The sequence below is a fragment of the Akebia trifoliata genome, chromosome 12 (genome assembly GCF_017979445.1).
Source record: "Akebia trifoliata isolate Shusen 1 chromosome 12, ASM1797944v1, whole genome shotgun sequence".
In the NCBI taxonomy this organism is placed as follows: Eukaryota; Viridiplantae; Streptophyta; class Magnoliopsida; order Ranunculales; family Lardizabalaceae; genus Akebia; species Akebia trifoliata.
In genome coordinates this window covers 20,563,242-20,635,330 of record NC_141386.1, presented here as the reverse complement: position 1 = coordinate 20,635,330, position 72,089 = coordinate 20,563,242, and the positions used below count along the sequence as shown (strand labels likewise).

The 72,089-nt window shown below is 35.8% G+C and overlaps 2 protein-coding genes across 22 annotated transcripts; one reads left to right on the top strand and one right to left on the bottom strand.

Annotated features, from left to right (window-relative positions):
* Positions 1-27,735: 27,735 nt before the first annotated feature.
* On the bottom strand, positions 27,736-31,707 carry LOC147389047 (phosphoribosylaminoimidazole-succinocarboxamide synthase, chloroplastic-like). Of its 21 annotated transcripts, XM_086418163.1 has the most exons (8): positions 31,595-31,707; positions 31,263-31,490; positions 29,434-29,527; positions 28,739-28,828; positions 28,406-28,494; positions 28,170-28,227; positions 28,014-28,074; positions 27,736-27,936 (listed from the first exon to the last, which is right to left on the bottom strand). In XM_086418163.1, the coding sequence occupies exons 3-6, from the start codon at positions 29,521-29,523 to the stop codon at positions 28,203-28,205; spliced, it is 294 nt and encodes a 97-aa protein (XP_086274289.1). In that variant the 5' UTR covers positions 29,524-29,527; positions 31,263-31,490; positions 31,595-31,707; the 3' UTR covers positions 27,736-27,936; positions 28,014-28,074; positions 28,170-28,202. The 21 variants fall into 21 exon arrangements, with proteins under 21 accessions (XP_086274289.1, XP_086274295.1, XP_086274294.1 ...); XM_086418169.1 differs by having other exon boundaries at positions 28,014-28,092; positions 28,170-28,257; positions 31,263-31,640; XM_086418168.1 differs by having other exon boundaries at positions 28,170-28,257; positions 31,263-31,640.
* A 248-nt stretch (positions 31,708-31,955) lies between these two features.
* On the top strand, positions 31,956-67,883 carry LOC147389046 (uncharacterized). The gene is made up of 8 exons (XM_086418160.1): positions 31,956-32,188; positions 32,468-32,580; positions 34,279-34,350; positions 49,802-49,837; positions 65,797-65,842; positions 66,129-66,216; positions 67,336-67,393; positions 67,624-67,883. The coding sequence occupies exons 1-8, from the start codon at positions 32,110-32,112 to the stop codon at positions 67,672-67,674; spliced, it is 543 nt and encodes a 180-aa protein (XP_086274286.1). The 5' UTR covers positions 31,956-32,109; the 3' UTR covers positions 67,675-67,883.
* The last annotated feature ends 4,206 nt before the right edge of the window (positions 67,884-72,089 follow it).

Sequence of the window (72,089 nt, the reverse complement as noted above, 5' to 3'; positions counted from 1 at the left end):
TCTAGTTTTATATTGACGGGATGACTGCGGGAGCGATACAGGCCCAGTAAAGGTACTAAGTCTAATCTCCCATTATAGACTAGGGCTTTGGCTTCTTCTTTTGAAATGTTCAATCTTGTGGTGAGGTCACCAAAATATCATGTCTTCAATAACGGTCTGACTAGAGGTCCTAAAGTAGATATCCCCATAATGTCACAATAATCCTCATGAGTGGGGCACAAGTGTATACGTCCAATATGGAATATGTGAAGGTAAGGATTCCAGTGTTTAGCCATATCACGTAAGAGGTTCCAGTCTATCTCAAACTCGTGGAAGTAGAGAGTCTCCTCAACATGAATTTCCCAAAATTGATTTTCTCTACAGGGTGTATCCCTATGACGGTTATTTTGACTAACTGGTCGATCGGGTTATTATTGCCTGCGACTAGCATCCTGGTTTGACACAAAAGGGTATCTTAGTACACTTTGTAAATCATTATTCAAACAAATCATTTCCTTTATTTTATTTTCTTTTTGGGAAAAAAAATTTCTTTGGAAAACACTTTCTTTTGGAAAAGATTCTTTCTTCAAAATATTTTTTTTAAGAATACTTTTTCTGGAAAAAACTCTTCTTTTGGAAAATATTTTCTTCTTTTAAGATGGGTTGAAACTTGAAAGACTTTGATTTCTATTTTGATTTAAATAGCCTGGCCCATCATGACCGTTGGATCGAGATGGATTGGGTCATTATGAATCATTACTAAAAATGGATTCTTTATTGGGTCGGTGTACCCATTTTAATTTCAAGTCAGGTTAAATAAAAATTTTGATTCTTAAGGACAATCATGCATTCTGATCTTATCATTCACATACATTCATCATTCACAAGGTCCCATTCAATAAACAACCTGGGAACACCCATGATAAGTTCGAGTCATGACCTATAAGGGAGGTTTCTAAACTCTAAGCTTACTACATGTAATGCATTTTTATCTAGCCACCCTTACCCAAGTATACCTATATACCTCTCGAATGTACTCAATCAGACGGTACGTGGTGAGTTGGTTTAATATACCGTATAGGTGATAATCTGTAGACACCCCATTTTTGCATCCGCCTGATTAATCAAGTCGTCAACCCGATCGCAAAGGTTCCCAATGATGGATGTCTATTCCAATGCTTTATTTTGTTACCAGATATGTTTCAGAAATTCGGATGAGGTATCTCGAACTGACAAAACTTAGAAACCACGCTACGCTAGGAAAATACTCCCCCAGAAACATAGAAATCATCATCCTGTAAACCAAAAAGAAGCTTCACGATAAAAATCACTAAAAATGACCAAATTACCAAAATACCCCTAACATCAAAACAACCTTAGAGCCTACATTACGCTTAGGAAAACCCACTCAAACACATAAAATAACAAATCGAAACCAAGTAAACCACTTCGCCAATTTTCACAAAATTTGATAAAATTACGAAAATACCCCTCATAAAGTTCACGATCATTTCATACAAAAAACTTCATAAATGACAAAAACCAACATTCCCATTGAATTCCTTACGAAAAACTGATTCCAAAACATCCTGGAACATTGAAAAACGACTTAAAACGTAAAAAATCCTCTCCGATGGCAAAATGATAATTTCACAATTTTAATAATTAAAAATTTCAAAATTAATAAATAAATCATTAAATAAGGTAAAGTGAAACATTAATAAAATTAATTATAAAATTTAAACCAAAAAAATTGATCAATCAAGCTTTCAAGAAAAATTATTGATGGTTCGCAAGATATTTCTTTAAGGACCCCTCCATTTGGGGGTCCAAAGAATCAAAGATATAATAGAGGGGGGTTCTCCAAAAATTTAAAGTCAATCAAGAAAGACTAAAGTCAAGATATTAAAGTCAATCTCATAAGACTAAAGTCAAAACCCTAAATCAAAACCCTAATCTAAACTAATCGAGTCAATCTCATAAGACTAAGGTCAAAATCCTAAATCAAAACCCTAATCTAAACTAATCAAGTCAATCTCATAAGACTAAATTCAAAACCCTAATCTAAACTAATCAAGTCAATCTCATAAGACTAAAGTCAAAACCCTAAATTAAAACCCTAAAGACTAAGTCAAAACCCTAATTGAAATCCTAAAAGAAACCCTAATCAAACCCTAATGCTTCTAAAAACTTTATAAATAAGAGCCTCTACACCCTATTTTCGTATCAAAGAAAAAACCCTAGAAAAAGTAGGTGAAGAAGCCTCCACAACCCCTCCAAAACCCTAATTTTGGAGTCCCAACTCCTTCCCTAACACCCCTACTCCGATTTTAGCCTAAAAAACACCCAAAAACCTCTCAAAAACATCCCAAAAATCCACAACAAATTCGAAGCACCCAGATCCAAGAAGGAGATACCTTACCTCGGAGATCAGAAATCAGATCTGGAGATAGAACGAAGTAAGGAACACGGTACAAAGAGCCGTTTTCACCAGATCTGAGGGAATAGCACTTTTGCAGATCAAAGGTAAGTTTATTTTTATTTTTATTTTTTTTTAATCTAGGTTTATCATTAGCGATGTAGATCTATTTGGGATAAGTAGAGACCGGCATTGGCCGGGCGGGGTTGGTGCCTAACACCTTCCAACCCCGTAACATGATCCCCGGATTCAGATTTCTATAGTAGATTAGTTCTTTTTTTTATCCATTGTAGGATCAGTTTGGTTCCTAGACCACAATAACTAGGTGGCGACTCCCAAACCTCAAGGGTCAAAAGCGGATCCGCGCACCCCGCGAATCGAGGGCGCTTTCATAATCTAAAACTTCACCCCATTTTTATAAAGCCAAAAGTAGCCAATTTAATCTTCAGATCAGAGGTTGCGTGCGATGCTTGAGTAAAGGCACTCTTAAATCACCTCTTTTCTAAAATAGATGTAATCTATCCTCTTAGTACTGTAGTACATCGAAACAGGATCTCGCTTAGGCATTGGTTTTGACCAAGAAATGTAATTGATGTACTTATATTATCTTTGATATACCTATGGGTACGAGTCAAGAGTTGTAGCTTTCATAAATAGTTTGGCATCCCACGAAGGGACCGACCACGTACTGATACCACATTATCAATAGAGACATGTAACCGTGCGACTTACAATAGGTCAAAGGCTCAAGTCATTCCAACCTAGGTACATCGATATACCTTTCAGAATCACCTAATCAGACGGTACTGATGCCCCAGTTTAATATACCTTAAGGTACATGACTAGAGTTGTAATTTTCATAAATGACGTCGCATCTCTAAAGAGACCAGGTCATGTATTAGTGTCACGTTGGCTATATTGGGACATGCAAGAGTGCAAAATAGTAAACGTGTTTGTGGTGTGTGCAAAACAGGGTGGGGTGCGCCTGGGGCCATTTCAAACAAATTAATTCATGGGTGCAATTCAATCATACAAGCAAGGATATTAAATCATACAAAAAAAAGTATACATTGATCAGGAAAAATTAAAAATATATCTATATGGTTCAATTCACTATTAAAGTATGCACATCTCATGCATACATCGACTAAATTATGGCAAATCAACCAATGAATATCGCATATAATAATTGACTAGATCCAATCATTACAATCGGCATAATTTATGTCCAAGTCCAAAAGATTTTTTTTTTCAATCAAGGGTTATTTTGGTGACCCTAGACAAATTAGGATTTCATTGTCCAACCATCATCATCCCATCTTCAATAAAACCAACATTTTGAAATCTCGCATTGTTTAGGGTCATTTCGAATGGCCCTTGATTAAACCATAGAAAATAATATGTTGGATCAAGGTACTCCAAGTAGAACCGAATGATTAATGATTGGACCAACAAGAATAATAAAAAAACCAATAGACAAACAATAAAAAGAAACTAACTAAAAATTAAATAATAAAAAAATTAGGTCATTGACAATGTTCCCATACTTGGGGCTTTTCAAGTCTGATCCTCAATAGTCCCTAGTGGAGTCGCCACTGAAAACGCCATCGATTCACGGGATGTGCGAATCTACTTTTAACTTTGAGGCTTGAGGAGTCGCCACCTAGTTATTACAGTCTAGGAACTAAACATCAACTCTAAATAGATAAGGAAAACTAATCTACAAAAGAAATTAGATCAGCGGATCATGTTACGAGGTTGGAAGGTATTTGACACCAACCCTGCCCGGCAAGCGTCGGTCTCTACTACTTCTCAAAAATGATTACATTGCAAAATAGACCAAAAACAACAAATAATAATAATAAAAAATAAAAAAATGTTACCTTACAGATTACAATGATTCCCTCAGCATTGGCGGAGAGTATCCTCGTATGTATTTTCTTACTATTCGTCTGTCATCGGATCTGATTCTGATTTCCAAGTTGAGGTATCTTCTCTTTAGATCTATGAGTTTTTTAATTTTTTTTTTATGAATTTGTAAGTGTTTTGAAAGGGTTTTTGGATATTTTTTGAACAAAATTTGCGATTTGAATGATATGTAAAAGGTTAGGACTTCAAAATCAAGGTTTTGGGAAGTTGGGGAGGCTTCTCGATTTACTTTTTCTAGGATTTTCTTTCTCATCCGAAAATAGGTTGTAGAGACCCCTATTTATAGATTTTTTTAAGAGCTTTTTAGATAGAGTTAGAGTTAGATTATGTTTCTTTTAGATAGTTTTAGAATTTAATTAGAATTCTATTAGGGTTTAGGGTTTGACTTTGGTCTTATTAGATTAATTAGGATTTTGACTTAAGTCTCACTGGTGTAGACACCCCATTTTTGCACTCACCTGATTAATCAACTCGTCAACCCGATTGCAACGGTTTCCAATGATGGATGATTATTTCAATGCTATATTTTGTTACCAAATATGTTTCAGAAATCTGGATGAGCTATCTCAAACTGACAAAACTATAGAAACCACACTACGCTAGGAAAATATAACCCTAAAAACATAGAAATAATCATTTTACAGACAAAAAAAGCTTTACGATAAAAATCACTAAAAAATGATCAAATTACCAAAATACCCCTAACCTCAAAATATCCCTAGAGCCTGCATTACACTTAGAAAAATCATTTCAAACACATAAAACAACAAATCGAAACCAAATAAATTATTTTGTCAATTTTCACAAAATTTGACAAAATTATGAAAATACCCCTCATAAAGTTCACGACCATTTCGCACAAAAAATTCTATAAAAGACACAAACTAATATTCCCATTGAATTTCTTACGAAAAATCAATTCCAAAACATCTTAGAACATCAAAAATCGACTTAAAATACAAAAAGTCATCTCCAAGGGCAAAACGATAATTTTACAATTTAATAATTACAAATTTCGAAATTTATAAATAAAATATTAAATAATGTAAAGTGAAACATTAATAAAATTAATTTAAAAATCTGAACAAAAAAATCGATCAATCAGGATCTTAGGTAAAATTGTTGATGGTTGTGCAGATATTTATTAAAGGACCCTTCCATCTAGGGGCCCAAAGAATTAAAGATATAGTAAAGGGGGGTTTTCAGAAAATATATTCTAAGTCAATCAAGTAAGACTAAATTCAAAAAATTAAAGTCAATCAAGAAAGACTAAAGTCAAAATCTTGAAGTCAATCAAATGAGACTAAAAGTCAAAACCTAATCTAAACTAATCAAGTCAATCTCAAAAGACTTAAGTTAAAACCCTAATTTAAACTAATCAAGTCAATCTCATAAGACTAAAGTCAAAATCCTAATTAAAACCCTAAAGAAAACTTAATTAAACACTAATTCTACCCAAAAAAATTTATAAATAGGAGCTTTCATACCCTAATTTCGTATCCAACAATAAACCCTAAGAGAAGTAAGTCAAAAAGTTTTCATAGCCTCCCATAAACCCTAATTTTAAAGTCCTTAACTCCTTACCTAACACCCATACCTCAACTTTAGCTCGAAAAATACCTAGAAACCCTTCAAAAATACCCAGAAATCCATAAACAAATCCGAAGAATCCAGATCTAAGAAAGAGATACCTTGCCTCGAAGATTAGAAATTAGATCCGGAGACAGAACGAATCAAGAAGTACTGTACAAAGAGTTACTCTATTAGATTTGAGGGAACAAGACCGTTGTCTTTAGAAAGGTATCTATTTCTTATTATTTTTTTATTACTTATGTCTTTTAGCAATGTAGTTTATTTGAGAATTAGTAGAGATCGGCGTTTGCCGGGCGGGGTTGGTGCCTAACACCTTCCCCCGTAACGTGATCCTCGAACCCGTTTTTTTTTTCTTTCATAAATTAGTAGTATTTACCTTTTTAGAGTCAGTATTCGGTTCCTAAACCGTAATAACTAGGTGGCGACTCCCAAACCTCAAAGGTCAAAAACGGATTCGCGTACCTGAAAGCGCCCTCGATCTGCGGGGGTGCGCGGATCCGCTTTTGACCCTTGAGGTTTGGGAGTCGCCACCTAGTTGTTAAGGTCTAGGAACCAAACTGACTCTAAAAAAGGCAAACTAATCTACGAAAGAGAAAAAGAGTCCGGGGATCACGTTACGGGGTTGGAAGGTGTTAGGCACCAACCCCGCCCGACCAAAGCCGGTCTCTACTAACTTCCCAAATAAATCACATTGCTAAAAACCTAGATAAAAATAAAAATAAAAAATTTCATACCTTTCCGATAGCAAGGATTTTGTTCCCTCAGATCTGACAAAAAATAGCTCCTTGTACCGTACTCCCTTACTTCGTTCTGTCTCCGGATTTGATTTCGGATCTCCGAGGCAAGGTATCTCTTTATTTTTGGATCTGAACTCTTCAAATTTGTTGCGGATTTTGGGATGTTTTTGGAAGGCTTTTGGGTGTTCTTTAGGCTAAAATCGAAGGAGGGATGTTAGGTAAGGAGTTGGGGCTCCAAAACTAGGGTTTATGGGAGGCTAGGGGGCTTCTAGACCTACTTCTCTTAGGGTTTATCATTTGATACGAAAATAGGGTGTGAGCACCTCTATTTATAGATGTTTTTAGGGGTTGATTTGGATAGAGTTAGTATTTAATTAGAGTTGTGTTTTAGTTAGACTTGTTTTAGGTAGAATTGTGTTTTAATTAGAATTGTTTTTAAGTTAGAATTCTATTAGATTGAGTTATTATTTAATTAGAACTCTATTATGACTTTTGATCTTATTTGATTGACTTTTAATGTTTTGACTTTAGTCTTAATTGATTGACTTTTAATATCTTGACTTCAGTCTTGCTTAATTGACTTTAGTTTCACTTGATTGACTTTAATACCTTGACTTCAGTCTTGCTTGATTTACTTTTAATTTTTGGAGAACCCCCCTCTAAAATATCTTTAATTCTTTAGACCCCCAAATGGAGGGGTCCTTACAGAAATATCTCACGAACCCTCAACAATTTTACTTGAAAACCCGATTGATCGATTTCTTCCGTTCAAATTTTTAAATTAATTTCATTAATGTTTCACTTTAATTATTTAATGTTTTATTTATTAATTTCAAATTTTTTAATTATGAAAATTGTGAAATTACCATTTTGCCCCCGAAGAGGACTTTTCACGTTTTAAGTCGATTTTTAATGTTCTAGGATGTTTTAGAATCGATTTTCCCTAAGGAATTCAATGGAAATATTAGTTTGTGTCATTTATGAAATTTTTTGTGTGAAATGATCATTAACTTTATGAGGGGCATTTTCGTAATTTTGTCAAATTCTGTTAAAATTGGTGAAATGATTTATTTGGCTCCGATTTGTTATTTTATGTGTTCGAGAGAGTTTTTCTAAGCGTAACGTAGGCTCTAGGGTTGTTTTGAGGTTAGGGGTATTTTGGTAATTTGATCAATTTTTAGTGATTTTTATCGTGAAACTTCTTTTTGGTCTGCAAGATGATGATTTCTATGTTTCTGGGGTCGTATTTTTCTAGCGTAGCGTGATTTCTAAGGTTTTGTCAATTCGAGATACCTCATCCGGATTTCTGAAATACATCTGGTACTAAAGCAATTGAATACACATCCATCATTGGGAATCATTACGATCGGGTTGACGAGTTGATTAATCAGGCGGATGCAAAAATGGGGTGTCTACAGTACCCCGCGGATCGAGGGCGCTTTCAACTTGATTGACTAGAATTTAGGGTTTTGACATAAGTTTTACTTAATTGACTAGATTTTGGTATTTCGACTTAAGTCACACTAGATTGACTAGATTAAAAAAAATTAATTTTAATTAGAATTTAACTTTACATTAATTAATGTTTTAATTATTAATTTCAGAATTTTTAATTATTAAAATTATAAAATTAGTATTTTGCCCTTGGAGAGGACTTTTTGCGTTTTAAATCGTTTTTCAATGTTCCAAGATGTTTTGGAATCAATTTTTCATAAGGAATTCAATGAAAATATTGGTTTGTGTCATTTATGAAAATTTTTTTTGCGAAATGGTTGTAAACTTTATGAGGGGCATTTTCGTAATTTTGTTGAATTTTGTGAAAATTGGCGAAATGATTTATTTGATTTCGATTTGTTATTTTATGTGTTTGAAAGGGTTTTCCTAAGCGTAAAGTAGGCTCTAGGGATCTTTTGAGGTTAGGGATATTTTGGTAATTTAATCATTTTTAGTGATTTTTATCATAAAGCTTCTTTTTGTCTACAAGATGATGATTTCTATATTTTTTGGAGTTATATTTTCCTAGCGTAATGTGGTTTCTACAGTTTTGTTAGTTTGAGATACCTCATCTGAATTTCTAAAACATATCTAGTAACAAATAAAGTATTAGAATAATCATCCATCATTAGGAATAGTCGTAATTAGGTCGACGAGTTGATTAATCAGGTGACTACAAAAATGGGGTGTCTACACCTCCTAGCTGGACGAGGAAGGAAATTCGGTTCCCGTTTAGGGTTACAATCCTTGTGAGCTTATGGATCCCAGTTAGGTCATTGATCTGGATCAGGTTGAGCAGGACAACCGATGTACCCTTGCTGGGCACTTGCCTCCTACTCAGGTCATCGATGTTGATCAAGAAGACCTGACCAACTAACCCAACCCTGCTGAGGGCTCACATCCTAAAAACTAAATTCCTCCTGCTAAATAACTACTTTTCATCTAGTCTTGCTATACTTTACTTTTCTTTTGTACTTTTCCTTCCTAGGATTTTGCTGTATATATTTTCCATACTTAATGAAAATTTTTGCTTTACAACTGTGGGCTTTTTTATGTACTCAATTTTTTATTGAAAATTTTTCCACATGAACAGTTATGCTCTTTGCTGTAACTTAGCTGAATAATTGTAGTGCAATTAATCAAAAAAATTTCATATGAAAGATCTTAATCTTCTTTGTAATAAACTTGCATTTCAAGAAAAACTTTGTGCTGAACAAACTGAAAATGCACTTTGCTCTTACAAACTTTCTAACACAAGTTTGTTCTGAAGAGTTTTGCACTTTAGCCATGTTGCAAGCTTGCATTTTACTCTAGCAAACTTTTAAACACAAGTTTGTTCTAATTTTTGCACCCATACTTCTTCCCCCCGTAGACATCTCATTTTGGCATCTGCCTAATTCGACAATTCGTCACCCGGTTTAGGTGGATTCCTAATGATGAATATAAAAAAACTCGAAGGCTCGTGATTACTACTTGATTCGTTCCGTTTCTAGTATTTTCATCCCCCCTACTCGTCACTACTCGACCTAGAAATTTACGCATACTTAGGATCGCTACACCTTACACTCGATTTAGCAATCACGTACATTTAGGTTCGCTACACAATTCGATAACTTATAGACTTCTCTACACTAGGAAAATATAACTTTAGAACTTAAAAAAAATCACACAGGGATTGAAAGAAACCTCACGCTGAAATCTCTAAAAATCTGTAAAAATCACAAAAATGATGAAAATACCCTTCATAAATTTTGGATCTCCGAAAAGCCTCGAAAGTACCTCTATTGCACTCAGAATGTGATTTCGAGTCTAACGGAACGCAAATCGATGAAAATAGAGAAAATTGTAAAAATTTTAAAAAAAAACCATCAAAATAACGAAAATACCCCTCATAAATTTTAGACTTCCGAAAAATCTCGAAAGTACCTCTAATGCACTCAGAATGTGATTTTAAGTCTAACGGGACCCAAATCGATGAAAACAGAGAAATTTGAAGAAAATCTATAAAAATCGTAAAAATGACCAAAACGCCCCTTAACATCCAACTTCAACATAGAGACCTTGATCCCTAGGAAAATAAAGTTCAAATAAAAAATTAAACAAAAATAAAATTCAAATAAAAAATTTAACTAAAATTTAACAAAAAAAAATCAATTTAAAATCCAAATCAAATTCAAATCGAAAATCTAATTGAAAATCTAATTCAAATTAAAAAATCAACAAGTTAAAAATCAAAATCCTATGAAAATTAAAAAAATAATAATAAAAATGACTCGACCGATTAAAATGTCATCAAAATCAAAGTAATTGATCAATTAAAACTCAAATTAAAATCAAATTGAACTCACTCAACCAATTAAAATGTAAAAATAAAATTAAATCGAATCGATCAACTAATCAAAATTAAATCGAACCGATCAACCCATCAAAACAAGATAAAATCGACTAATAAACAATCAAAATTCAAATTAAATTTTAATCTAACAATTAAAATTCAAAATTTAAAGCCAAATACAAATTCAAATGTAATTTAAAACATCAAATTAAAATTCAAATCAAACTGTCGACAATTTCAATCAAATCAACCAATTAGAATTTAGTGACAATAGACTACCATAGTACGAGTAGTGTGGGATTCATCCCTCATTCTATTAAAAGAAAAATAAAATTTCAAAAAAAAAAAATTCAAAAAAAAAAAAAAAAAAAAGAAGAAACCACGTTTTTTCTTCTTCCCTACGTGTTCCTCTTCTTCTTCTCCAACTACTCTCTTCACCCACACAACAGCCACGTCTTCAACCCACTTCTTCTTCTTCTCCAATGACCTCAACCCTCTCCCTATTTCTTCCCCACTTCTTCCCCCATTTCTTTATAACCAACCACTATCCCAACTATTCCTATCTCTCCTTATAAAAATTAGCTACTATGATCAACAAGAGGAGGAGCAACAGCCATTAAACGAAAAAAAAACAGTCAACCCTCTTCATGTTTCTCTCTACCAACCCCCTCTCTGTCTTCTTCACCCACACTCCATAGCTGCCCTTGCTGCAGCGTCATTTGTCACGGCTCCTTTCTCCAACCGTACCTACTACACTCCCTATTCTTCTCCATTAAAAAAATCTGCAACCTCACATCCATCTCCAATAGCCCAAACTTCTATTAAACACCTACATTCTTATCTCCCTCATCTCTCCATATCTTCCACGTCCTCTCTTGGACAGATTCCCCTACTGTAGACACCCCAATTTTGCATCCGCCTGATTAATCAACTCGTCAACCCGATCGCAATGATTCCCAATGATGGATGTGTATTCTATTGCTTTATTTTGTTACCAGATGTGTTTCAGAAATCCGGATGAGGTATCTCGAACTGACAAAACCTTAGAAACCATGCTACGCTAGGAAAATACGACCCTAGAAACATAGAAATCATCATCTTGCAGACCAAAAAGAAGTTTCACGATAAAAATCACTAAAAATTGACCAAATTACCAAAATACCCCTAAACTCAAGAACAACCCTAGAGCCTACGTTACGCTTACGAAAATTCTCTCGAACACATAAAATAACAAATTGGAACCAAATAAATCATTTCACAAATTGTAACAGAATTTGACAAAATTACGAAAATGCCCTCATAAAGTTCACAACCATTTCACATAAATTTTTTTATAAATGACACAAACCAACATTCTCATTGAATTCCTTACTAAAAATCGATTCTAAAACCTCCTAGAACATTAAAAACTGACTTAAAATGTGAAAAGTCCTCTCCGGGGGCAAAACGGTAATTTCATAATTTTCATAATTAAAAAATTCAAAATTAATAAATAAAATATTAGATAATTAAAGTGAAACATTAATGAAATTAATTTAAAATTTTGAACCTAAAAAATCGATCAATCGGACTCTCAGGCAAAATTGTTGAGGGTTCGTGGGATATTTCTTTAAGGACCCCTCCATTTGGGGGTCTAAAGAATTAAAGAAATAATAGATAGGGGTCCTCCAAAAATTTAAAGTAAATCAAGCAAGACTGAAGTCAAGGTATTAAAGTCAATCAAGTGAGACTGAAGTCAAAATTAAAGTCAATTAAGCAAGACTGGAGTCAAGATATTAAAAGTCAATCAATTAAGACTGAAGTCAAAACATTAAAAGTCAATCAAATAAGACCAAAAGTCATAATAGAGATCTAATTAAATAATAACTCTATCTAATAGAGTTCTAACTAAAAAACAATTCCACCTAAAACAATTTGAATTAAAACATAATTCTACCTAAAACAATTCTAATTAAAACACAATTCTACCTAAATAAGTCTAACTAAAACACAACTCTAATTAAAAGATCTCTAATTAAACACTAACTCTATCCAAATCAACCCCTAAAAACATTTATAAATAGAGGTGCTCACACCCTATTTTCGTATCAAATCATAAACCCTAGGAGAAGTAGGTCTAGAAGCTGCCCTAGTCCCCCATAAACCCTAGTTTTGGAGTCCCAACTCCTTACCTAACATCCCTCCTTCAATTTTAGTCTAGAAAACACCTAAAATCCCTCCAAAAACACCCTCAAATTCGCAACAAACTTGAAGAGTTCAGATTCAAAAACAAGGAGATATCTTGATCTAGGAGATCCGAAGTCAAATCCGGAAACAGAACGAAGCAAGGGAGTACAGTACAAGGAGTTCTTTTTGTCAGATCTGAGGGAGCAAAATCCTTGCTATCGGAAAGGTATCAGTTTTTTTTTCTATTTAGATTTTTAGCAATGTGATTTACTTGGAAAGTAAGTAGAGACCGGCTTTGGCCGGGCGGGGTTGGTGCCTAACACCTTCCAACCTCGTAACGTGATCCCCAGACTCTTTTTCTCTTTCGTAGATTAGTTTGCCTTTTTAGAGTCAGTTTGGTACCTAGACTTAACAACTAGGTGGTGACTCCCAAACCTCAAGGGTCAAAAGCGAATCCGCGCACCCCGCGGATCGAGGGCGCTTTCAGTGGAGACTCCACTGGGGACTATTGAGGATCAAACTTGAAAAACCCCAAGTATGGGAGCATTGCCAACATGACCTAATTTTTTTTTTTATTTAGTTGGATTTATTTTATTTATTTTTTCTGTTTATTTATTTTTTTTGTCTTGATTGTAGATGATTTTGGGCATTACATTTTTTTTTCAATTAAGGATCACTTTTTGATGACTCCTAAATAATGAAAGATTCAAATTAACCTATGAAAATGATGGAATGATGGAGGTTGGATAGAAATATTAAAATGTTTTTAGAGAATATTCTATTAAGAATTAAGTCTGGGAGCCTCTTAATAAAATATAGATCTCGTCGAGTAGATTAATTTAGAATCTGAGTTCACTCAATTTCGTTATCGGAAGCCTTAGATATCATCGATGCAAGTTCAATCTGTAAATCTGGAATTATTTCTGAATGAAAGTTGGGACAGCAACGTTAAAACTTTTTTATAGAATATTCTAGTGAGAATTAAGTCTGGGAGCCTATTAATAAAATGTAGATCTCGTCGAGTAGATTAATCTAGAATCTGAGTTCACTCAATTTCGTTATCGGAAGCCTTAGATATCATCGATGCAAGTTCAATCTGTAAATCTGGAATTATTTCTGAATGAAAGTTGGGACAGCAACGTTAAAACTTTTTTACAGAATATTCTAGTGAGAATTAAGTCTGGGAAACTTTAATAAAATGTAGATCTCGTCGAGTAGATTAATTTAGAATCTGAGTTCACTCAATTTCGTTATCGGAAGCCTTAGATATCATCGATGCAAGTTCAATCTGTAAATCTGGAATTATTTCTGAATGAAAGTGGGGACAGCAACGTTAAAACTTTTTTACAAAACATTCTGGTGAGAATTAAGTCTAGGAACCTATTAATAAAATGTAGATCTCATCGAGTAGATTAATTTAGAACTTGAGTTCACTCGATTTCGTTATCGGGAGCCTTAGATATCATCGATGCAAGTTCAGATTGTATTTTCCTAATTTACAGAAAACCTGAATTTATCTAATGTTGGCACAATTAATGTTCTTGAGAGTGAGCTCATCTCAACCATTGTCATTCTATCATCAATGTAACACCTATTGGAATCTCGATTTATTTTGGATCACCCAAAAGTGATCATTGATTGGACCTTAAAAATTATAAAAATTATGCCTATTGCAATGTTTGTTTGATCATTATCATATGCCATATTTATTGATTAATTTACCATGATCTTGCTTGAAATACATGATTGATGTTGATCGTAATGTTAATGTGCTTATGTGATGGGAATAATGTGATCTTAATTGAATATTCATATGATTTGAATGATTTTGGTTTTAATTAAATGTATGATTGGTTTGATTGGATCCATGGGCCCTTTTGTTTGAAAAAGGTCCCGGGCACACCCCACCCTGTTTTGCACACACCACGTGCACGTTTACTGTTTTACTCACTTACATGTCCCATTTAGCCAACGTGGCACTAGTGCGTGGCCCGGTCTCTTCGGAGATGCGACGTCATTCATGAAACCCACAACTCCAGTCACGTACCTTAGGGTATATCAAACTGGGGGCATCGATACCATCTGATCAGGTGATTCTGAGAAGTATATTGATGCACCCAGGCTGGAGCGACCTGAGCCTTTGACCTATTGTAAGCCACACAGTCACATGTCCTGATTGCCAACGTAGTACTAGTACGTGGTCGGTCCCCTCGTGGGATGCCAAACCATTTATGAAAGCTACAACTCTTGACTCGTACCCGTAGGTATAAAAGATAGTCTAAGTATATCAATTGCACTTCTTGGTCAAAATCGGTGCCTAAGCAAGATCTTGCCCCGCTGTACCCTACTGTACGAGGGGGATAGACTACGTCTATTCTAGACGAGAGGTATTTAAGTGGCCCTTGCTCAGCATGTGCGCCACCTCTCAACTGGAGATCGAACTGGCTGTTTTTGGCTTCAGAGAAGTGAATTGATGTTTAGATTATCACCTATACGGTATATCAAACCAAGTCACCACGTATCGAAAGGTATATAGGTATGCTTGGGCAAGGGTGGCTAGATAAAAATGCATTGCACGTAGTAAACCTAGAGTCTAGAAGCCTTCCTATAGGTCACGACCCGAATTGACTATGGGTGTTACTGGGTTGCTTTATTCAATCCAACCAACAGGTAGGTGGGCAGACCGATCCAGAATAATCAAACAAAATCCGCAACATCGGTCCGACCCAATCGGTGAAATGTACCGATTAATTTGAACCACTTAAACCAGTTGACCCAATGGACAAATGGATCAAACTGATCGATACCAAATCAGTTGGACTAATTGGTTTCACTTTTAAAGATCCAGACCACTTTATCTAGAAGATTCGATCTTAAGATCAAATTAATTTATCTGATCAAAGGTTTAATCCCAATCAGGGGTAGACCCGCATCTAACCTTTCTCACTTTCTTGGTCACTATAGACTTATGGTGCATTTGGATTCGATTTTTCGTCAGACTTAGGCTATTTTATGTCAAAACTTTAATCATGGGGTTAAGAGTCAAACCTTTAGAGTCAATGGTTAACCTTGGTTTACTTCCAATCAGGTGATAATTGGTCCTAAACGTTCTAAACCTCCATCTGTACCACTTTGGGTCCGTGAAAAGAGTCGTCTTTCTAGAGTACCATTGCCAAGTAATCAGTTTGCCACAAGAAGAAATGAGTACCATGGATGAAGCTGCGCTCCGTCAGATTTTAAAATCTTTTCAAGCCCAGATTATTGCCTCTGTCCAAACACAAATCGAATCCTGAAAATTGAAAAGGGAAAAGATAAAGCTATAGAACCTCAGGATGTGTTTGACCTCGTTGAAAACCAAGAAGATGATCAGTTACACGTCGACCCTGTCCTAGCTCATCGAATAACTCAAGTTGAAACTGCTTTGAAGAACATCAAAGACCCTGATGATCTTACTCTTGGATTAGGGTCAATGACCTTGTTTCCCACGGTCCGTCTACCAGAAAAGTTCACAATGCCAGATATGGAGAAGTTTGACGGTATTGGATGCCCTAGGACTCACTTAAAAGTATATGTCGGCATAATGCAATCTCAGGGTCTAAGTGAAGAACAGATGGCTCAACTTTTTCAAAGAACCCTGACAGGTCCTGCACTACGCTGGTTAATGTCATTGGACTCATCTCGGGTAAGAACATGGCATGAATTGATGAAGGAGTTTATTGGTCGGTACTCATTCAACACAGATATTGAACTTACAAGAAGAGACCTAGAAACTACTAAACAGAAACCCGGAGAAACTTTCACTGAGTTCATTGCTCGATGGAGAGCTAAAGCCGCTCAACTGTGGGACCGACCTCAAGAGAAGGAACAAGTCAATATTATCCTTAGGAATCTCACTCCAAATTATGCCAAGTACTTGATGCCTCAGTATCTTCCCACTTTTCAATCCCTCCTTGAGGCTGGAAATCAAGTTGAGGATGCATATTCTTCGGGACTTTTTGGTAACTCGTCTGAGTCAAAACCCAAACATTTCAAACCTAATGTTAATTCCTTACAAGTGGCCAACACCTCCTTCGCACTATCTCCTCAAGCTACTCAGCCTTCACAAACTAAGCCTAGGAGACAGTTTGCCAATCTTGGAATGTCCCTTAGTGTTGTTTATCAAAAATTGATGAAAAGGGGATTGTTGACGCCTTTACAACCTAAGCATTTGCCTAATCTTCTTCCTCCAAACATGGATAATGGGCAATTCTGTGAATTCCATCAGATACCTGGTCATGTTCTTGACAGGTGTATTACTCTCCGACATGCTATCCAAGACCTTATTGAGCAAGGAAAAGTCACCATACCCACTCCTACTACTCCCAATGTTAAGACTAACCCTTTGCCTACCATTCAAAATCAACCCCCTCCTACTCTGAACCTAATATCAATATTCAAACCCGAATCAGTTGACCCAGTTTCCTTCATTCACCCAATCGGTCTAAACAGTGCATTCGTTCCATGCCAGAATGAACTCAATTACCCTAAGGCAGTGACAGGACTGAAGAATAGAGAAATTATTGAAGCAATGGGTTGTCCCGCATATGACAAGAATATGAAGAGATAGTAAAAACAGGCAAATTCAAGTCATCCATCGAAGATAACTGAAGTGGCATAGACTCTAGAATTGTGTCCCTCCATTCATAATGATGTCATCTTAGTTTTTTTTAGCTTTAGTTGCGTCAGTCTTTGAATTCAGTTAGTCATCTTTATTTTTGGGTTTTAGTAAGGTTTGTCAGTCTATGTTCTTTTCAATTCCAATAAATAAAGAAGCTTTTGATTATCTTGTGTGCAATAATGATGTGAACATAAAATCTAAAATGAGAAATGACTTAAAGCTCACTAACTAAACTTAATAAATATTGGAATTAAAGAGTACACTCAAGAAGTGCAAATTGGTGATACATTATCCTCAAGAAACATGAGAGAATAGTAAACTTACTTGAGAAATTCAACAATATTTCTTGCATGATCTCATAAGGATATATGGATGAATTACACAAAAAAATAGATCAAGTCAAGAGTGATTTCAAAGTCAAAGATTATCGGTCAAAGATGATATAGCTGAAAGCATCAACAAAGATGCTAAGACTTACAAGTGGATCTACCATGTTTTTCACTCAAGTGAAGAAAGTTCTCATTCACAAAAGAATATAGATTTCTTTTGAAGTTTGGAAATAGTTGAACGAGTCAATGTCAAATACAAAGACTCAGTCTCACTCAACTCCGTAGAAGAAGACTGAAGATTACTCTTCTTCAGAAGAAGACTGAAGAATATTCATTCTCCAAAAGAAAATCTTAAGTTGACAGAGTAATCCAGATATCGAATTCCTGAACTTTGACCAAGTTAAGCAGCATTCACAAAAGGAGGCCTTCTTTGGTCGAACCATTTTCCTGTCTTACCAAGATGAAGATAACCTTCTTTAGCCCCTCGCAGCCTTTAAAAAAAATCAATAGCCTTTTTTTTCTAAACCACGCCGACCAACCTTGGGAGGGAATCTTAGTATGAACTACGTTTTGACCTGATCCCAAAAGGAAAAAAAAAAATATTTGGGGTACGTAGGCAACCTGAGAAGTTACTTCAGGCCCGGTCATTAAAAGAAAAATGTATTCTCTTAAGGAAAGTGTCATCCAAAAGAAAAATCTACTATTGAAATGTTCAAAAGAAAAGAATGCAAACTAAGGGCATTAAAAAAAAATCAAAAGAATTGATAAAAAGAAAAGAATGCCAAACTAGGGGCATTTAGAAAAAAATCAAAATAATTGATAGGAAAGAGAGAATATCAAACTAGGGGCATTTTGGAAAGTTGAGCCTTATATCTTTTCTTTCTAAACATATCCTAAGCCCACCTATTAAGTCCTCCTGAAGGCTAATTGACTCGGTTAAGGTGCAGGGAACTGAGAAGTTGTCGAGTTGGTTATACAAGATCATCAAGAAAAAAAAGAGAAGCCCGCTAAGTCGAAAACCTGAAAAGGCGGCTTAGGCAAAATTTAGGGCATAACCATAAAAAAGAAAGCCTGCTAGGTTGAAAACCTGAAAAGCGACCTAGGCAAAAATCAAGGCATTATCAAAAAAAGAAAAACAAAGCCCGCTAGATTGAAAACCTAAAGAGGCGATCTAGGCAAAAATTAGGGCATCATCAAATGGGAGGAAAGGTCCCGTCAAGAAGAAAAATTCAGAAGGAAGCTTGTGCAGAAACTGCAGAACCATTCAAGCCACGATATTTCTTTTAGCCAAGAGCTCACATCCGACAAAGACAATATTGAAGTCGAAAAAATCAGAAGTCATCTTGAACATTGTAGGATCTTCAAAAGTATGTTTACTTGTTCAAGTGTTCGCTAATGGAAGATGTAGAATCATCAACCACTTTGAAGAGGAAGATCTTTTATTCTAATATTTATCAAGATTTTTTAAGTCCAGCTCAAGTATTTTTCAAAAGAAATTCGAAAGAAAATGATCAATTCTTTATTGCACATATGATAATCTTAAGAGTCTTAAATTTAAGAAAATGTCAGTTCTTCTATCTGTCATACATCAGAGTCCATATTTTTCAAGCGTAATCCATTCCATCAGTCTCGTAGTCAACTCCCAGTTAAAGCCAACCTTGAAACTATGGGCATTTTTGATGGTCATTTAATTCCAAAGTTTTTGTTCTTAATCACATGATAAAAAGAAAATCATACAAAAGCTTAAAAGTCCTGCGAAACTCAATGATAATTACGAATCCAGATGCATGATAAGCCAATAAAGGCCTGATTTTTCAAACTTTGAACTCGATTTTGAATCATAGAATGAATAGGCTTTTTGAAGTGCCTACAAACCAAAGTTCGAGTCCGAGAAACGAGACTCCAACTTTTTGAATCATAGAATGAGTGGGCTTTTTGAAGTGCCTACAAACCTAAGTTCGAGTCCGAGAAACGAGATTTCAACTTTTTGAATCATAGAATGAGTGGGCTTTTTGAAGTGCCTACAAACCTAAGTTCGAGTCCACGAAACGAGACTCCAACTTTTTGAATCATAGAATGAATAGGCTTTTTGAAGTGCCTGTAAACCTAAGTTTGAGTCCGAGAAACGAGACTCCAACTTTTTGAATCATATAATGAATAGGTTTTTTGAAGTGCCCATAAACCTAAGTTCAAGTCCGAGAAACGAGACTCCAACTTCTTGAATCATAGAATGAATAGGCTTTTTGAAGTGTCTACAAACTTAAGTTCGAGTCCGAAAAACGAGACTCCAACTTTTTGAATCATAGAAGGAGTAGGTTTTTTGAAGTGCCTATAAACCTAAGTTCGAGTCCGAGAAACGAAATTCCAACTTTTTGAATCATAAAATGAGTGGGCTTTTTGAAGTGCCTACAAACCTAAGTTCGAGTCCACGAAACGAGACTCCAACTTTTTGAATCATAGAATGAATAGGCTTTTTGAAGTGCCTATAAACCTAAGTTCGAGTCCGAGAAACGAGACTCCAACTTTTTGAGTCATAGAATAAATAGGCTTTTTGAAGTGCCTACAAACCTAAGTTCGAGTCCGAGAAATGAGACTCCAACTTTTTGAATCATAGAATGAATAGGCTTTTTGAAGTGCCTATAAACCTAAGTTCGAGTCCGAGAAACGAAACTCCAACTTTTTGAATCATAGAATGAGTAAGCTTTTTGAAGTGCCTATTAACCTTAGTTCGAGTCCGAGAAACGAGACTCCATGTTTAATAGGGTTGTTTAAGTTCCTGTAAACCTTAGCCAGAATCCAAGAAACGAGACTCCAGCTTTGTTTGAAATCATATTGAATTAATAGGATTGTTTAAGTTCCTTAGCCTGAGAAGCTTGGCTACAATAGGCTCCAGTCCGATAAATGAGACTCAACTTTTTCGAACTCTAAAGAAGAATTTCAAATAGGATTTAACGAAGTTCTTACAATGTTATAACTCCAATTACCTTTGTTAAACCTTGCTATGATTGTTTTCGTTGTTAAGTGCATCTCAATTTTGAATCATTATTGTCAGTGAGAGAAGATCTCTAGGACCTGGCACATTTTTACTCAGTTTCACACAACATCACACCATTGCACACACGTACACTTTTGTATTAGTCAGGGAGAATTTTCTAAAATTCGAGGATCTGACATCGTCAGTGAGAGTTCAAGCTCGAGGACCTGACAACCTTTTAGTTCGAGGAGAGTTTTACCCTCAAGAATCCGAACGCCCCGACGAATTGCTAAATCAGGCTGCAAAATGAACTGTCAGTAGCTTTGGCATTCGGATATCGCACTATCTACCAAAATAGATTTGCTATCTAGTTTGCTTCAACCCTCTGCAAAGAGGGGCATCTGTAGACACCCCATTTTTGCATCCGCCTGATTAATCAACTCGTCAACCCGATCGCAATGATTCCCAATGATGGATGTGTATTCTATTGCTTTATTTTGTTACCAGATGTGTTTCAGAAATCCGGATGAGGTATCTCGAACTGACAAAACCTTAGAAACCATGCTACGCTAGGAAAATACGACCCTAGAAACATAGAAATCATCATCTTGCAGACCAAAAAGAAGTTTCACGATAAAAATCACTAAAAATTGACCAAATTACCAAAATACCCCTAAACTCAAGACAACCCTAGAGCCTACGTTACGCTTACGAAAATTCTCTCGAACACATAAAATAACAAATTGGAACCAAATAAATCATTTCACAAATTGTAACAGAATTTGACAAAATTACGAAAATGCCCTCATAAAGTTCACAACCATTTCACATAAATTTTTTTATAAATGACACAAACCAACATTCTCATTGAATTCCTTACGAAAAATCGATTCTAAAACATCCTAGAACATTAAAAACTGACTTAAAATGTGAAAAGTCCTCTCCGGGGGCAAAACGGTAATTTCATAATTTTCATAATTAAAAAATTCGAAATTAATAAATAAAACATTAGATAATTAAAGTGAAACATTAATGAAATTAATTAAAATTTTGAACCTAAAAAATCGATCAATCGGACTCTCAGGCAAAATTGTTGAGGGTTCGTGGGATATTCTTTAAGGACCCCTCCATTTGGGGGTCTAAAGAATTAAAGAATAATAGATAGGGGTCCTCCAAAAATTAAAGTAAATCAAGCAAGACTGAAGTCAAGGTATTAAAGTCAATCAAGTGAGACTGAAGTCAAAATTAAAGTCAATTAAGCAAGACTGGAGTCAAGATATTAAAAGTCAATCAATTAAGACTGAAGTCAAAACATTAAAAGTCAATCAAATAAGACCAAAAGTCATAATAGAGATCTAATTAAATAATAACTCTATCTAATAGAGTTCTAACTAAAAAACAATTCCACCTAAAACAATTTGAATTAAAACACAATTCTACCTAAAACAATTCTAATTAAAAACAATTCTACCTAAAATAAGTCTAACTAAAACACAACTCTAATTAAAAGATCTCTAATTAAACACTAACTCTATCCAAATCAACCCCTAAAAACATCTATAAATAGAGGTGCTCACACCCTATTTTCGTATCAAATCATAAATCCTAGGAGAAGTAGGTCTAGAAGCTGCCCTAGTCCCCCATAAACCCTAGTTTTGGAGTCCCAACTCCTTACCTAACATCCCTCCTTCAATTTTAGTCTAGAAAACACCTAAAATCCCTCCAAAAATACCCCCAAATCCGCAACAAACTTGAAGAGTTCAGATTCAAAAATAAGGAGATACCTTGATCTAGGAGATCCGAAGTCAAATCTGGAGACAGAACGAAGCAAGGGAGTACAGTACAAGGAGTTCTTTTTGTCAGATCTGAGGGAGCAAAATCCTTGTTATCGGAAAGGTATCAGTGTTTTTTTTCTATCTAGGTTTTTAGCAATGTGATTTACTTGGAAAGTAAGTAGAGACCGGCTTTGGCCGGGCGGGGTTGGTGCCTAACACCTTCCAACCTCGTAACGTGATCCCCGGACTCTTTTTCTCTTTCGTAGATTAGTTTTGCCTTTTTAGAGTCAGTTTGGTTCCTAGACCTTAACAACTAGGTGGCGACTCCCAAATCTCAAGGGTCAAAAGCGGATCCGCGCACCCTGCGGATCGAGGGCGCTTTCACCTACACTCTCAGACATCTCTCTTCTATGTTCCTTCTTTCTTAGACTTTCTCTTTTCTCTGTTCTCTGGTTCTGTCAGTAAAAATAAAATAACAAAAGTAAAAAAAAAAAGGAGGAGAAAAAACTTCGACTCACAGACCTCTCTCTGGATGCCCTCCTCTCTCTCACAATCGGCTCTCTCATCTTCTTCTTTTTTTTTTCATGCCAAGGCCCCAACTCCTTAGCTGCCTACATCTCCTTCACAACATAGCCCCCCTCTCTGCTTCTCATCTCCCTAACTCCCTGAAACATAGCTGCTTAGCTGCTGCATTCATCTCCATCCACATCTCTCAGCCTTCATCTTTCCCACATGCTTGTTACATTCCGTTTCCAATGCCCCTCTCCCTCCCTTCCTCTCTTTATTTTTACATAGCAACCATGTCTTAAAGGCTTCTTCTCTCCCGTCTCTTCCTCCCCTTGGAAACGTCCCAAACAGCAGCCCATTTTTTTTTTTTCTGTTTTTAAATCAGCCCATAACACAATCTGGTGTCATTGTTTTCGCTTTATTTGATCAACCTATAGCATAGCTGTCTTGCTCATCTCTTGTCTATGCCCAACACTCCATTGTAGATCTTTTACCTCTGATATTATTCGGACTTCTTTCAACCTCGTGTTGATTCAAAATTAGTCTCACACACGCTCTCAAACTTTGAAGAAAACCCGACAACCATTATCATCTAAAGAGCTCGGAGGATTACAACAACTACTCACACATTATTTCGATTTCTTTTTGAAGGAATCTACGCGTTCGAAATTATTCGGTAGAGGTAATTTTTTTATTTTTATTTTTATTTTATTTTATTTATTTATTTTTATTATTTTTCTTTTTTTATTATTGTTTCTTGATTTCGCGTGTATTTGAATTAATTCATGAATTTTTGGGGTATATGTGGCATTAATGACAACTTTTAAGTTTCCGAAATATTAATGGATCGATTCGTCCATTTTTAGATTGATTGAATTAACTCGCATATATTAAATTAGTGGATCGGCTCATTGGGTGCTTATATTATCAAGTAGATTCATCGATTTTTTTTAACTAATTCGCAAATATTGGAATTGATCAACTCATGAATTTTTGAATACATGAAAAATCAAAAAAATTAATTTTTTCAATTCGCTAATATCAAATTGGGTTAACTCATTAATATCGGAATTGATCAACTCATAAAATTTTGAATACATGACAAATTAAGAAATCGATTTTCTCAAGAAAAATCAATGAGTCAACTCGCTGATTTTCATGTGCATTGCAAACCGAAATTTCCCATGAAATTGAACAACGAGTTGGCCTACTGATTTTAGGACACGTGGTAACTCAAAATTTGTGAATTAACCCACTAATTTTAGGACACGTGGCAACTCAAAAATCGTATTTCTTTGATCATTAAATGTGTGAGTTAACTCACTAATTTCGATGCACGCGACAATTAAAAAAAATTTCGTTAATCAAAATTATCGAGTTGAATCACTGAGTTTATGTAGATTGAAAATCTAAAGCTGAATTTTCCCACGAAATGGACGCATGAGTTGATTCATTGATTTTTTGTATGCATTAGATATTTCAAATTGAGATTTCCTATAAAATCGGACATGTGAGTTAACTCATTAATTTTAATGCACGTAACGATTCAAAAATCAAATCTCTTTGATAAAATATCGTCAATGAGCCAATTCACTAATCTTATATACGTGGTACTGAAAATCGATTTCATATTGTTCAAAATATAACCGAATTGATCCATTAATTTTTGGTGCCATGTATACCTCATTAAATCATGGATTTTCTTAATGCGAAATTCGAGAAATCGTGTAATTTTCGTAGCTATAAGATTTGTTTAGTAAATCCGATGTGATTTGATGATGATTGGATCTTAGTTTGACTTTTAGTCTTTGAGTCTTGATCAGGCGGGTTCGGTGCCTAACACCTTTCGAAACCTGTAATCTGACCCCTTATCCATCTCTTTGATCTGCGGACTGACCCATATCTATTTGGAGTTAATTTTGGTTCCTAGACTTAAACTAGGTGGCGACTCCCTATTTTTTTTATAAAAAAATCCCCGAGATATGTAGATCGGACCCCTAATCCGCTATTTAGCGAACGGCCGCGGGGTCGAGGCGATTTCACCCCCAAGGTCTACCTAGGTAGAACCTTTTTGAGAACTATTTACTTAGTGCAATGAAGATCACTTAGGATCTTAAGCAACATAGGTCTAGGATATATGTCACTCTACCATTTAGGACAGAGAGATGTCTCTAGGGCCTTCCCCTTATAAGGGGTCCAATTTAGTGTTATGCCACTCAAGACAGAGCAGGATCACTACCAACTCCATACTCTATCTCTTATGATAATGCAGAGCCATGAAGTCCTTTACCCTCAAAGGGGGTCCAACTCAGTACTCTGTCACTCAGGATAAAACATAATCGCAACCAGTTTCATATTCTGTCAATTAAGATAGAACAGAACCACGAAGACCTTAACCCCAAAAGGAGCTCAACTATTGCTCTACCACTCAGGAAAGAGCAAGGTCGCGATTACCTTTATACTCTATCAATTAAAATAAGGCAGAACCATGAAGAGTCTGATTCCCAAAGGGGCTCAACCAGTGCTCTGCCACTCGGGACATTAGGAGCTACTATTTGAAACATGTCCATTGCGTTAAAACTTAAAAAAGGGGCCCTTAAGGCTGTGTTTGGATTGAGGGAAGGGAAAGGAAGAGAAACTCATTAAGGGAAGGGAAGGGAAGGGAAGAGAAGACTAGTTTCTCTTCACCCTGTTTGGATTGAAAGAGAAGAGAAGAGAAATAATCAAGTTTCTCTTGTTTGGTTAGGATTCATAAGAGAAGAGAAGAGAAATTATTCTTGTTAAATTACTATTATAACCTTCATAGTCTAAAGAACAAAGTTCTATTTGTACAATAATATAAAATATAAACACCTAAACTCATTTATAAAGAATATGATAAATATTTATCTTTCAACCAAATATCATACTAAGAAATTATTTTTAGTCCAAATGACTATTATACCCTTCATAGTCTACAAATAACCATTGCACTTAAAATTAATAGTAAATTTCTTTATTTAGGAAAAATTACTAAGGGACCCTCGCAGAATGATTTTTTTTAATGTCTAACTCACTACTATTTATTGACAAGTTCACTTTTTGTTTACTGGCGAACTTGATGCTCTTTTAATTACTATCAAGTTCATCGTTTTTTCAAATAAAAAGTTGAGAACTTGACATTTGATAAAACCCACCCATTTCCAATTTTCGAGTTTTTTCGACTAAAGAATCAAACCAGCCCTAATTTACCTCTTGAGGAGAAGAAAGCAATAAAAAGTTGACTATGGCATTGTTGTTGTAGCAATCCTTGATGCCAATGTCACTCTCACCGATCTCCCTCACGTCCTTTATAACCTTCAATTCAATGCAACCGTAAATGCCAATGCAGTTGGATTGAAGGGTGTGATTGTCAATGTCAAATCTCTTATATGGGGAGAGGTTAAATATGTGGGATCAATTGGAGAAGTGTTTGATGTTATCTTAGGTTTCGATGTTGTTTACTACGATTACTTCTTCGAACCTCTTCTTAGTACACTTCAATTGTTCTTAAATGGAGACAATGATGTCATGTTCTTGATGGCTCATCTGAAGAGGTGTTTTGATTCCATTTACTTCAAAAAGGCGAGGAAGATGTTTGAAGTTCAGAAGATTCACTCGGATCCTCTATCACCTGGATCTCAAATTGGTGTCGTGGTTTAAATTTTTGCCAGGAAACATAAAAAAATGTCTGTTCAATGATCATTTTGGGTGATTTCGATAGAGGATAAGGTAAAGTGATATTTATTAATTCAAATTTTCCAAGTGAAATCAATTCCAATTTTGGAATTAAAGTGAAGAACTTGATTTATAATCACAATTGACATGTTAAGATACATGGATCCAGAACAATTTGACAAACATTTATTACATGACACCACATTTTTCACTATAAAGATCAATCAATGATTCTTTGCATATGCCCCGTCTGTGAGTTTTTGACTTAGTTGTCAATTGAGTTAGACAATCATCACACATGGTATTTAAGAAAAAATAGAATTTGACACCAATTATTCATTATCACACACCACTCATATAATTGAATATATTTCTAAAGGATGGGTCCAAGCGTTTCCTCCCCCACTACAACATCAACATCTACATCTTCTTCAAGTCCAAAATCAGTGCATTAGAGATAGATCTGAATTTTGATTCTCTTCATAATTTTTTCACTCTTCAAATTCTCAACTCAGTAAAGCAAAAGGTTAGGCAGACTACACAAGACCTTAATTTTTATTTTTTCACTTAAATAATGCTGAAGTGACCTCAAGATTGTACCTCATATTGCACCTGACGTGAAAGTGCGTATGAACCAAAAGTGCTTTTCATCGATATACGTTTCAAAAAGCATCTATGATTCCTATGCACTTTTGCATCAAGATGTGCGAAATGAGGTACAATCTTGAGGTCACTGCAGCACAACTCTTCTCATTTAGGTAAAGGACGATATCCCAAACTTAATGACAGACAGGGCAATCCCTTTATATGCATGCAATCATCCACAGACCATACAGGGTAAGCATGGGAAGAGTAGAACTCAGGCACTTTGAGAACATACCCAAGTCACCGAGACAGCCACCCGCGCGGGTTTTTAAATTTGTAACCAAGCCTTTAATTTGTTCGAATACTAGTTGTATGAGTGTCAAGGTTTCCTCAGAAGGGAGCCAAAGCTTATCATGTTGTGCTCGTGTTCCTTCGATGATACATACACTTCCTGGGCTGAACTGAAGTGTATTTCCTAATGTGCTGCTTGCTCTGTTAGCAAAATATGTTCAACGAATCTTGACGCACTAAAAAAAAATGGCATTAAGATTGAACGATCATAACCCATCCAAATTCCCACTATAAATATATTAAACTTTAAAAAAATGTTTCAGAGGCTTAAAAATTCCTCATTATTTGTTAAAAAAATTTATAAAAAATAGAACAGATCAATGCTAAGTTATAATAAGGTTTGATACTATTTGTTATAACGATGATAATGCCCAAGAAACATTCCGAGATATCCGATCATGTGCAGGCTCCTGCACAGAAACCAATATCAAGTCATCCAAACTTTCATAGCAAAGGGGCTTTTCTTTATAAGGGAGTCATATTTTACCTCCATTCCTGGCATCTCAAATTTCGACTTAACTAAGCTCTACAGGAGCATCAGGGAGGTCCTACACATTTTGGCCCACCTAAGTGAGATTTGACGAATTCATTCACATATAGAATCGCTAAAGGAAAACATAATCTAAATAGTTTAAGAAGTCACCTTGTCTTCGTATGGATTGCAATGATCTTTAAATCACAGCCTCAAGAATTCCTGATCACTATTCATTGGTCAGTAATTTCTTGCTAACCTGTCAAGAGTGACCCCTTAACTAAGAAAGCAAAAAAACTAAAGCACATAGGAAACAGAAACTTTCAACCAAACCACACTTCCTACATTCAGCCACAATTCATATTCAAAGAGTATAAAACAAGCTATTTTAACTGGAAAAACAGAACTTATCAACATTTTCAGGTTCCAAACCAGTCTTAAAGTGCTCCTCATAAGAATGTGCAATCCAATATCTGCTTGAATCAGGGGTATGCACCTAAAAATTAACGTAAACGTATTAAAATAACAATTATAAATAATAAGATTATTGTTTAATCTCAGATAGAGATTTTTTTTTTTTTTTGTTGATAGGCAAAAAGATTTTAATGAAAAAGGAAAGGAAGAGCGGCCAAAGCCACCACACAACCAAAATACAAGGAAAAAAAAAAGCAATCCAACAAGACAACAACAAAAACTACAAACAAGGTGCTACATAGTCAGGTAGAGATATTATAACTAACCTCATCTATCAAAAGAATGGTGCCATCAGATGCTTTTCCAAACTCATACTTTGTGTCAACTAATAGCAGTCCATGTTCTAAAGCTACATGCTGCACTTACAAAAGATTGATAAAAGCTAGTAAAGTAGATAGAGATACCATTAAAGCTATTTTGCTGCATAAATTGGAAGCAAAAAAATTATACCATACGATAAATAAATAAATGAATCAATACTCATTCAAGATTGAAATAAAAGGGAAAATGTTCCTAGAAACCTTAGCATTCATAAAATGTAATAAATAAATAATACAATTTATTTATATCAGATACAGGCAGTAAGACCAACTTTTTTTCATGGACCTGAAAGTTGTGTGTTCATTGACAAAATAATATTCCAAGAGTACGTGTTTTAAAACCAGCTGCACAATAGACAAAATAATATTCCCATGTCCTGATGAACTTCTCATCGAATCCCAATGCAAGTATTTTACTAGAATCCAAGAAGTAACACAATATCAGATAAACAGAGATTTTTTTGAGATGACATGCAATATATGATAACTGAACAACTAGTTGACAAGCAGGTCCCATGTCAGCCGGGCTTCAAGATATCAAGAATAAAGTTATCTTGCAACAACTATTCATCACCAACTATGAAGTAGCATGCCATTAAGAGCAACCATAATTAAAAAACTTCCTAGCAAAATAATGTTACCTGTAGAATTAGAAGACCATTTTCAGCCACCACTGATTCGCAACAGCCAAAGAACTCTTCCAAGTACTCATGGCCTACACCTTCTATCATCTCACTGAAAAAAAAAGAAGTCAGTTTGCCAGCAACATTTAATTCAACTCTCTAAAATATGAGAGATTTAGGCAATTGGCGATAGTCGCATAGATGGCATACTAACTAAGAGAGCTCACACAAAACAAGTGGTTTACTAGTAACCAACCAACCAACCACTTAATTATGAACTCCTACCAAGTTACCATCTGACATAAGCATTTTGACCAAATGGTTCTCATTAAGAATTCATATCATTGTGTCCACATAAGGAAAAGAAAGTATCTTCTTGTTAATATATATAAACTATTCTAATATAGGGCAATTGAGTTACTTGAAGTATCACAATTTCACCACTTACCACCTCTATATAGTATTTTAATGAGTAGTAAGATAGCCGCAATACTATCCCAAGCAATAAAAGAGACACAATATGAGATTCCATCCTACTTTTAGAAATCAAGATATTAGCTACCATAGGGAATTTTTACAAGAGGGAGGAAAAGCACAGTATGCTTAATTAGATTCTGTTATTAACCATTAGATACAGTGGTCTCCTCTATATTCCCCGACAAACAAATAGGGTGTGTAAGCAAAACCCTACCCTTTACTTTTGAAATAATTAACTTTGGTCTATTATTATTATTATTATTTTTTGATTGATTTGGTTTTAGGAATCTATACGTGACAAGCGAGGGCTATATAAATATAAACTATAGTGACTTTCATGACTAAATCTGAGACCCAAAACTTTATGTTACCTCACCATCTTATCAATGAAATTGAATCTAAATCTTTCAATATTAAGAATCATCTCAATAAAGTGAAGTTGCGTCATTTCATATTTTAGTGAACGTATCCTAGTATTGAATTTAACAAAATTACGGTTCCAGCTACCAGCTAAGGATCCAATATAAGGAATCCTGAATCATTCTACATTGATAAAGTCTACTAAACTTCATCTTATTTTATTGAGTAAAGGATACTCAGTTACAAACATAGATAGTAAACAAATGAAAGCTATGGGGCATGGAGAAAATATCTTAAAACTCGAGAGAGAATGAAAAAAATCCTTCTGCTACAACTTATTGAAAACTGTAAAAACACAGCATTGGATCAATCCATGACACCCAAAAGGAATTCGATTTGAAAATACATCTCAAGGAGAATTCGGTTGCCTTAATCATTAGAAATGGCGAATTTTCAGGTTTTGCATCCGAAGAACCCTTTTGCACCAACATTACATTTTAATTATCGGTACTTTGAAAGTAATGCTCCTAAAGGTACTCCGAATGCAAGTTAGTTCAGCCCACTATCTTATAACTTTTGGCCCAGCTCCAAAACTCCTTAATGATTGATCGTCCGTTAGTGAACAATACCACTTAAAAGCACGTTGGTTAATTTCCTGATACTCTGTTCGTGATAGTTTCCATGTGATTTCTGCCTACTTATCTTATTTGGACTGTTTTGTGTTGCAGGGATCTCTACGCTTCGTACATTGTGGAAAGCTTGAGGCAGTAACTTTCCTTCGAGTCTACTAAGTAAATGATTATAAACTCGTAACTATCACAGTTTTTTTTTTTTTTTTTAATTTCCTCTGTTTTTTGTCAACAAATTAAAAGTCCCAATTATGTGTTATGTACGTACTCCTCCTTCGCTTTATCAACACTCCAATTAACAGAAACAAAAGCTAAAAAGAGAATAGGAGACTAAACATAAAATAGGACACATTACATCAGAGAACATAGTGGGGAACTTACAGTAGGATTCAGTGATTCCTCCTCTGGCTTCTCTCTAAATTGAAGAACTTGATTTTCAGAATTTACTTTTAGAAACCTGAAACATAGATCTCGATTCTCTGTAGTAGAAACAACAGCAACCATGATATCTGCTCCATTATAGAGATGGTGACCAGGAAGGACTAGAAACTCAATCACGGGATGCTCTTCCAACACCCATAAGCATCTTCTGATAGCATCTGCAGTCCTCTGAAAATATAAACGAAACCCATATATCCAATAAGGTAAAGAATCAGAACTTCAAAATCTCTTGAAGAAAATCAGAAGAATGAGAGAGAGAGGTCGTCTCCTACTCGAGCTCGAGTTCGGCCTCCTTCGTTCTGTAATCTGTACACCTCTAGGGTTTCTGAAATCTTTTTTATTACTTTGGAGTGTAAGTAGTAATAAACGGCCTGTCAATATCTATTTTTTTTGGAAATTTTACAAAAGAGTGAGGACAATTTCGGAATAGAAAATATAGCCTCTTCCCTTCCCTCCTCGTCACTCCGATTTTGGGGGGAACAAAATTTTATCATTTTTCCCTTCCCTTCCCTCCATTTTTCTTCTCTTCCCTCCTAACTTAACAATCCAAACAGGAGAAAAGAAGAGAAAATTGCCAATTTTCTCTTCCCTTCCCTCCCCTTCCCTCAATCCAAACACAGCGTAAAAAAAATTTGAAGCTTATTCGGGACTCCATTTATAATACCCTCTCTTCAAGACAAAACCCCCGACAAAATTTGTGCTTCTTCAGGTCAGAGTTCAGACCAGAAGGAGAGAGAAAGAAGATTCAGATTCAGATTCAATTTCAAAGAAGAAAAAAAGTAGAAAAATGGGATGGATTGGAGACACCATGGACTCCATCAGATCGATTCAGATCAGACAGGTTCTAACACAGGCTGTCAGTCTTGGTTCGTAAAACCCTAATTCTCTCTCTTTCTCTCTCTTATCTCTATTTATATTCATTCTTCATGGATTGCTTTCGATTTCTTGTTCAATTCGTCTCAAGGGTTTCGGTTTCATCTGCAAAATGAAATCTTTTCCGTTCGAAGAGTTCTTTGGTCGGTTACTTCTTTGATCTGAAAAAAAATGGTTTCTTTCTATGCTATTTATATTAGATTACCAAAAAAGATTTGAATCAAGAAGTTTTGATAGAGAAAATGAGATTTTTATTTGAAATTACGTTTCAGGTATGATTGTTACATCAGCATTGATAATATGGAAGGCATTGATGTGTATTACTGGGAGTGAATCACCTGTTGTTGTTGTTCTTTCTGGAAGCATGGAACCTGGATTCAAGAGGGTGAGTTGAGTTCACTTGGTGAATTATAATTCAAGTTTATTATATGATACTCAATGGTATAAATATTTGCAAGTTGTTTTTTTGGGTTTTTTATTATTTTTTTATATTTATTTATAGTTTTAACTGAAAAAATATATGCTTGTTATTGTAAAGGAAATGCATCGAGGTTTTAATATATGTCAAGGGAATGTAGGAATAACCCCAAATAAGGGATAAACAAAAAAAAATTGTAATTGAGAATTGAGATTGCTTGGTCATTTAAACAGAGGAAAACAATCACAATAGTGAGAAGAAGCACATCAATACAACTTACAAGTTGAAGGTGCTAAAGGGTTAGCAGAAAGCAACCATAAAAAATAAGGGCTAGTTGAAAGCCAATAATAACACATGGATTATGTAGAAAGAATTGATGGCGAAATAAGATTTATTTTGCTAATCCATGGTAACTACCCAACCCTTTAAAAAAGAGAGAAAAATGATAGTTGGCATAAGGTATTGGCAATGATGATGATGAATGTTATGACCAGTTTTGGACAAGTCTCATTGTCTCATATATTCTAAGTGTAACTTTTGGAAAAATTTAGACACTTTCTATTGGTGATGAAGCCAGGACCAAAAGTCCGAATCTAATGTTGAGACAAACGTAGTGAAATTTTGTAAAATTTTCAGAAATATTTTCATTTATGGAGGAATTGACAGAAAATGTCATATTTCCTTTTTCTGTATATTTTGCGAAAGCATTGTTCATTTAACAAAATATTTCAATGACTTGTCAATTTGAATGAATCAAAACTCAATTGCGAAATTGCAATGTTCCAGTGGAAATATCCTGTACATGGAAATGTTTAAAAGAAACTTTTCTTTAATATTAATTATTGGAAATGAATTCTGATTGATTATTTGATATTGTTTTTTGTAAATAAAAATGAATTTGATTTGTAAAAAAATATTAAAAGCATGATGCATCAAATTCTTGCATTTATGATTTGTTTTTTTATCTCAGTAAAACTTACAACATTTATGATTGTCCTAAGCTTGTTAACACATGCATAAAATCGTTCATGTTCTAATTAACTGAAACATTAGCATCGTTGGATTGGATCCACACATATATAAAAGGGTAGCAAAACATTTAATTATGCGTGGATGTAATCTAATAATTTGTAATTTTGTATCATATAAGGAAGTTTTTTACATTTGTGAAAAGTTATTCTCACTAACTCATCAAGTAAATAGTCTTGTGTGGATATAATGCATGTTCCTTGCAAATGGTAAAATATCAGCTGAATGCAAGAACTAGTTATAGGTTTTTACTTGTTGAGGTAATGTTTCAGTTAGAGGAAAAAACCAGGAATTCTACAACCAAAACATTCTGAAAGAATCAGAAAATGTTTTAGTTTCAGGGTTAATGATTAGTTGTGGTCTGTGGCCAAAACCAGAATGCTCTACTAAAATTCCAAAAAACCAGAATGAAACCTTGAATCATGCCCATCTTGATGAGCTATGGTTCAAAGTGAAGATCAGGTTGGCATTGCTGAAATAAATAAGTGAATATTAGGGTTTCACTAACGTGCTTTTGTGTGTCATGCTGTATGTAAGATGTTTGAACTTTAACTTGAAGTGATAATTGAAGTTATCTTCATATTTTAGATCCTTTTGTACGCAGCATAACTGGATAATCATTTAATAATCTTGCAGGGTGATATCTTGTTCTTACACATGAGCAAGGATCCTATTCGAACTGGGGAAATCGTCGTGTTTAATATTGATGTATGTGCTTTTCCATGCTATTTAATACATCGGTTTCCTTTATTTGACAGCTTTTTGTACTTTCATTTTTTGTATTTCGTGAAGATGTGAAGAATGCTAATTTCCGAGACATTATAACTTGTTGTATTTCTCTTTCTTGAAAAAGCAGCTCCTATGTCCTTTGATCTACTTTTCTTGGTGCACTGAATATTTTAACTTCCTTTAGCTATAATTTGATGTTGTTAGGGTGGTGGGATTTCATCAGATATAAAAGTTCATAAATGTCAATAGTAAAACATTCTTGATAGCTAATGAGGTTGCTAAGAGGTTCCCTATGTTGCTTGTTCTGATAACAATTGATGTAAAGTAGGGGTTTAGAACATTGGTTTAATCTACCTGCAACAGAGAAAGCCAAAAAATGGAGGAAAACATGTTTAGAAAGAAGAAAAAATGGAAAAAAAATAAAACCAATAGAAGAAACCAATGTTATCTAGATATTACAAAATAGGTGTCATATTTGTCTAACATACTTCAATTATATGTGTACAACTATAAATTGTGTATCTGTGCTGCCATGTCTGAGCTGTATCCTTTGCAAATCTGGGCAGCATAGGAAAAAAACCACTCAAGATCTAAAGCCTGAATGAGAAGAAAAAGGGACCCAAGTCAGTTATACTAACTGCATCATTCTTAGCAGAAAAGAGGACTTTCTTTCTTCTTTCTTCCCATCTTGGTTAGTAAAGTATTTTGTCTTTCTTTGGAATAGTTTCTAGTAACTGCTAACCTTACTAAAATAGAAAGTAAGGCTCGAGAATGTCCTAGGCAACAATGATACTTCCTTAATACTTCAATATGATAAGATTTACTTCATCTATTAAAAGAAAAAAAAAAATCTTACTTTTAACTTGTCAAGCCCATGAGATCATTTAAGACACAATCAACCAACTAGTGAACATGTGGACTTTAACTTAGCTTTTGATTTCCATTAGACCCTCGTACGCCCCATTTTGTACCTGTTGAACTTGCCAACTCGTCAGCCCACTGTGATTTGTTTTCAGTGATGAGCAATGTTCTTAGGACTGTCATTAGTTCTCTCCAAGCCATTCATGAGCTTCACAAGACTATCCTACATTTAGGGAACTCATCCATGACTAGAAAACATCGGTTTAGAATCAAAGCAAACATTTTCTAGAAATCACATCTTTTTTTCCGCACAAAATGATTGAAATGCCCTTGGCGCGCGGGGGAGGAGGTGGGGGGGGGCACCCCCATTTTAGTCCAAAAATACCCTCAATATCTCAAAAACACATTTTTGGGAAAAAAAAAAAAAAAAAAAAAAAAAGGCAGGCAGGCAGGCAAAATTGATTCTAGAAGGTCCCCAAACCCTAAGAATGACCTAGCCAGCCCCAAACACATATTGTGCCCTAGCATGTGCCATTGACATAGGCCCTACATTCGCACAGGCACACGAACTATGTGCTCCAAGCTCAAAACCATGTGGTTCTGTTCGCAAGTCTGAACGCTAATCATGTTCTTTCTTTAATTTTAGAACTCAACTGTCAAAATCACATTTTGGCCTACCCTTTGGAACACCTATGGGGCCCACATGTCAAACTTAGGTAAACCCTAGTTACATATCTAAGGTCCAAAGAACCTTAGAAAATTGAAGGTTTGGAAGCACAAGAACGTATCTGATTTCTAACTCATCCATGGTCCATTACCTTTTCCAATCTCATTTAACTCCACGTCAATGGTCTAGATTAATGTTTTTAGAGGTGTTTCATGTGCTTTGAGGAGAGGTGCACCAAAAGGGTGCCGAAGCGTAGAAAAAATCTTAGGAGAATTGTGGTTGCACGATCATGTCAGATAGGTGGACTAATAAGAAAAATATATGCTTAATTACTTTTTTTCAATCTCCTAATGAGGTCATATTCTACAAATTAGTCGATACAACAAATATTATAAAAATGGAGATTTTATGTTTAAGTATCTTGATGAAGTTGTTGAAGGAATCAATGAGAAGAATGTTCTTTAAGTTATTACTGACAATGCAACAAATATGTCAGTGTTGTAACACTACAAATTAAGTTTCTTCAAGCCATGTTTACATCAAAAGAATGGAGTGAGTCTTATTGACCGGGATATAAAGATTATATTGAAGAAAAAAATTGTTCTTTTTTTATTTAAAATTTTGGTTAGGTGTCAATTCAAATTTTTATCGTGTTATGAGAGAGATTCTGAAAGGAGGCCTTCAATGCCATTCCTTTATGAGATGATGGATACAACTAATGAAAGGATTAGTGAGGCATATGGTGGTGTCGAGAGAAATATATGCGGTTTGGAGAAAGATTGATGAAAGGTGGACTCATCGCTCATTTTATGCAGCTAGATATTATCTCAATCAACATTTTCTTTATTATAATAATTTTAATGTTGGTGATAAAGGGATGAGTTAGATTTGTGCATGAAGTGAATGATCCTTAATAACGTTCATGAACGAGACTTGTAAACATTTATTTGAATGATTACAATAATACAAGATGTGAATTTGGTCTTGATGTGACCATTAGAATAAGGAAGCAATGATTTGCTGGTATTTTTTTTCATGGTACTTTTCTCCTACTAACATTCGACGTATTTTTCTCCCGGTATGTCCTGTAAACATTTACATTGTTTCCTTGTTCTAATAGCTTCATCAAGACCAAATTTGCCTCTTGCATTATTGTAATCATATAATTGAATGTCATAAGCATCTTGTTCATCATCATTAGAGATCATTGTCTTCATGTACAAGTATAACTCATCTTTACTTCATCATCAACATTAAAATTATTATCATAATGAAAATGTGGATTGAGGTAATATACAATTGTATAAAGGGAACGATGGTATTGATGAGTTCACTTTTTATCGATCTTTTTCCAAACTGGCATATATTCTCTCTAAGCCACTACAATGAATGACATTTAAGGCCTCATATTAGAATTTGCCCCTCGTAACACAGCAACAATTTGCATTGTTGTCTTCCACAGAAAGAAACACTTGACCAAGATTTTGGATAAAAAATAAGAGCAATGACCGCAAAGACTAATTTTTTTAAAATATGTACCAAAAAAGTCCCTTCTAAAAAAAATATGGACTTTTTAATACTCACGTTGTCAAATATTAGTCTAAAAAGGATTTTTTGAAGTGAAAATGCCTTTCAATGATTTTTGAGATTTAACGAAAAGTGTTTATTTGAGGTACTCTTATGTTTTAAAATTACTGATACCCCCGTTGATTATGGACATCTCTAGATCAATGAAAAAAAATCCTTGTTTTCCCTTCCCAAAACTAGAAATCTTTAACTCACATAGATGATGATAATAATGATGATGGAGATGAGTATGGTCATCATCATCAAACTGATTTGGTCTATGAATATCATATTTATTTAAATATATAAATAATTTTAAAATTTGACTTGAATGTTTATTGAATTGATTCAACTAAAAAATTAGCAAGTCGGCTCAAATGAGTCAAATAAAATTATATTGAATTTATGAATGACTTTTAATAAATAAAAATATTTATTTTTTATTTTTCACAGAAATATTAATAACCAAGTAAATTAGTCAATTTTTTTATTTGACTTGGTATATTTTTAGATCAATTAAACCACTTTATAAAGTTGTTAAAATGGTATTTCAGGTATTTTCCCTGAAAAAATCTTCAAAAGTTTCTTGATGGACTAATATTTTATTAAGTGGGATTTAAATGGTCTGTATTCATTATTAAGGGACTATTCTGTACATATTCTCAATAAGCAGTCCTTTACAGTCATTGTCTCTAAATATATATATATATATATATATATTATATATATATATATATATATATATATATATTTTTTTTTTTTTTTTTTTTTTGCTTCATTGCCTTCTTGTGTCTCGATCAATAAGACTTACTCCATTTTGCTGGTGTGAACTTGAAGAGGTTTCTATTGCTTGTCCAAATTCTAAAGAGTTAGATAAATAGTTGAGAAGACGAGTTACAACTGGTCATTGAAGTTCACGATTATTTGTAAAATTCCTCATCAAAACCAAAACTCAGGCATAGATGAATTTTGTGACCCATATTGCTTTTACAAGTGTTTAATAATAAAATTTTATTTTTCCAATTGACTCCAATATCAAGTCAATACAATGGGCATTGCATGGAGTCCAAAGCAAACTTTTCTTTTTCTCTATTTTTTTTTTTCAACATTGATATAATTTGTTGTATTGTTAGTAATAAATTGAATAATATTCTTTTTACTGATTTCTTCATCAAGATACTTGAATATGATCTCTATTTCTTTATAGTATTTGATGCATCAATTGATTTATTGAATGTGGTCCTATTAGGAGCATTGATCAAAAAATTAATCAAACATCTATTTTACTTATCAGTCCACACATATGACATAATTGTGCAATCAAATTTCTCCTAAGATTTTTTGTGCATTTCTATTAGACCCTCAATATTTTTTTCTCCGTCCCTCAAAATCTATGTTTTGATCTCATGCATCAATGTAGGCTTCAATCTTGACCCAAAATTAGATGTCTTCACACATAATATTAAAATATGGGTTAGTCACCAAATTAAAAGAAAGTTCACTCGTAAAAAGACTTCTTTCAATGGACCTACAAATTTCAATCCTCTCCTGCTTCTCTTTAGAGTTTGGAATTTGTTGTGTAGAAACAAATTGATCGTGCCCCTAGCTCATGGAAATAATGGCGTGCTCTCAATTTCGTCATGCACCAAATCATCCTTATAGCTAATATTAGCTTTCCTAATACTAATAGTCAATTCTTCAGCCTTTTCTTTCTCTTTTAAAATTGGTTAATGCATTCACACATTTCACCCTCACATATTCTTGAGCTTTTGTACATGCCCCATCCTATGACGTGTTCCAGCCAAATGATGTTTCAAATAGTTAATTCTTCCAGTGCATAGTTTGTCAAAAAAATGGAATATGTATCCCCTTGGTTTCCCTCAATTTGCCAATAGTATTATCAAACGAAATCTCTTTTGCTCATCCTACAAAATCATTCATGTAAAACATAAAACTACGAGAATAATAATAAAGAAAGGAACATGGTTAAGTACTATAAGTATGTGAATGGATATCAGTGTCAATACATGAATCAAACTTTTAGCAATTTTTCCTATATGTTTCTAAAATCTATATTTCTCTTGTTGGCCAACATTAACAAAGGAAAAAAAAAATAAGATGAAGAAAGAAAGAGAAGAAGAATGATAATGCATTAGAGATTAAGAGATGTAAACATAACGATTTTATAATTTATATTTTCTTAAAAAAATAAATGAAGAACCTAAAAACTTAGAAAAAAAATATCAAAATAAAAATTTATTTTAAAATGGAAAGGATGGGTATAGAAAGGGAGCCTCAAGTTTTAAGAAACAATGAAAAGACAATAGAAAAAACTGAAATATTGAAAATAAAGAACCAATTACACCCTTAAAAATAGAATAATAAAAATTTAAAAATAGTTTTTATTTATTTATTTTAAATATAAGTTAAAATAGATGTGAGACATGGATTTTAAAACTGAAAGAAAAAAAAAAAAAACATATTTATTTTAAAAAGCATAGAACACAAAATATAAGTCAAACAATTATAATTATTATTATTACCATAAAGAAAAACAATTAGTTGGAATGGTGTAACATAAAAAAAAATGTTGGTTTAAAAATGTTAAATGGTTGTTGGAGTAAGAAGAAGAGTACATATTGGTTTAGCTTGAACTTATAGGAAAAAAATTTGAAGAATAAGGAGAGAGACCCGGCCTGCGATTATTTTCAAAACAAAAAACATGAAAAAAACAAGAAACATTGAGAAGAATTAATGAAAGAAAGAACCTGTGTGCTGTGATTATTTTCATAAAAAAAGAAAAAAAAAGAAAAAGAAAATGTGAAGAAAAAGAAGAGGAAGATGACATACCTGGTGTTTCGGCAGTTGATGTACCCCCTCTTTTTATTTGTATATCGTAACAAGAAGCTTACATAAGTCTTGAGCCTAGAATACTTTTCAATTGTATTCTCTATGTGTATTACAATGGTGGGGGTAATCAAATAACAGTTTTAGCTTTGAGAAATACATTAAATTAGAAAGTAACAAAGATAAATAAGTCAGAAATTCTTGACCTACACCAATATAGCAACATTTTTTGCAGTATTGAATTACTTAAAAGAAATAGAAATAATAAAAAAAAAAAAAAATTTGTAGATGAAACTCATGCCTCAGTCGATGCTTGCACCTCACCTTGCCTCATGTGACTGATTCCCTCAAACTACTGCCTCAGCACCCCTTTTGGTGTACCTTGCCCCAAGGCATACACATCTGAAAACAGTGCCCCTGGACGTCTAGACACCAAAGAGGGGAGAGAGAACCAGAGAGGTAGACGATCAAGAATATTATCACATCTTCTGAGCCATCTAGAAATCTTAATTTTTTTTTTACTACTCTAGATCTCATCTAGAAACCATGTTCCCTTTGAAGTCTTAGATCTCTATAAAACCTAGAAATTTTAGGGAGTCCCTAGAGATGGAGGTGAAATCCAAGATCATTGCAAAAAGAGCTAGAATCCCCAAAGCTCCATATTTGAGGAAACACGCTGCAACAATAGCAGCAAACTTTTCTGAATTCTATAAAGTTTTGGGTTAGAATCCTTTTTATATATTATTTTATTTTCATTTAGATTCTATCTACTACGTGTTTTAGGGTTTTTAGAGCACAAAAACCCCTCAAAAGAGAGATCTTCCAAGGAGTAAAAACAAGTTGCTGCTTTGCCTAGGCACAAGGGCCATGGTGTCACGGCCTTATTCTTTCGAAGCGGGGTCGTGCGGCGCAAGGGGGTCAAATCCACTTGCAAGCCTGTAAAATGATCGTACACCACACACACGTAGCTAGCAAACAAGTAAACGAGGCAACACGAGATAAAGCCCGAAGGCAACTTTGTTGATATAATATTGATTACACGGTGCAACGCGTTACAAAAGCAATAGATGCGTTACAAGCAATTAATGATCCTATGACACGCGGGACTTCCACGGAGCTGGGTTTCAAGGCTTCAACAACGTGGGTGTAGGCCGGGGATTGGGATAGCACTGACACCCTTCCTACAAAGTGTATGCTAAGTCTTTACTAGATTTCCAGAAGGAAACATCAAAAGTAAAGGCCGGCCATACTCCCTTATTACGAAAATGCCACTAAGCTAACAAGTGTGCCCTGGCACGGGGCTGACACGTACCCTAAGCTAACAGATTGCCCTGGTACGGGGGCTGACATGGCTTCATAACGAGCCTTACATACTGTTCATGAGTGCTCCCGGGTAGCTCCGGGGCGAGCTTACACCTAACTCTAGGTGACAGAGGATTTGGCCGTTACACATGGGCCCATGTGGTCAGGAAACCCAACCATGTGGCCCAGCTCCACCTCTAAAGCCAAAATCAGTTTTTCCCCTTCGTTTTTGGCCTCCCACTTTAGTTCCATGCTATTTTTAGAGTCTTCACATAGTCTTTTTTTTAATGCCTTCCATGTCTTCTAATATTTTGCTATGCTAGATGTATGGCTAGGCTCACAATGCATTCATGTAACATGAAAATGTTGGGATTTTTTTTTAAAAAACATGTTTGGAAGCTTGAAATGCCTGTAAGCCATGCTGAAAAAAAAGGCACACAGCTGCTATTCATGCCACCCAGCCTCCACTTTTTTTTCCCCGCAATGGCAATGCACTATAGAGTGCACCAAACCACGTGGTCTTGGTCAATTCCAACACACTCATCAATTGTGCTACGACTGGCCAGTACACCGCATTTTTTCCATTTATCACCTGTAATCTTGCTTTTTCTTCATCATTTCTGAGTAATATCATTTTGGCTTACACATTCTTATGCATGTTGAGTCCCTTGTCTCACTCATTCCATTCATCTTAGTCTAATCATTTTCATGTCCAATGTTTATGCTAGATCCATGATTAGTTGTATTCAATTTCATGCATGTTAGGACCCTAGTTTAGTAGTGTCGATGCCCACTTTTTGGTCATGTACACGAAGGATAAGGCCTTTATATTACTCACGTGCCGGGTAGTCCTACTGCCGCCTAAACCATGTTTCATGGCCGTTCGATGTTAGTATTACGCCGGTATGAGCCGTACAAAGATAGATAAAGAGAAGGGGAAAGAGAAAGAGAGGACAATACATGATTTGTTCACAGGATTCGTCCAAATCCAGACTATGTCCCAGCTTCCGAAGAGTCGCTCTACTATTCTTGAAACTATTACATGATTTACAATACATGAGGTTATATATATATATATATATATATATGATTTACAGTACATGAGGTTATATATATATATATAAAGAGAGAGAGAGAACAAAATCCTTGAGAAATTAGTCCCATGTCTTATTTATAGGGAAAATAAATGTGAAATGACTTAACTACTCCTTCCACATTGATTGTGCTTTTTCATCTCACCTATGATCAGTCCACGTGGACCCATTCAATTTGCATCTTCTACATTTAGCCCCCTGCACGACGCAAAGGTTGTGACTAGCTATGCGATAGGCAATCCTTGGTGCAAATTATGGACTTGAGAGATGACGATGTTGTCGCCTTAAGAATGTCTTGAACATTGCAAAGAAGACAAAAGGTTTATGATAGTGGCAGGAGCATTGTGATTTAGACGTGGACTTTGTCACATTGATGGTTTCGTCACTGCATGACGCAAAGGTTGTGACTAGCTATGCGATAGGCAATCCTTGGTGCAAATTATGGACTTGAGAGATGACGATGTTGTCGCATTAAGAATGTCTTGAACATTGCAGAGAAGACAAGATTTATGGTAGTGGCAGGAGCATTGTGAATGAGACGTGGACTTTGTCACATTGATGGCTTCGTCACTGTAAACGATGTGAGCGTCGTGAAAAATCATGATGTTAGGACTGCTTGAATATCACGAAGATGGTGTTGGAACCTTGAGGATGGCGAGAGAGCCACAGGTGTGACATCGGAGCCATGAGGATGGCGTGAGACCACAAACACGATATCGGAGTCAAAAGGATGGTGTGAGAACCACAAGTGTGACATCGGAGTCATGAGGATGGTGTGACAGTCACATGTACGGCATCAAAGTCGTGAAGATGACGTAGGCGTCATGAGGACGGTATGAACTCTAACAAGGATGACGTGGTAGCGGTGAGGATGCAAAAGCCATGAACACACCGTAAGAGACTTGAAAATGGAGTAGGTGTTGTGTGTACAGCATGAGCGTCGTGATGACATATTGTGAGGACTATAAGAAATGGGGATGATGTGATGCTGATTAGGTAGTTGTGTCGTTGTCACCTCGTATATGTGGGTGTGCTGCCCACACTTAAAGATTGTAGATTTGACTGATCAAGTATGTTAGTGAGGGTTTGGCGTCGTTACTCGAAACCCCGAAAGTTCGGTGGTGTTGTCTAGATTGAGAAAAAGGCATCGTCGTCCGTACTTGTTGGACGATGATAAAACTTATTGGCATTGTCATCCTTACTTTTGGATTTGTTATCATGGTGATGCCTACTTATAAAGAAGACATGGTGAGTTCATACCTTGCACAGGGTGTCTCCAATTGTTTGAGGAAGTTGGGAAGAGGTTCAAACTACCAACTGGAACATTCCAACTTAAGTACTTAGATAACGACAAGGAGTGGGTGGTGCTAGCGTGCGACTCTGATTTGCAGGAATGTGTAGAAATTCTGGAGTCTATTGGGTCGCATTGTGTTAAATTCATCGTTCGTGATTTGAATTGTGCTGTTGGCAATTTTGACAGTAGCAATTGCTTGTTGACACATGGGTAGGGCTTGATGCTCTGCATTTAAGGTGTGGATTTGAGCTGTGAATATTTCTTGGTGGGTTCTTTTCCCGGATGCCATTTACCACTCAATGCCGATGTTGGAAAGATATAGGTAGGGCACCAAACAGCACACTTGAAAATTTCTTAGATGTAGATTGGCTCTCCCCGCTTTACTGATAGGGCTTAAACCCTTAGAAAGTACACCACATGTGACACTTTTGATTTCTTATCTCTGTTGTAGATTTCATTGGATAATGGAAAAGTGGGAATATTTTTAAAGGGTGAATAATGGGGTTGTTAAATCTTGATTTCGGATTGAATCTACTACTATCTTTGACCCTTTCCCTTTCCCATTTGGTGAGGGCCCCGTGAGTGTTGTCGCTCTTACAGGTTTAAGGATGATCAAGTAAATATTTGGTAATGTGCTTGATGACGAAGATTTAAGTTTTTGGTTTGATCACAGTAGTTGGACTGGATTGAGGTCTTCCCCATCTTATCTGCCATTGCTGTATGGCGTGTCAAGCTTGGCATGTCCTTAAAGCCTTGTGATATTTTTTTCTTTGAGTAGGGGTACATGAGGAGAGGGTGATGGACATGAAAAGCATTGTCTTTTCTCACACAAGGCAGAAGACACCATGGTTATTATTATACAAGGAGATGGTGGATGCAATTTGTTATCCAAGAGAGATATCTGGTGCTTGAATCATGGTTTGTCTTTTAGGGCATTTAATGCGCTTGACCAAAGAGTGAATAAGACAACTAGCTTGGACCAAAAATAAACCCAATGGCTGTATTTCCCTGACCATGACAATGTTCCAACTAGCAACCCCTTTGTTAATTAATAAAAGTGTGATATTTGGATTGGTAGTGCTGATCTTTTCTTAGTCCAGTAAATCTTTACAGTTGGCATATGAATTGTTTGTGAATGAAAGAGGGAGCAGGCGTGTGGTTCCACAAGAGTTCCACAAGGCACAACGCCTTCACCACTTAGGGGGAAAGGAGGAGAGTTACAAGTGGATGGTCCTTCCATAATCCAAAGAGGAATGGATAAAGTGAGTAGATCACATGAGTTCAAACTACCATGTCAATGATTTCGCAAGCGATGAGGGTGGGTTTGAAGAAATCTTTCTTATTGTTGTTCTAGCTCAAATTTTGATGGGTCATTCCACGTTCAGAGCTCTTCACTATGCATGCAGCATGGAGAGGCAACTTGTCTGCACCATTTCTTTGAGGATACGTACAGAATCTTGAGCTCACTAATCTTGTCAGCATTCAAGTCCAAATCCTTCAACAGAGCTCTCAAAATGTTCAATTGTTCATTTAAATGGATCTGCCACTATTTGTTCTCCTTCAGCCGCCAGAGGCACATCCTCTAAATCATTGCCATCTTCATGAACCTTCGACTCAAAGGCTTGAATCAGTTTCGATGAATTTTAATTTGACTCCATTGACAAGGGAAGTGCTATGGCGGAAGGTTTAAATGCAGTAAATTATTCTTTGACACAGCATGATGCCTATGGGTAGCTGGCAAAAAGTGATGATGAAATTCATGGGATCGAATTCAGCGGTGTGCACATAAGGCGCAATCAGTAGATGACGCTCTCTTGGTGTGATTGTATGAAGATGTAGCGAGGAGTAATATTGAATTTCTGAAGCTTCAATAACATTGTTCTTAATAGCATGGTCTTGAAGACGTACATGTTATGTTTGGGAGACCAGAGTTGGTTCCTTTCCATAGGTGAAATGTTGAGGAGATCTGCCCTTGTGGCGTTAGAGAATTGCAAGAGGCTGCAACACCTCAATCTAGTATTGGTTTCGTAGTTTTCAAACAAGCCCTCTTTTTTTTGATGGTTCATAACCTTTGAAAGTCATGGCACTCATCGAGGAAGGAAGAGCTGGTGTTGCACGTTCGTAGATCGTGTTAGAGGGCAACATGGGAACATGTTCTCTTGCCAAAGAGAACACTTAGGCTATGTTTGGATTGAGAGAAGTGGAGAGAAGAGAAACTCATTAAGAGAAGAGAAGAGAAGGGAAAGAAGAGAAGAGAGAACTCAATTTCTCCCCACCATGTTTGGATTGACAGGAGAGAACTGGGGATAATTTTGGAATTTTAAAATATCTTAAAAGAGATCTAGAGGGAGAGTTGGAATTATAAAATATTTTAAAAGGCTTTCTCTCCATTTCTCTCCCCTTCTCCCCACTTTTGGAGAGAAAGAAAACTCACCTATTTTTCTCTCCTCTTCTTTCCAATTCCTTTCTCTTCTCTCCCCACTTAACAATCCAAACAGGAGCAATGGAGAGAAACTCATTTATTTTCTCTTCTCTTCTCTTCTCTCCATTTCTCTCAATCTAAACACAGCGTTAGGAGCTGTTGTAATTTTTTTTTCTTTCTCTTAAGGCGTTTAATGAACATTGAAGGCTTGATAGGACAAAGTAACTTGGACAATAACAGGCACAAGTGGTCTACTTGAACAAGCCATGAATTTAATGCACCTTGAGCAAGCCAGGCAGAACAGGTAACTTGCACCAAGGAACTGGCGCATGTGGTCTACTTCAACCAAAGATGATGGAGGTTAGCAAAGAGAAGTGTGTTTGGATCCTTTATTCTTCATATTCTTCGACAGGCAATCTGCAATCATTGTTGGTATAAGAGAAGTGGGAATGAGTAATTTAGAGTTCCTTCAGTTTGACGCCATGGACATGAAGAGTGTCCTTGCAGAAAATTTAAAGGCAGCTCCCAATGCACGCTATCTCCATTTTGTATTGCACCTCCTTGTTGGTGCCTAAACCACTCCTCAAACATCTCGAGACAATGACGAAGATGCTCTGAAACACGCTTGAGAATGGCGCTATTGAACCCTTTTTCATTGAGGAGTTGCTGATGATCAAAATCTGCTTGGCATGACATTGGGTGTCGTGGACCCTCTACAAGGAAGCTCACGTGAAAATGGCTTCAGCACATTAGAAGGCATTGGATGGGTTGTTTAGTCTCCTCTGTTAAAAACTATGTGACTGTTATTGCACTTGGATGTATCCTTTTCCATGACAGTAGCATGGGAATCCACCAAGTACACTTGGAAGTTGTGATGATAACCTTTTGTTGTTCTTTAATCTCAAGGCATTTAATGGACCTTGACCAGCCACGTAAGACAACAAGATGGAAATAGAGAGAAATAGGTACTTGATGTCTCCTTCAACTTTAATCTCAAGGGACCTCGACCAGCCATGTAAGACAATAAGATGGAAATAGAGAGAAATAGGTACAGGTACTTGATGCCTCCTTCAACTTGCTATTGTATTGTACCTATAGGGTAACATATGTTAATCTATGATAGGCAATAGAGTAAATATATGCCTTTTTTATTTTATTTTATAACTTTTGTATGTCAGGTGGTTGTTTGATTAGTCTTTTATACACAATCGTATTTAATGGCTATTGACAAAGTGAAATAAAATATTTATATTTTAAACCCACATTGGGCAGTGGTTTGTTCGGAGAGAGAATGAATAAGTGTACCATTTTTTTCATAGAGCGATGATAAATCGAAAAGATCAATAATAAAGAAATATATAAATATAACAATTTAATGCTCTCAAAGAAAAGTAACTTAGCTTTTGGAAAAGTTGACCATCTGCCTTCAAACATCTCCTTTGCCATGCCACCTTCAACGATAATATAACTTTTATGACACCTTAGGTAAATGACGCCTTGGGTGGAAGGGTGATAGAGGCCTTGGGTGAAACTTGAAGGTATCAATGATAGTATAATTTAAATGACGCCTTGGGTACATGTGTCTTAGATGAGTGAAACTTGAAGGTGTCAACTATGGTATAATTTTGTGACGCCTTGGGTGAAAGGGTGAATGAGACATCTTATTGACACAGTCCTTGGCATGTTGTCTTCGGCAATAATCTTTTTATTTTGACTCCATGGGTGGAACTTGACCAAAGCATGTCAATACATCATGGAGGGAACTTGACCATAACGCCTTCCTTTAAATTCTTGTAGTTTCATGCAAGTAATTTATCTCTTTAAGCAAGTCTAACGCCTTGGATGAAATTTGACCCTGACATTGTTGCTTTGGACAATAATCTTCCTCATAATGTTTTCGTACAGCTTCTCATGTTCTGATGCATGGTTTTATTGACTACCCTTCCCTAGTGGAGTCGTCAAATGTTGATGCTCACTTTTTGGTTATGTACATGGAGGATAAGACCTTTATATTAGTTACGTGCTAAGTGACACTTAGGGTAGTCCCACCACCGCCTAAACCATGTTTCATGGCCGTTTGATGTTGGTATTATGTTGGTATGAGCCGTACAAAGATAGTTAAAGCGAGGGGGAAAGAGAAAGAGAGGATAATACACGATTTGTTCACAGGGTTCGTCCAAATCCGGATTATGTCCCTGGGCTCTAAAGAGCCACTCTACTATTCTTGAAACTATTACATGATTTATATATATATATCGAGAGAGAGAGAGAGAGAGAGAGAGGAGAGAGAGAGAGAGAGAGAGAGCATAATCCTTGAGAAGTAAGTCCAATGTCTTATTTATAGAGAAAATGAAGATTAAATGACTTAACTACCCCTTTCACATTGACTGTGCTTTTCCATCTCACTTATGATCAGTCCACATGGCACGCATAGCATCCAGCAAACCTGAGACCCCGAGACAAAAATAGCCCCAAAACTATTGTCCTCAGCAACAGTGGACCACGTTGTCCATATTGCTAACCACGTGGTGCAACACATTCCAGCACACACTGTGCTGGAGCAGCACCATCAATGCTATTTTCGACATTTCAACCCCCAAATGGTCCCAGAAATGGTTTCCAGCACACCGTATCTTTGACAAACATTTCTTAAGTGTAAGAAAGAGTTTTCCTGTATCCCGACTGGCCCAAAAATCGGTTAATGAATCATAGTAGAGACTAACATTTTCTTTGGTGGAACTGGTGTCAAACAGCTTTTGAATCCCATAACCTGAACCCTGGATGCTAGACTTTGGATTAGACTCACCCTAATCCTTGAACTTGGTTCCTATACTGTAAAATTAAGTGGTGACTCCAGCATCAGCGCACCTCACACAGAAGAGGACCCGACTCAAACTTGCCTGCGATGGGCCAATCTGAAATCCTGATCAAGGCTTCCACAAGCCTGTGCTTTGCTTTTCTCCAACATCTATAAAATACTGCCCCAAAAAAAACTTCCTAAACTGTCCTAGTTATTGTGGGGAGGGGGGACCTCTGAAACACTTTTGATTTTCTTTCCAACGGAAATTTTGTCTCACTTGGATGAGTGTCAATGGCATATAACTGTTCCTTTATATCATCCTTGTGGGTTTGGATGGGTGTCAATGACATATGATTGTTCCTTTATATCATCCTTGTGGGTTTGGATATTAAGGGGGTTTATTGATTTTCTACCTTCCTTCTGTTTTATCATATGTATGAATGCTTAATCTTTCTTTTCTATTTGGTTCTTTTCTTTATTTCCCTCTTGCATGTGTTATCACCATAGAGATCTAATTATGTCTTGTGTTTAGTTTCTTTTCTAATACATGTTAGGCATATATTTTATTATATTTCAGGGACGGGAAATTCCAATTGTACATCGAGTAATTAAGGTAACCATGTTGAGCAAGCCATTTCATTTACACTCTTTACCTGTAATACAGCCATGTTAAATTTCCACTGCTCTTAACTTTGTGGAATGGTGTAAATAAGCATTCTACTGAATGTTAGAGGTGGGCTACAGCTGAATTTTTTGGTTTTCAGTAAACATTTTCTTTTACTCATTTTGTTTGTCATGTTGATGGGCACAGACATACTCTTCAATAAAGTCAACTAATTTGACATTGAAGGGAAGGCCTAAAGTAAACATCATTAGCTTTACCTTGGTTATCCAGTAAACCATAATTTGAACATGATTTCTGCATATAAAGTTAGGCATTCTTGGTGTCATTTGAGGGTTTTAAAATTCACAAAAGGCCTACAGTTTGACTAATGAAACTGGAGGAAGGGAGGAGATCTATGTGCATTTTTAATAAAATTTAGAACTAAGCTTGTGTATTTGATCTTCCTTCTCGATTTTTGTAACCAATTTGTGACTTGTCATTTCATTTGAGCTCTAGCAAATATAGAAATATTCCAAAGATGATCAGACTGATTTTTCTCATCAATTTGCACCATCTGACATCATCTCAAACATTACCATTTTTGTTGTCGTTAACTTGCTGCTAATGCAGACATGTTTTCCTCTAAATTTGTTCTGTGCAAGTTGATAATTGGACAAAGGCCTTCTCATACACTAAAATTTAGCACAAATCGAATTTCATTATTGGCTGATAGTCTATAGTTAGCTTGTGTTTTTCTTACTTTTAAATAATTTTTTTTGATATGTATACTTAGCTTGCATTACTCTTTGCTCATCCAAGTACTTGTGTTCATATTGTTACTTCTTGACTTTAACGAGGCGCACATGATGTCCCACGAAACCTTTAGAAGCTTGTGGCAAAAAGTGCCATTACTATTTTTTTCTCATGACTAAGATGTCAATAATCTATACACTGAAACATTCACAAATAAGATGAACTCAACCTGCAATTTAGTTTGATCGCATACTGCCCAACCTCTGATGCAGGGCGATGAGGGAATAAAAGAAAAATAAGGCGTTTAAGGAATCTGATTTGCGTGGTTTTGGAAATGGGTTAAGGATTTGGGCGATAATAGGAAAATGGTTTCCAAAATCCCAATTGGTTATATGTTGAAATGTAAAACACAGTTTTCCAATTACGACATTTTGAAATTACGATTAGGACAAGGTTTAGGATATTTGGTTGGGATTAAGTGATAGGGTATATGGTAGATTTGAAAAAGAGATTAATGAAATAAAGATTAAAGAAAATGGAGAAAGGATTAAGGGTTGAGGTTTGTAGGTTACAAGAATAAAAAATCACGAATTCAAGATTTCTTGAAAAGTCAAGAAAACAAAGTGTATGGGTTGGGTTCTTGATATCTCACAAATAAACAAAAGAAGATAGATGATAAGAAGATTAAAGAAAAAAATGATTTTTACCTTAGAATCACCCAATGATTTCCACGGCATCAACTATGTTGAATGCACTAACATCCAAATACTAAAAAAAATATTTTTTTTTATTCCATTCATCAATCCCCTAAATAAACCATAATACAATCTATAAATAAAGAAAATCGACCAAGAGTCCTAATAAAACTAAAGTATCAAATAAATAACCTAATTTTTGTAACTCTCTCTACCATAATTTTCCAATCCTAATAAACTTAAATAATAGACAAACTAAAATTACTAAACTTCCCTTAAATATTATACTAAGGTCATGGGCCAATAAAACATTATAATAAGCCCCAAAAACATAAAATTAAAGCCCTAAAACAGAAATCTTAATAAAAACGAAAATCAATTCTTCAAGCTTTGATGTCCCCATCTTCCTCCTTATTAAATGATACGATGCTGGGGCCTAAACTAGCACTTTTAATGGCTGGATTGGACCCAAAATCCAATCCAATCCAATAATGTAAGGTCATTGTCTAGGTTTTGGGTCCAACAATGACCTGAAAATAATATCTGATGGTTCTAGATCAAGAATTTCATGATCCTATGGGATTTGAAAATATATGAGAAAGTATGTATGTTATCTTTATGGAAATTATAGTATGAATATCTATAGGATTTGTTCTTGTATCAAGGTGTTGGGATCTGATTTGATAGGATCCTGATCTGGTAAATTATCTGATTGGATCTAGATCCAATCTTCTTGTGAAAGGATTGATTTTGGATTGAACCTCTTCCACTGTAAACTCGAGACGTTGACAGCCCTAGCCTGAGCTAATGGAAGCCAGGTTGCTAGTTACAAGTAAAGATGTGATTGTGTTGCCACCCTTAATCCTGGCTGCATCAATGTGTAAAATTTAGGTTGAGTTGTGTCAGCTCAGACCTGGTTTTGTTTGCTCCCTTCGACATATCATAACCACAATGAAGAAGAGATAACACCATTCACACAGCAAACATAAATATATTTGTTCTTGACACTTCTACTTCTTACCGAATCTTTTGCTAGATAAGCTTTCGTATTCAACTCTCCATGAAATTCTGGATCCATTTATAAACTACAATAAGGGCATTCTCCGTTCAATGATAAGTCTACAACTCCGCATTAATGCCGTGACTAAAGCTTGCAACTCAAACCATTCATAACTCATGGATATTGCTATACAATCTGGGAGTTTTCTTTAGCTTTGATAGGGATGTCCTTATTTTGGATCATGCATAGTGCTGTGTCCTAGAATTTTTCGTTAGGGGATACATTTGGTTGATTTTAAATCCTCTTGTTGGATTCTCCTTGGAAATATAAGAAGAGAAAAGAAAAATGAAGAAGAAAAGAAATGATAAAAGTAAAATGCATATTAAAACTGGATTACATTTCTTTATACTTGTTCACACCAGACATGGAAAAATTTATAAGAAGAAAAATAAGGCTTTATGGAGCTAAATTCTAAGCAGTCTATGGGTTGATGAGATGGACAAGTATTGAAGCTATGACAAAATAATGCATCGGAGGGAACCGGGAGCATCACCAATTAAGTAAGAGTTGGTTGAGATGTTACGATCATGTGAATACCTTTGGCAGAAGTGGCTTGGAATATATTGATGCAGGCTTTAAAAGGAAAAGGTGACAGCTGATAAAATTGCTTTGAAGTTGTGATGAAAGAGCTGAAAGCATGCACTACAACAGGGGATATGATAGGCTAGAATGGTGGTGGAGGATTAGGCTATGTTCAATATTGAAGATGAGGGGGGGAAACCTTGGTCCATCCTATAATTTTACAAATCTTCTGCATCAGGGACCCCCACTTCTAGCCAATTTTGACTTTTGGTGAGTGAAATCAATCTTCATTGGATATTGACAAGCAATGTCTCACTAATTACTTGAAATATTTCAAAGATTCCTATTGAACATTCCTTTGGTGTGCTCACTGTTTAAAACCTCTACTTGAGGCACATATGGCTTAAGCTTCGAGACATTCTTTTGGTTTAAAACCTCAAACCTCAATTGGTTTGTAATAGGATTCCTTACCCAGTCAAGGTTTAAGCCTCAAGTATATAGGCACTTCCAAGGGTTGTATCTATTAAATTATTGCTTTTAATTTCCTATTATTTCTTTTAATTCTCTGTTCTTTTTACAAAATTCCCTTGCCCTTTTTCTTCTATGCTTAAACGAACCCTAATAAAGGTGATTTAAATAATCTTCTCCCTCTTATTTCCAGATGACTACATTTGTATAGGAATGGAGAATAAAAAAAGGCTACAATTTTGAACTTGTAAAATCTTGAGCTTTGCATAAAGACTTTTTGAGATTGAAATTAATAAATCAAATTGTTACCTACCATTATCATCATCAAAATCATTATGCTTTCCCTCATTCTCACTAGCATCCTAAGCAAAAGATATTTTCCTTTTTTAAAAGTTTACATTGTTTACTTCTTGGTCGACCAATTGAGGGACAATACCATTACCACATTTGTTCTAAATACAATATACATTACTATCTCAACAATCTCGGGTTGGCTGAATCATGCCACTAAGATAACAAGTAATAAAAGCCTTCAAATACTAAAAAGGAGAATGTTTTCTTCATGGACATCATAGCTATTTTTCTAAAAATCATATCCTCAAGATGAGTGTTTTATTTTATTTTATGATAAATCATTATATTTTTTTTCTTATTTATTTATTTTAATAGGTTTATTTATTTCTATTTCTGAAGTTGATTCATTCAACTAAATTATTTTAGAACTTTTAAATATTTTTTAATGAAAATTTTGGGGCGTACATCTCGCCAAACGGTGGGAGAGGCTTCATATATACCTCATGTTTCTTAGAACATTAGTTGCGTAGAATCAAATAGTAGGAATGCCAAAACAGTTCGAGTTTTTGGTATATATAAGTATGAGCATTTTGCTCTACTAATTTCTTATATATATGAACAAGAAGTTTACAAATTGACCCATACGTTTACTCTACACACACCAATATATAATACAAAGCTACTACACATAGACCAACTGTCCCCCTCAAGCTGGTGCATATAAATCAAACATGCCCATTTTGATAGAAACATCATAAAGAATAGCAACCCGATTGCTTTGGTGAAGATATCTGTAAGTTGCCAAGAAGAGGAGACATGTTGAAGAACTAGTGAGCCAAAAAAAAAAAACCTTCTCTCTGACAAATTGCTCATCAACTTCAATATGCTTAGTCCTCTTGTGAAGAACTAAATCAGATGCAATTTTTTTTTTGAGCTGCTTCATTATCACAATAAAGGTGCAAGGAACCATGAATAGGAAATTGTATTAATACAGGTAGGAGAGGCAGTGAAGTACCGGTTTGATGGGATGAACATGGAAGACGTCTCTCCACATGTAATGATGCAAATTTTGAATAACTAGAGCTGCTGCTTCTCAGTGGTGCCACCAGTTATAAAACGAATATCTTGGTTACCCCCAGCGGAGAATGTGTTGAAGATCGACACAGATGGGTCTCGATCAGTGCAAGGGGCGGGATTTGGATTCATTGTTAGATATAAAGATGAGTCAATTCAGTTTGCAGGCTGGAGTAACATTGAGGAACATGATATTATTCATATTGAAATTCAAGCTATCTTGGAAGCAATGAGATTTGCAAGCTCGAGGGATTTCAAATGAATTCTGATTTCTTCAGACTCGTTATATTCAATCAAATGCATAAAGAGAGATTAATCCATCATGGAAGTATGAAGAAGCATTGCTGGAAATTACAGACCTCACCCATTGCTTTGATGAATGTGGTTTTGAATTCCATTGGAGAGAAACAAACAGGGCTACGGATTATTTAGCTAAATTGGGTGTTTTTTCTGATGATTTTTTTATTATTGAAGATAGATCCAATGCGCCTCAAGATCTTAGAATCGTAGATGAAGATTTATCTTGTATCTACACTTGTTAAAAGTATTTTTTAGGGAGGGGTCTCTTTTACCCCAGCTTACCAATAAAAAAAAAAAAAAAAAACTATGAATAGGAAATCTTAACTCATAAATGAATGAACTAAGCCATCAAATCTCACATGCTCCATGAGCTATGGCTCGATACTCTGTCTCGACACTTGAGTGAGTAACAATTGCTTGTTTCTTACTTTTCCACGAGACTAAGTTTCCTCCAAGAAATGCACAATAGTCAGAAGTAGAGCGACGATTTATGGTTGTTCCTATCCAATTTGCTTCAATATATCTTGATATGTCAAGATGGCCATAAGAACGATATATAAGTCCACGATTGGAACTAGACTTAATGTACTGAAGAATGCAATGAACAATAGTAAGGTGAGAAGCACGGGGAGCATGAATGAATTGACTCATTAGGCTAACTATAAATGAGATATCTGGTCGAGTGATCGTAAGATAAATTAGGCGACCCACAAGATGTTGGTATTCTCGAGGATTAGAAAGAAGATAACCTTCACTCTCATGAAGTGAATGCTTAGAATCCATAGGCGATGAAGAAGGTTTACACCTAAGCATACTATTGGGAAATATGTTTTTATTTTATTTGTCTAGTTCTCTATTTTTCTCTAAGAAGGGCATTTATGTCTATTCACCTTGATTAATATAATATTTTATTTTTCTAATTCTCTATTCTTCTCTAAGAAAAGGCATTTATGTCCATTCACCTTGATTAATATAAATATCTTGTCAAGCTCTCATTGAGACTTGATAATTTATCTTTTACAATTCTTCTTGGTACCATAGCCCTAGAGGACCCATCAACAATCCCTCGGGTTTTCCACCTCGTTTTTGGGCCCTTGAAGCATTATCGCCATTTCCACCCTCCAATCTTCTCTTCTCTCTTATCTCATCATCTCTTTAGACCTTTGAGACCAAAACCCTAGCAGAAGTTTCGTTGGAGGGTCTCCCCTTCGGGGGTTTTCTTTATTTTTATTTTTTGGTCAGTGATCTCCTAATCGCGTGATGCGATAGGGCTGTTTCTGTTTATGTGATAGAGCTGTTTCTAGTTCGTATGGGTTATGCGATAGGGCTGTTTTTGGTTCGTATATGCTGTGGAATAAGGCTGTTTCTCGTTCATATGGGCTGTTTTTTGCCTCTTTGTTGATCGCACATTGCATTGGGATTGTGAGAGACCTTCCTTCAAGCCAAAGCTTCATCTATATGCTTGGACATTCGATTTGTGGCAGGATTCCTACTATTTCTAATTTGTGGCTGTTGTGAGTTCAAGATTATGCCTCAATTTTCATTTTACTCTAGATTTCTGATGATCTCTTGATGTATCAGACCTTTTCGGTTAGTTTTCTTCTCTTTTCTGCACCCTTTATTGATTCTCTCACTGTAAGTGTATGTTGATTTGATCTTACGCTATTTCCTCGTCAAATTATAGTCCTTTTGCATTTGATTGTTGCTCTATTGCTTTTTATCCATATATTTTTATGAAATATAACATCGAACCAAGAAAACAAGGAACGAAATACTATTCTCGGGCAAAAGTCCTCAATCCAACATATTATTAGTTTCCTATTGGATGGTCGGAATTTTCAGTCTTGGTCTGTGAGACTATTTAGGAACTAGAGGTAAATCTGGATGTCTATTGAGCATTGTTAACAAGCTTACCACTAATTTTAAATTTGAACAATGGGAGATTGACAATTGTACTATTCTTGGATGGTTGTTTAATTCCATGGAGTAACGTATCTATACTATGTTTATGTATCATGAGATTGTCTCATCTGTGGTCAATTCTCAATCAGACATATGCGCATACTATGAATAATTCAAGGATTTATGAGCACTTAGGAGACTCAGAGTGTAGTTGATTATTTTGGATTTCTTCAGTTTCGATGGGAAGAGCTTTCTCATTATGAGTTTATGATTGAGTTGTCTGTTGAGGCAGTCGAGTATATAGTTAAGAGGATTGTTCGATATCAGACATACCGGTTTCTTATGGATTTCTTGAGTTTGAGGCACTACGGACCCAAATTCTTAATACCTCTCCTTACCCTTTCTTATTTGAGATTTTTGCGACTATTGATAGTGATGAGCGTCGTTGTCATATAGTTTCATTTCAGACTTAAGCTCTTGGTATTTTTTTTGCTCTAGCTACAGATCAGATGACTTTAGCAGCCAATTCAAATTTTTTCAACTCTTGTGCCCATGGATCTGAGAGTCATGGCCACGAGGGTCGTGGTTTTGGTTGAGTGAGTGGTCTTATTTGTAGTCATTGTGGGAAGGTTGGACTTGAGAAGGCCTGATGCTTTTAGTTCTATCCTCATTTGTTGCGATATATTGCTCTTCTTTTTTGGGGCCTTCCGTTCCTCGTGCTGCTGTTGTCTATTCATCACTAGTTCCTACCACTGACCCTCCCATTTCTCCTGATACTATTGATGTGTTGTAGCTTCAGACGTAGATTGCACCATTGTTCGTGATCAGATCCATGTTCGTACTCGATCATCTTCTACTGTGGCCTTAGTTACCATATCTTAGTTACATCCTTCTCATTTCATGTCACCCAATTGAGTCCTGCTCCCCTGACATGGATTATTGATCTGGTGCCTCTGATCACATGAACGGTAAGTCTAGTCACTATATTTCATCTATTTTTCCTACTATTCATAGAAGTTTGCTTTGCTGATGGGTTACACCTATACATAGAAAGGGTATCATCCTTTTATCCTTGATATTTTTCTTGATTATGTGTTTCATGTTCCTCACCGATCCCTTAACCCTTTTTCTATGAGTAGTATTAGTAAATTTGTAAATTGCCTAGTGACCTTTCCTACCCATTGTATTTTTCAAGACTTGACTTCGATGAGAATTTTTGGCAAGGGGAATGAGCGGGATGGGCTATACTTATTTGGATTTTTGCACACTGCTGCTCCGGCTTCTATGTTACCCTTCTCTAGGAGTCATACTTTTTCATCTTAGTCTTTAGATTTGTGACATGCTCGCTTGAGACATGCTAATTTTCAGTAGTTATGTTCTTTATTTCTCGTTTAAAAAAATTCTTGTAGTGGCCTAAGTTTTAGTGTTTTGTATGTGAGTTTTCTAAACACATACGTATTTCTTATATTACTCGCATGCATCGGTTTAATACAATGATTTAGTTCATTCTGATATGTGAGAGCCTTCCCTTATTATAGTTTTTAATGGTCATCGGTATTATGTTACATTTATAGATGACTCTTCTCGTTGTACTTGGGTCTATTTGATGCGGTCTCATTCTGAAGTGCTACCTATTTTTGTTAATTTTTTAAAAATGATTCAGACATAGTACAACATCACTGTAAAAACTATTCGGTTAGATAATGGAGGGCAATATATTTCTGATGGGTTTCGTTCTCACTTTCATGACTATGGTATGCTTCACCAGTTTACTTGTCCCTACACTCTTGAGCAGAACAGGGTGGTGGAACGCAAGAGTTGCCATCATGAACATTCTGCTGTCTTCTTCGAGAAATGCATGTTCCTAAGTTATATTAGAACATGACAATTTTCACTGCGGCATTTCTTCTTAACCGTGTTCCGAATCGCAGCTTAGGGGGACAGGTGCCTTTTCATGTTCTTCGCTTTGATAATACTTTTTCCTATTACACTCAAAGTTTTTGGGTGCACCTACTTTGTTCATGACCGGATCCTTCATCGCATAAAATTAGATGACAAAGCCATTCGATGCGTTTTTTTGGGCTACTCATCTATGTCAAAGGGGTGTTATGATCTTGTGTCTTATTGTCTTATACATTCTCTTGATGTCAATTTTTTTTTTGTTGAAAATATTCAATATTTTCGTGTCACATCTTTGCAGGACCCTTCTACTCTTCCTATAGTGTTGTCTTTTCCAGTCTTCGCCAACGTTCCAAGTTTTTTTCTTGTTACTCTCGTCCCTTTCTAGCCTTGCCAACCTTCTCATTGGACTCAGGTATATTTTCTCCTATCCTTATTCTTACCCCTTCTGTTTCTAACTCTGACTTACCTATTGCACTTTGCAACGGTAGGTGGAAGTGTGTTATTGATCACTTTATTGCCTAGATTGTTTCTTATCGGGGAATATTTCCTTATTAGGCCTACTTTGCTGCCACTACTTCTATTCGAGTTCCTCGATCTATTTCAAAGGCTTTACGAGACCCTCAGTGGACTACAACCATGACTACTGAGATGGATGCTTTGCAGAAAAATCATACATGAGAGCTTGTTCCTCTTCCCTTTAGGGAGCGGATTGTTGGGTGTAAATGAATTTTCACTATTAAGTATCTCGTGGATGGTACCGTTGATCGATACAAGGCCCACCTAGTTGCTAAGGGATTTATGTGAACTCTGGGGAAGGATTTTGGTGCTACATTTTCTGCTGCAGCTAAACTTTCCACTGTTCGTTTCCTTATTCTTTGGTTACATGTTGAACTCCGAGGAAGGATTTTTGTGCTACATTTTCTCTGTAGCTAAACTTTCTATTGTTCACCTCCTTATTCTTTGGCTACGTGTTGAACTTCGAGGAAGGATTTTGGTGCTACATTTTCTCCTGTAACTAAACTTTCTATGTTCGTCTCCTTATTCTTTGGCTACATGTCATTCATGGCCTCTTCACCAACTAGATGTGAAGAATGCCTTTTTGAATGGTGATCTGATTGAGGCCATCTATATGGATCTCCTTCCTAGGTTCTGTCTTCAGGGGGAGTATTCTAGAAAGGTATGTCGCATTCTCAAATCTTTGTATCAACTGAAACAGTTTCCGCGAGCATGGTTTTAACATTTTTTCTAAAGTTATTTTATCAATGGAATTTTCTAGATGCCACTCAGGTCATACATGTTTTGTTCGTTAAGGATTGGATGATCGTTGTGCTATTATTTTGGTTTATGTAGATGATATTATACTTACTGGGGATGATGCCCAGCGGATTGACAAGGTAAAAATGATATTAGGTCGTGCTTTTGAAGTTAAGGACTTAAGTACTACTTGGGGATAGAAGTGACCGCTCTTGCTGTGGTATTTCGCTATCTCAGCTCAAATACACATTGGATCTTCTTCAAGGCAATGTTATGCTTAGTTGTTTTCTTGTTTCCTTTCCTATGGATCAGAATCATCTTCATGCTGAATCTGGTGATCTATTATGTGATCCTTCTTTTTATCAGGGACTCGTAGGTCGTCTGATTCATCTGACTAACACTAAACCAGATTTGACCTTTGCAGTTAATGTGGTTAGTCAATACATGTATGTTCCGCGTACTTCTCATCTTGATGCCTTTAATCTTATTCTTCTCTACTTGAAGTGTCCTAGTCTTGGGATCTTTTATTCATTTACTGCTCAACCCCATTTGTCCTGCTTCATTGACGTTGATTATGTCAGTTCTATCATGGGTATAAGGCTTACTTCTGATTTTTGTACTTTCGACGGTGGTAACTTGATTTCATGGAAAAGTAAGAAACAAAGTGTTGTTTCTCATTCTTCTGCTGAAGCTAAGTATCGAGTTATGGCCCTTGACACATGTGAGCTTATTTGGCTTAGATCTTTGTTGACAGAGTTGGGATTTCCTGTTTTTGATTCCTCAACTTTATTTTGCAACAACAAATCTGCTATTATGTTTGCTTTTGACTTTGTCCTTCATGAGAAAATAAAGCATATAGAGGTTGATGTTTACTTTTTTAGGGAGAAAGTTTAATCCGGTGCCCTTCGAACAGTATTCATATCTTTTTCAGATCAGTTTGCCGACATGCTGATGAAGTTTGTTAGTTTTTTTGTCACTAACTCTCATCTTGTCAAGGTAGGCTTAGTTGATAAATTTGCATCAGTTTGAGGGAGAGTATTGGAAATGTCTTTATTTCATTTTTCTAGTTCTCTATTCTTCTCTATGTAAGGGCATTGATGTTCATTCACCTTAACTAGTATAAATATCTTGGCAACCTTTCATTGAGACTTGATAATTCATCTTTTACAATTCTTCTCATACCAGTATCATTAAGAAGATCAAGGGCATATTTCCTTTAAGAAAGAAATGTTCCTTTCCTAGATCAAACCACCTTAAGATCCAAAAAGTATTTTAAACTTCCCAAATCTTTGACTTCAAAAATATGATCAAGCTCACTCTTCACATGTGAGATAAATGATGAGTCATACCTAGTAAGAATAATATCATCAACATAGACCAATAAAATAATGCGCCTAATACTATTAGTATGGATGAAAATTGTATGGTCGGAGTGGCATCTCTGAAAACTCATACTAATAACTACTTCACTGAAGTGGTGGAACCAGGTACGAGGTGATTGCTTCAAACCATATGTGGATTTTCGAAGACGACAAACTTTCCTAGTCTCCCCCTGAAGCAGGAAGCCAAGAGGAGGATCCAAATAAACCTCCTTCGTGAGATTACCATGAAGAAAAGCATTCTTCACATCCAATTGATATAGAGGCCAATCTTAATTTGCAATGATGGAAAATAAAACGTGAATAGACAGCAGTTTGGTCACATGAGAAAAAGTAGCATCATAATCCAAACCATAGGGCTTAGTAAAACCACGTGCAACAAGACGAGCCTTGTACCGAGCAACACTACCATCTGAATTATGCTTCACAGCAAAGACCCAATGACAGGTAACAGTATGCCTCCCTGATGGAAGATTGACCATGTCCCATGTATGATTATCGTGCAGGGCAGTCATTTCTTCATCCATCGCAACTTTCCAGTGAGGATTAAGAAGAGCAACATGTACAATGTGAGGAATAGATATAATATCAATGCTAGAAAGAAAGGCTCTGTAAGGAGACACAACCTGATAACATACAAAATGAGCAATAGGGTAAATAGTAGAAACACAAAGACGAATCTTTTTGCAAACAACAATGGGCAAGCCAATATCAGAAGAAGCAGTAAAAGCAATAGTAGGGTTAGATAAATCAGAAAAAAGAGATGAAGGATCGAGATTACCAACTTGAGCTACTTGCAGAGAGGATGAGTATGATAGAGGGGGGCACATTTGAGCGTCGACAAACATATATGAGAATCTCACATTGTGGCAAAAAAGAATAAGAGAAAACTACTAGTATAGGTAACGGAGTAGAAGACATGAGGGTCAAAGTAGAACTATTAGGAGAAACATAAGGAAGTTGTTCAGAAAAGGTAAACATCCGTTGAAGTAAAGAAACTTCGAGTCTGAGGATCATAGCATCTATATTCCTTGGACACCCTAGAATGACCAACAAAAACGCAGCTAATGGTTGTTTCATCCAATTTTTTGCGATTAGGACGATGATCTTGAACAAAACAAGTACAACCAAACACTCGAGGCTCAATGGAGAAAAAAGGATCCTGTGGAAGTAGTACGTGAAAAGGAGTAAGACCCTCTAAGATTTTGGAAGGAGGATTAGGAAGCAAGTAGTAAGCAAAACCATAAACCAAAAGACTTTGACATTTGCATACCTTGTAACAGAGAACAGGTCACACCTAAAAGATGTCTATTCTTATGTTCAGCAACTCCATTTTGTTGGGCATTTGCGCACCATACCATGTTGCTCTAGATAGTGAAAAAAGGAGTGGGAAGTGTACTCGCTAGTCACCACTATTGTTAGAACGAAGAGTTTTGAGAAGAACACCATCTTGAGTATAAACAATAGAATGGAATTCCTGAAACTTAGAAAGAACTTCATCTTTAGACTTCAAGAGGTAAACCCATGTAACCCGAGTATAATCATCGATAAAGGTGACAAAATATTGAAAACCATCAATAGAATTAACAGGAGAAGGACCCCATACATTAGAATGAATCAATTCAAAAGGAAAGTGACATGGATTCATACGAGATAGATAAACATGCTTGATATGCTTAGAAAGTTCACACACATCACATCGAAATTTAACTGATGTGCACAAAATTTTAAAAGATGGAATCATAGTGCATAATGTTTGAAATCCCACATGCCCAAGCTTAGCATGCCACAAAAACAAAGTTTCACGAGTAGCTACAATAGGAAAAGAAAAAAATAGATCCAAAAATAGGAATAGATTTATTAGAAATAGAATCAGCCATGACTTTAGTAGCAACATGTGAATCTAGTTGAGCATCCAAGTAGTATAGCCCCCCTTTTTCAACACTTCTACCAACAATCCTCCTCGTATTGAGCTCTTGAAAGACACAATGAGATGGATAAAAAATAACACAACAATTTAGTTTTTTGTAATGCTACTAATTAACAAAAATTGGGAGAAAGGCAGGGAACATGTAACAAGTGTGAGAGAAAAGAGATGAAAATATTGGGATGGTTCCTACCCCTGAACATGGGTAAATGAACCATCAGCTAAGGGAACCTGAGCTGATGTGGATAGGGACAAAATCATAGCAAAACACTAAGACTCACCAGTCATATGGTCAGTAGCACCTGAATCGATGACCTAGCAAGGAGATGAAGAGGAAGTAGAGGTAGTATCAATACCTAAGGGAGCTGAGGATGATGATGGTCTAGTAATATTGGAAGGAGAAGTCTAAGAACGCAGCTCTGATCGAATAATCTCAGCCACCTAAGCCCTCAAGGTGTCCATCGTATCGAAAGGGACATATAGAATCAAATTGAGAGTCCGAGGTTGTGGTAACAACGGTATGAACTGCAGAGTGAGCAGGATGACCTTCAAGATATCCATGTAGACGATAACAATGATCATGATTATGTCTAGCTAACCCACAATAGGAACACATAATAGTAGATCGACCTCGACCACAACCGTGACCTCGTCGACCCTCATCATTTCTTTTGCCAAGTCCTAAAAGGGATAAACGAGCAGATGATACAAAGGCAGCTCTTTCCTGAGTAACACTATGAGGTGGGAGACTAGAAGTCATGACGGTACGACGACACTCCTCGCCAAACACAGTAGCATACACAGATCTCAAAGATGGAAGAGGTGATGTTGTAAGAATCGGAGTCCTAAGTTGCTCATATTCATATCAAAGACCACCCAAGAAATCATATATCTGATATCTCTTAGTTCGTCTAACAATAATCTTGGTTGGCTCTGTTGACAACTCAGATAACGGTTCATAATGGCTCAATTCCTCCTATCTATGTTGAAGACCACCAAAATACTCACTAATAGAGCTGTCGTTCTATTGGAAGTGAGCAATCTCACGAGTCGATTGATATATACGAGTGTCATTCTTGGTGAGGGCATATGTCTGAGTGAGAGCTTCCCAAAGCTCATGAACAGTATCGTAAAAAACGTAGTTGGCAGCAAATTGAGGTTCCATTGAATTTAAAATCCAACCAAATATAATACAATTATCTGAATCCCATCTGCTAGCTTCAGGAGACCCAGAAAGATGCCGAAAATTATCCCCACTAAGATACCTCATCTTTGATCGGCCCCTAATATAAGGCTTGATTGCCCGAGATTGAGCTAAGAAATTATCACCATTAAGTTTGATGTTGGTGATAGAGTGAGCAAGGGAATCCGAAAGAGAAGTAGGAGCAAGACCTTTAGACTCCATTACCAAAGATCGCACCAAATATCAAGAAAAGAAACCTCACAAAACTCCAAAAAAGGGGAGAAATATAGCTAAATGTGAAGTAAGAGCTTCTAAGAGCATAGATTCATCATAACTCTCACAAAAGAAAAAGTATGGAATGAAAAATGATTAAACCCAACAGCAACTAAGCAAAAACGATGAAGGTTGCCCCCAAAAATCCCAAAACGATGAGAAGATGATCCAAAAGCACAACATACCTCAAGCTGATCAAAAATCAAGGTTTATAGGATGAATCACATGCCTAAAACGACCAGCTCTTTCCCGGGATATCTTGATCAGAGATCTGGATCATCATCAGATCTGAATAATGCAAAAATCGAGGAAATGAGTCACAAAACCTTCCAACCAGTAGAACAGCCTTCAAATGATACCCAAAAATATTTTGAGCACTCCATGATGACCAGGATGAGATCTCTCGGAAACATGAAGATTCAAATCGATTTGGAGCATTTAGGGCTGATGTCATGCTGCCCATCAGCAACAATAGAGGTTTTCAAAGGTGTCCAGCTCTGATTACCAAATTGGAATTGTTGGAATATGTTAATATGAGCATTGCTCTCTACTTTCTTATATATATATGAACAAGAAGTTTACAAGTTGACCCATACATTTACTCTACACACACCAATCTATAATACAAAGCTACTACACACATACCAACAACAAACTCTCATTGTTACCTATAGATATTGATGGTTATGAAAGGATGATCTATTCCAAAGCACACCTGTTAGAATCTATCCATGATACCTTCAGATCAAAGAAGCCAAAAACGAACAGAGGTTGAAAGGTGCTCGAGCCTGAGCGAACAAGGTGTAATTATTACTTTCATGCTTAATCTATTACTAAACAATTTAGACATTAAAAAAGTAAGCTTAAATAAAATAAAAATTCTGAATCAAACTGCCCTCTCTGTAATTTCTTTTGATCTTAATTATATTCTCTCTCTCTCTCTCTCTCTTGTTTTTTATTTTATTTTTTTTAATGTATATAGGTTCATGAAAGGCAAGATACAGGGGAAGTTGATATCCTCACGAAAGGTACCAAATTTATTCAAAACGAAGTATTTTAGATGTTAGAAAGTTATGAAGCCAATAAGCAGTCTGCTACATGCCTATGGATTAACCGGGGAAATCATTTTGAATTTTGTTATGGATTCTTTGTAATTCAGACAGAGAATGAAATGATGCAAAATTTTGTTTAATGCAATATTTTTCTGCTCATTTTAAATTTCTTTGTTGTTATTTCCATTTTTCACTGTTTTGGAACAATGACCACATGTCTCATAAGCTGATATCCAATGCTTTTTGGCCTTCTCTGTTTCAGGAGATAACAATTTTGGAGATGACAGGCTTTTGTATGCTCCTGGTCAGCTATGGCTTCAGAAACATCATATAATGGGGAGAGCTGTAGGGTAAGGTTTCCCCAATTTCCATAGTTTCATCATAGTGGTAGGGATGAATTAGAAACTGAAGGGCCAATTCTTGGACGCTTCATCAGTAAATTGTTCCAAGCATCATTTTCATCATTGTTATGTCATCTTACTACTGTGCATTATCTGGGACTAGATATGGGAAGGTTGAAATTTGATCTAGGCTGAGTCCCTGGATTACTAAAAACAATGCTGAATTACCATGAAGTTCGCGATTTGCTTGTGAAGTCCATAAATATTTGACTTACTAAAAAAGTAGCTATTAAATCATGATAAAATCAATGAAGGGAAAAAAACACGATTTAATCATGACTTCTTCAATGTTGCCAAATTGGTTACTATGCTTGCATGCCTTGTAACAATTACTTAAAACAAACAACCACAAGTGAAACACCAGGTTGGGAAATATTCATAGTGGAAGAACACACTTATTCAGTAAGATCATCCAGATGGAGCTTTAGTGTGAGAGATACCATAATAGGGGGTGGGTTTGGTTCCATCGGGAGTAACTAGGAATGGTTTTAACTTCTTCAATGCTGTACAGTCTGTCTCCTCAAGCTGTGTAGTGTGATGTCAGTCTTGAATTTGGAATTGTATTTCGGTACTAGCTATCAACCGTAAACAACCATACCTTCCACACAAAAAAAAAAACCATAAACAACCAAAGTTTCTCTCTCAGATACCAACCATAATCACCCTTGGTCATCTTAGTTTCCTTCATCTCTATGACAACCGTCATCTCCTTGATTGGGATTACTAATGTCTAACAGTTCAAATACCACGTGCATGTTTGGCATCATCACTTGTCATCACTAGAGCAGAACGGATTGTGTCTGTCGTCTATCACATAAAGTAGTAAATGGTCTAGCTATGATTGCGCATCTCTCATTGACTTTAAATAATCAATTGATCCTAAAGACCAAGATGTAACAAGGAAGAGAGAATTCCCCTATTCTCTTGTACCTCATCTGCATTGTTAGGTGGTCCCGAGACTGTTATAGGTTTGGTTTTCATGTCTTTTTCTTCTATTTTAATAATTATTTAGAATTCACATAAAGCAGCTGCTTTATTTTTCACCATTGGAATTTTCTCTCTTTTCAGATTCTTACCATATGTCGGCTGGGTGACCATTATCATGACTGAAAAGCCTATTATCAAGGTATGCCACCTTCATATCCACTGCCACCACCCCCACACAAAAAAAAGTAAAAGAAGAAAGACTTTTGATTCTGTAATATGAGGAAATAAGATGTTGCGGTTATATACATTGGGCAGAGGACTAAATTTTGAAATAGAAAGTTTGAACAGATCTAAGATGTTAAATGTGGATTTTGTTTTCCTCTTATTAGTGGAAGACTTATTGCTGCTGTTCTCTTTTGTTTTTTGTAGTACTTACTTATTGGTGCCTTGGGGTTGCTGGTCATAACTTCAAAGGACTAAGGAGTTATTTGGAACTTCAAGACATGGTTGAACTACATTAACATCCTTTCATTTTTCACATCCTCTCATATTTGGATGAATTGTTTAGTTCTTAGAAAAAAAAAAATATTTAGTTCAAATGGATGACAGTGCTTAACTACCTCAGAAAATGTTGATTTAGCTTTAAATACACAGCTCTCATTGAATGAGATTGATAAACTTTTCTGAGAGTGCTTATTCCAAAGGGGTGACTCTATCAAAGGCTTAACTGCTATATGTGGCTGTGAGCCTGTGACTAAAGGTGTCAATGGGTACCCGATTATCAGATGTGCTGGAAATCAATTTGTTGTTGAGGGGCGGGCTACCATCATAGTCCTGATCATTTTTCGGTTTGGTTTTGGGCACCCAATGAGTACCCCAACTAGCGGATTTGTTTTATTTATAAGGTATCTAGAAGTAAATGTACTTTAATTAAAATTAGAAATTTGTTTTATTTATAAGGTATCTACAAGTAAATGTACTTTAATTAAAATTAGAAATTTGTTTTGTAGAATCCAAAGAGGGGTTTTTATTTGTTTATTTATTTTCTTATCATAAACATTTGATTATATTTCTCATTCCTTCTCAATTTCAACTAAAAAAAATACCAAATCAATGAGCGTTGAGCGTAGTGGTCAGGGCCTCCCTCCAAAATGACAGTGGTCTTGAGTTCAAGTCCCTTTCATAGTCTCATTGGCCAAAAAAAGGATTTGTCCCGAATTGGGGGGGGGGGGGGAGGATGAGGGGAGGATAGATGGTGCTTTGAGGGGCATAATTACTAAAATTTTGATTTGTTTTAAGAAGTAATGGTTGGTATCAATGTCGATTTAGTTTGTTTTTTTTTTTTTAATTATTCAAAAATAGTTGTCTATCTTATAAAATAATTGTAATTTTTTTTATTGAAAATAATTGTCCATCTTGTTGGGAACCTGACGATGGGTAATCGGATATTTATATGGTTGGTTCGGATTAGTATAATACCTGAAATCAAAATCAATATGAACCAGAATTGCCCTAGTTGTGTGACACTGGACTATTAGAAGTATCAAGTTCAGATTAGGCCGGTCAGCACCATGCCCTAACCTATTGGGTACAAATTTTCAGGCCTTGACAAAAGCCTCGTATGCGGAAAGACCCCCACATTTGATAAATATTTGAGAAACCCACACGCTATGAACTGATGACATTCCTCCTTGATCACGGTCTTTTCTCATAGACCAATGAGAAATAACTTAAATGCCTTCATCTTCCATTAGTAATGAATAAAACTCTTCATTTTTCTACTCAAATCAGTTATTTTCAAGCTCTTCAACTTCTATAGAAAATTATTTTTAATCTATTGAACTTTATCATTAATTCATCATTTTCGAGCTTACCTTAATCCTCATGTAAAGAACCCTTGATTTTTTTCATTCAAAAGACAATGAAAAAAAATCTATCAACGATGATGAAAGAAAAATCTATAAATGTTGATTAAAAATCATGGAAATTCGTGAATTTTGTCTTGTAAAAATCCTAGAAAGATAGAAAATATGACGAAAATTTTGAAAGGATAAGATAAACACAAAAGATGGAGAGAAGAGAAATGATATAAACTAATTACCTTAGTCACCAAATTTTCATAGAATGATGGACAACAAATGGAACGACATGAGATTGTCCTTAGCTATGAGCTGTGTCTCGAGTTCATAGTCTAGCTAGTAGCTAAAGTGAGAGTTGCTCTTTCTGTCTAGTACTTGAGTTATAAGCTCTTTCTTAACTAGCACTTGAGTAAGAAGCTCTTCCTTAACTAGCTAGAGTAAGAAGCCTGTCTTTTGATGGGGCCCCTAAGGCAGCTTCAAGTCTAGTGCTTCTAAGTCTAGTATTTGTCAGTTGCTTTCCCTTTTCTGTCTAGTGATTAGCTCTTAAATGCTAAGTATCCTCGCCCCCCTCCCGGGGTGAGGGCCTCCTTCCAGCTCTGTTTCGCCTCCGGGGGGTATGGATAGCCTTTAATTAACCTTGGCCTGAGAGGTCCCGGCAGACTTTTTCTGCTTATTTTATTATTCGAGGACCCGTTGCAAAGCAACGGCGTAGAGAGGGGGAGCGAACGCCCAGCTGCCAATGCATCTTCTATCTGGCAGCCAGCACAAACTAAAGAATGAAAAGTTGGGTGATGGGTAAGTGTCAACCTATTGGTATACTCAGGGTTCAGGCTCTTCAAGACCATAGCAATTTGATCTTCCTCCGAGGGTCTCTTTTGAACCTGAGCAGCTTGGGTCCTTCCCCTCTATAGTAAGCTATGTGGTGGTTTATAAAGACACAAATAGAGAGAGCAAAAAAGAAGACAAGGCATAAAGAGAAATCGATGTATTTGGAGATTCAAGTCTAGTAATCTATCAAACAACTAGAGAATGGAAGACTCGAGAGCAAAGATTAGTTCCTTGCCATGAATATCTTGACGAACTGAGTTCAAACTTCACCAGAATCTTGTTCACTTACATGCCACAAGCCAAGAATTAGTTTGCTGACGAACTGGCCACGCTTGCTTCCATGATTAGTATCTCATAAGACTTGGTCATCGATCCTATCGAAATTGACGTCCAAAATGAACCAGCTTACTGTTTACCAGTGAATATAGCAGAACCTGAGGATAAATCATGGTATTCAGACATCAAGGCCTACTTAGAAGATCGAATCATCCCGTTAGATATAACAGTAAATGAATGAAGGACCATCTAGAGATTGTCAGGTCAATTCTTCCTAAGTAACGGGACTTTGTTCAAAAAATCACATCATGAAGTTCTTCTCCGTTGCATTACAGAAGTAGAAGCTAAACGATTGATCAAGACTGTACATGGTGGAGTTTGCGGACCTCACATGAATGGTCACATATTCGCCAAGAAAATCATGAGAATGGGATATTATTGGACGATAATGGAAAGCGATTGCTATCAGCACGTTCGTAAATGCTATTTCTACCAGATCTATGCTAATAAGATCAACGTTCCACCTTCGGAATTGCACAGATGAATACTCTTTGGCCCTTCTTACTCTGGGGGATGGACGTCATTGGACAGATTTCGCCAAAGCTTCAAATGGACATCGCTTCATCTTGGTCGCTATCGACTATTTTACCAAATGGGTAGAAGCAGCGTCTTATGCCAATGTCACCAAAGAAAACGTTTTAAAGTTTGTCAAGAACAACATCATCTATCGTTATGGACTTCCCAACGGATTAGTGACTGATAACGCCGAGAACTTCAGGAACAAGGATATGATCAAGATGTGCGAAGACTTCCAAATCACTCATCACAACTCAGTACCTTACAGACTTAAGATAAATGGAGCCGTCGAGGCAGCCAATAGAACATCAAAAGAATCATCGAGAAAATGACAATCACATACAAGGATTGGCACGACATGTTACCTTTCGCCCTTCACGCCTATCGGACTTCATTTAAAACCTTAACCAAGACAACTTCATACTTATTGGTATATAGAATGGAAACAGTCGTACCCATTGAGGTTGAGATTCCCTCCCTCCGAATCTTAAAAGAAGCAGAATTAGATGAAACAGAATGGGTTCAAATTTGGTTTGATCAACTGAATCTGATCGAAGAAAAACGTTTTACAGCTATTTGCCACGGACAGATCTATTAATGACGAATAGTTCGTGCCTAAAATAAAAAAGTCAAGCCTAGAGATTTCTTACTAGGAAACCTTGTTTTGAAGAAGATTTTACCAATCCAAGAAGACGTTAGAAGAATTCATACCAAATTATGATGGACCGTTCATCGTGCAGAAGGTAATAATAGGAGGAGCTCTGATTCTTACAGAAATGGATAGACAAGTCTTTTCTCAACCGATCAATGTTGACACTGTCAAGAAATACTACGCCTGATATCTGCCATTGAGAAAACGAAATGCCATCTTTGCTATCCCAAAAATATTTATCCAACCCTAGTAAACCCTTTTAAGCCATCACGTTCATTTCTTAACCTAAGACTGGGGTAAGTCAACAATAACAAAACAAAAAAAGAATAAAAAAGTAGAAAAAGAAAAAAATAGAAAAAAAGAGAAAAATAGAAAAGTCAAAACATCAACGTACTCCTGGCCCGCATGAGGATAAATTGTGAACGGCTAAAAAAATAAAAAAAATAAAAAAAGTCAAAAAATCGGATTTTGATTTTGAGTTCGACCTAAATCTCCAGCCTAAACAAGTTTGAGAGACGCTAGGAGGAAACATAGATCATCTTTTTGAAATAAAAATAGACAAACACCATGCCTAGCCCATTTCAGATAAACTCGATAAACTTAGATCTTAACCTTCTTTTTATCTTTCCACTATACTTAACCTTAGCCAACATTTCGTCCCACCAAAAGTCCTTTCGGATCAGGGAATGTTCTAAGGAATCATA

Bases quoted from the DNA above. Each gene is read 5' to 3' on its own strand.
- LOC147389046 (XM_086418160.1), top strand. From the start codon at position 32,110: ATGGGATGGATTGGAGACACCATGGACTCCATCAGATCGATTCAGATC. The intron at 49,838-65,796 runs GTAACCATGTTG...TAATGTATATAG, and splicing joins TTGTACATCGAGTAATTAAG to GTTCATGAAAGGCAAGATAC. The intron at 65,843-66,128 runs GTACCAAATTTA...TCTCTGTTTCAG, and splicing joins AGTTGATATCCTCACGAAAG to GAGATAACAATTTTGGAGAT.
- LOC147389047 (XM_086418163.1), bottom strand. From the start codon at position 29,523: ATGATAGAAGGTGTAGGCCATGAGTACTTGGAAGAGTTCTTTGGCTGT. The intron at 28,495-28,738 runs GTTAGTTATAAT...GTTAATTTTTAG, and splicing joins CCATTCTTTTGATAGATGAG to GTGCATACCCCTGATTCAAG. The intron at 28,228-28,405 runs GTTCTGTTTTTC...ACCAATGAATAG, and splicing joins GAACCTGAAAATGTTGATAA to TGATCAGGAATTCTTGAGGC.